The sequence below is a fragment of the Neoarius graeffei genome, chromosome 17, assembly GCF_027579695.1.
Source record: "Neoarius graeffei isolate fNeoGra1 chromosome 17, fNeoGra1.pri, whole genome shotgun sequence".
In the NCBI taxonomy this organism is placed as follows: domain Eukaryota; kingdom Metazoa; phylum Chordata; class Actinopteri; order Siluriformes; family Ariidae; genus Neoarius; species Neoarius graeffei.
Genome location: NC_083585.1, coordinates 17013704 through 17085792, shown reverse-complemented (window position 1 = coordinate 17085792; position 72089 = coordinate 17013704). Strand labels below are relative to the sequence as shown.

General features: G+C 41.7%; 3 protein-coding genes across 5 annotated transcripts in view; 2 read left to right on the top strand and 1 right to left on the bottom strand.

The window, feature by feature from the left end:
• The window catches only part of vps26b (VPS26, retromer complex component B), a 46464-nt gene extending 31375 nt beyond the window's left edge, over positions 1 to 15089 (top strand). The window contains exons 4-7 of the mRNA XM_060943799.1: positions 6785 to 6949; positions 7082 to 7257; positions 14079 to 14221; positions 14309 to 15089. Coding sequence (XP_060799782.1) covers positions 6785 to 6949; positions 7082 to 7257; positions 14079 to 14221; positions 14309 to 14431 — 607 coding nt within the window. The 3' untranslated portion in view covers positions 14432 to 15089. The remainder of the gene's footprint in view (positions 1 to 6784; positions 6950 to 7081; positions 7258 to 14078; positions 14222 to 14308) is intronic.
• Positions 15090 to 18740: 3651 nt separating this feature from the next.
• On the bottom strand, positions 18741 to 33057 carry thyn1 (thymocyte nuclear protein 1). 3 transcript variants are annotated; one of them, XM_060943797.1, is made up of 8 exons: positions 32987 to 33057; positions 32711 to 32772; positions 30464 to 30645; positions 30288 to 30356; positions 26566 to 26658; positions 26385 to 26480; positions 23629 to 23779; positions 18741 to 19037 (listed from the first exon to the last, which is right to left on the bottom strand). In XM_060943797.1, exons 2-8 carry the CDS (start codon positions 32757 to 32759, stop codon positions 18991 to 18993), a joined length of 687 nt encoding a protein of 228 aa, XP_060799780.1. In that variant the 5' UTR covers positions 32760 to 32772; positions 32987 to 33057; the 3' UTR covers positions 18741 to 18990. The 3 variants fall into 3 exon arrangements, with proteins under 3 accessions (XP_060799780.1, XP_060799779.1, XP_060799781.1); XM_060943796.1 differs by lacking the exon at positions 32987 to 33057 and having other exon boundaries at positions 32711 to 32908; XM_060943798.1 differs by lacking the exon at positions 32987 to 33057 and having other exon boundaries at positions 30464 to 30642; positions 32711 to 32908.
• Positions 33058 to 37105: 4048 nt separating this feature from the next.
• Positions 37106 to 65498, top strand: acad8 (acyl-CoA dehydrogenase family, member 8). The gene is made up of 11 exons (XM_060943795.1): positions 37106 to 37239; positions 43516 to 43616; positions 43725 to 43894; positions 49434 to 49543; positions 52632 to 52708; positions 52815 to 52952; positions 54304 to 54439; positions 57787 to 57884; positions 58014 to 58166; positions 63046 to 63148; positions 64683 to 65498. The coding sequence occupies exons 1-11, from the start codon at positions 37128 to 37130 to the stop codon at positions 64736 to 64738; spliced, it is 1254 nt and encodes a 417-aa protein (XP_060799778.1). The 5' UTR covers positions 37106 to 37127; the 3' UTR covers positions 64739 to 65498.
• The last annotated feature ends 6591 nt before the right edge of the window (positions 65499 to 72089 follow it).

Here is a 72089-nt window from a genome sequence, read left to right as displayed (position 1 = left end):
ACGCCATCAGACTGTACAACTCCTCTCTGAGGGGGAGGAGGGATAACAGGAGGACAGAGGACGGGAAGGAGCAGTAGCCTAGCCTAACAATAAGCAATACCGGATAAAGTGCAATATCTTTCCTGCTGCCCCCCTTCCCCATATCTTATTCTTTTTATATTTGTATATGTAAATAATTTATTTTAATTTATCTCACCAGAGCTTTATTTTATTTTCTCTTTTTTATTTTTACTTTTTTATTTTTTCTGTGTGTTTGTGTAGTTTGATGTTTGTTTGAGTGTTTTGTCCGCCGGTTGTGGTGTAGCTCCGGACTCAGTTTTGGGTGTCGGTTCCCTCCAGGCCTTGGTTCGCTGTGGGCGATGCCTCTGCTCCCAGCTGTGGACTGCAGTGAGCTCGTTGCTCATTTTAACATCGTGGTTGTCCAGCACTCTGTGCTTTAATGCTTGGCGTGATGTTGCAGGCGATGTTGCAGGCGATGTTGCTCGGTGACGTCGCCGCGGCTGGGCAGGCGGTTTGGGACACACCAGCGCTCTGCGTGGCAGTGCTTCTGTGCTCGCTTTGTGGATCCATGGCGTGGTGTTTGAGCGATGTTGCTGGCGGCGGCGCGGTGGCTGTGCTGGTGGTGTGGGACTTGTTTTCGTGCACCTTTTGGTGGGACTGTGGCTGCTACACCACTGGAATTACATCCTGACCCCTATTTGGTGGACTTTTTTTTTTTCCTGTCTATTGTAAAGCGTCCTTGGGTTTTAGAAAGGTGCTATATAAATTGAACCTATTATTATTATTATTATTATCATCTAGAAGTTCTCTATTTATTTTCTCTGTTTATCTGTAATGATGCTGCTGGAATCTTAATTTCCTTTATTGATCGCCCAAAGGGATCAATCAAGTTTTATCTAATCTAAGCTAGTTATTGGGAATGATCGTTGAGAACAGCGGCAATCCGTAATGGTGAGTTGATTGAAACTGCTCTCTCAACTCGTATATCAGCAGCTATGATGTGAGCTGGAGAGCCATACTGACTTCAAGAAAGCCACTAAATTTGAAAAGGTGCTTAAAAAGTCTCCAAATCTTGCAACAAACTGTGCAAGTTGGCAACACTGGTGATATGATACCCCCAGACACAAAGGGAATTACTGTTACAACAACAAAGATGAAAATGTTCCAATAACAGCACATCTGAAGTATTTTATTCCTCTTAAGAAGAAGAAACCTTTATTTGTCACATGCACACTTCAAGCACAGTGAAATTCATCCTCTGCATTTAACCCATCTGAAGCAGTGAACACACGCACACACTCAGAGGAGTGGGCAGCCACACCAGAGCGCCGGGGGAGCAGTCAGGGGTTCGGTACCTTGCTCAAGGGCACCTCAGCCCAAGGTCGCCCCACGTCAACCTAACTGCATGTCTTTGTGGGAAACCAGAGCACCTGGAGGAAACCCACGCAGACACGGGGAGAACATGCAAACTCTACACAGAAAGGCCCTCGCCGGCCGCTGGGTTTGAACCCGGAACCTTCTTGCTGTGAGGCAACTGTGCTAACCACTACGCCACCGTGCCGCCCCTATTATACCACAGTAGTGGCACATCAAACCTGTGAAAATTGTGCATGCAGACGCTCATCTAAGTTTCCAACTCTGTCATTGCTTAACTCTTGAATATTTTCTATCATGAATACTATCAGTAAAAAGTTTATAATTTCTGCTTTCCAAAGAAATGTATCTGGTTAAAATCTGTTCAGTACTTTGGGAGTAACAGCAGGTTGAAGTCGGTACAACAGAGTTCACTGTCTGCTCGCGGGACGTCGGGGAAACTGCAGGTGCTTTTTTGAGTCACGGGAAAGCGGTCAGGCTCTCTCTCTCTCTCTCTCTCTCTCTCTCCTGATCGGTTTCCATTTTCTGATGGATTACTTGTTCAATCAGAACTTTTATAGGGATGTTCTCTCACTGTTTCTGATGAAGGATTCAGCAAAATTTTTCGTCTGCTAGTTTTGATGTTATGATTCACGGGAGACTTTGAAGTGAGTTTTCATAGCTTTACCTACTTAATTTTTCAAATTGAACTGATTCATGTAAATTAATAACTATTTTAGAATATAACTGTAGTTGTTTTGATGAAAAAATATTGAGATCTTAGTGGTCAGAATGAGATTATAAAAAAGCCAGAAACGTGAGTGTCAATTTCAGTTCAGTTAATGTGAATTGTTTATTGGATGTGGATCACACAGTTTTTTCGAGGTTCGCCTTGAAAGCTGTGAATATTATCATTTATATTCTTTCATATAAACACTAGTAGGCCCTACTTTTGAGAAATACAAAGCCCTACAGAGCACAAAGAGGGGATTAGAAATAATCTTTTATTACTTTTTATTGAGTGTACAGATTTAACAATTTCACCTGATTAGCATAATTACTACTAATTAAATATGAATTTGCATAATTTGTTTTTACTAATTTTTTAAAACTTTGTATTCAGTATTTAACCATCTATGTGCCTGCCAATTTCCATATAAATATCTTGGAAAAATAGAAAAGCTATTAAGAAAAAAACATTCGATCTCACTGGTTAATGAGGCCCATTTTGGACCATGTGATCCTCAGACGGAATATTACAGCAGTGTAATAAAAATTAAGCCATTTTTTTCAATCTTTGATTTGTAATATCTCAAGAACGGATAAAGATATTTTAATTCTGTAAAAAGTATGATGTTCTGCATTCAGTGAGCGCAGTTTCAAGCAATTCAGATTGAAATTGAATTTTCACCTGATCTATCTGTTTAAATCAGTTCCTTGTTCAGTGTTTTCCCCAGAAAAAAATTAAAGCCCTAAATTCTGGCATGATAAAACACAGACAATTGAGCACTAATGGCGCAAAACGAAACTAGGGGGGTCCGGGGGCATGCCCCCTCGGAAAATTTTTTGAAAATCGATGCTCTCAGGTGCATTTTCAGGGTCTCTCAGAGGTTTTCGATACAGGATTATAGGATCGATTTTACCAGTGCTTTAGTGATTTCTGACCTAAATAGTATTAATGTATACACATTTTAAATTTCACCTTAAAGTTCAACATGCAAGTTAAACTGTTCTGTTATAGATTACTGAAGTATACGATAGATTGAAAATCTACGGGGATCCCTTAATTACCTATGATCAAGTAGTGTTGTAACAAAAATGTGCATGAACAGTGGTTTGCTCCATCTTATGCAATCCAATGAAGAGAATCGATCATCATGACCTCCTGTTGATCACAAAGGGATCTGAACCTAAGACCTGCCAGCTTAAAATAAGTTGCTGTATTACTATAACTGTAATGATTTAGAATGTTTCTGATGCAATTACTGTAATATATGTATAACTAAGATACACTGAAAAGAAAAGTAAGGCAACTGCATATTATAAAGTTTAAATTTTGGCACTTTATTAAATGGACTAGATTAAGATTAAAACATATTTAAAGGAAAATAAAACTTATTTCATGCATTTAAGTTTGCAGAAAGATGATGTACTTATTAACACGTTCATGAATGATAATAGACGAGGTCAAACTTTTTGTGATTAAAATCAGTCGGCTTTGTCCGTCTGGTGGGGGACAACATCGGCAGCCAATGAGATCGCTTGTAATGAATCGGAAAATTCCGGGATGTCTGACGTTTCCTTTTGATATTTTTATTGGACGGTTTGAACACGTGATCTTGACATAGCCAACAGATTAGTTTGTTTACATCATACCATGTGGACATATTACTTTGACAGAATCAACACAAACATTGGGAAAAAAAAGAGCGCTTGTTTAACACAAATATCAATCAGTATGTAAATGGATCTGTTACAGTTAGGTCCATATATATTTGGACACTGACACAATTTTTTTTTTTACCTGTTTACTGAAACATATTCAGGTTGTAGTTATATAATGTACAGGGACATAAAGTCCAGACTTTCAGCTTTCATTTGAGGGTATCCACATTAAAATTGGATGAAGGGTTTAGGAGTTTCAGCTCCTTAACATGTGCCACCCTGTTTTTAAAGGGACCAAAAGTAATTGGACAATTGACTCAAAGGCTATTTCATGGGCAGGTGTGGGCAATTCCTTCATTATGTCATTCTCAATTAAGCAGATAAAAGGCCTGGAGTTGATCTGAGGTGTGGTGCTTGCATTTGGAAGATTTTGCTGTGAAGAAAACATGCGGTCAAAGGAGCTCTCCATGCAGGTGAAACAAGCCATCCTTAAGCTGCGAAAACAGAAAAAAACCCATCTGAGAAATTGCTACAATATTAGGAGTGGCAAAATCTACAGTTTGGTACATCCTGAGAAAGAAAGAAAGAAAGAAAGAAAGAAAGAAAGAAAGCACTGGTGAACTCATCAATGCAAAAAGACCTGGACGCCCACAGAAGACAACAGTGGTGGATGATCGCAGAATAATTTCCATGGTGAAGAGTGGATACCCCTTCACAACAGCCAACCAAGTGAACAACACTCTCCAGGAGGTAGGCGTAGCAATATCCAAATCTACCATAAAGAGAAGACTGCATGAAAGTAAATACAGAGGGTTCGGGGCGTCGTGGCTCAGGTGGATAAGGCGCCATACCATAAATCCGGGGACCCGGGTTCGATTCCGACCTGAGGTCATTTCCCGATCTCTCTCCTGCTCATTTCCTGTCTCTACACTGTCCTATCCAATAAAGGTGGAAAAGGCCCCCAAAACAATCTTAAATACGGGTTCACTGCATGGTGCAAGAATAAAAAGGCTAGATTGGACTTTGCTAAAAAAAACATCTAAAAAAGCCAGCACAGTTCTGGCTGAAGAACATTCTTTGGACAGATGAAACCAAGATCAACCTCTACCAGAATGATGGAAAGAAAAAAGTATGGCTATGGCGAAGGCGTGGTACAGCTCATGATCCAAAGCATACCACATCATCTGTAAAACACGGCGGAGGCAGTGTGATGGCTTGGGCATGCATGGATGCCAGTGGCACTGGGTCACTAGTGTTTATTGATGATGTGACATAGGACAGAAGCAGCCGGATGAATTCTGAGGTATTCAGAGACATACTGTGTGCTCAAATGCAGCCAAACTGATTGGTCGGCGTTTCATAATACAGATGGACAATGACCCAAAACATAAAGCCAAAGCAACTCAGGAGTTTATTAAAGCAAAGAAGTGGAATATTCTTGAATAGCCAAGTCAGTCACCTGAGCTCAACCCAATTGAGCAGCATTTCACTTGTTAAAGACTAAACTTCAGACAGAAAGGCCCACAAACAAACAGCAACTGAAAACCGCTGCAGTAAAGGCCTGGCAGAGCATTAAAAAGGAGGAAACACAGCGTCTGGTGATGTCCATGAGTTCAAGACTTCAGGCAGTCATTGCCAACAAAGGGTTTTCAACCAAGTATTAGAAATGAACATTTTATTTACAATTATTTCATTTGTCCAATTACTTTTGAGCCCCTGAAATGAAGGGATTGTGTTTAAAAAATGCTTTAGTTCCTCACATTTTTATGCAATCATTTTGTTCAACCCACTGAATTAAAGCTGAAAGTCTGAACTTCAACTGCATCTGAATTGTTTTGTTCAAAATTCATTGTGGTTATGTACAGAACCAAAATTAGAAAAATGTCTCTGTCCAAATATTTATGGCCCTAACTGTATTTGCTCTCCTATGTATCTAGTTACTTGTGGGTAGGAAATAAATCTAAGCGTATCGGATTTTAACTAAAGCGACTAAGTATATCGGGCCCGATACGCTAAAACGCTTTGGGGAAAACCATGCTTGTTACATTCAGTGATGTGGAATGTCCCTGAAGCAAGTTAGCTCCTATTATCGCTTGCGTTATATCAGCAATAAACACTCGTTTCTATATCAGCTACTCTTTATTTCTCTTCTAAAGTTGATGACAAAAACAGAGCTTGTCCTGTTACTGAGAAACCAGAAAGTCGCTATGAAGTGACACTTGAATATACTGCTGTTAGAGAAAACGAATCGACACCTTCTCACCATGTATCGAGGACGCGCCACATGAATGGATAAAAAGTAATTATGTTGAGGTTTTCGACAAAGAGACGTGTATTTATCATTTTTGAAAGGAGTCTCCAGTTTCAGTGTTTGTAACAGTCAGAGTTGAGGTTTTAAATTGAAGTTTTCTGTCGTGGGAAAGTCTTCAGGACAGGCGGCTTTTTGTTTTGCAGTTTCCGAGGAACATGACGAGCTGTATTTGTTGTTCACTTTGAGAGAGAGAGAGAGAGAGAGATGGTGCTGTGTTACTTTTTGTAAATGTTCTACCTGAAGTGAAAACAAGAACTACCTTGCTGTAGTATAAAAGGACTAAAACACTTGAGGATGTCCTGGTTTTGGAAAATAATCAACTTCTGGAGGTGATAGTAACTCCACATGTGGTCATGTTACACCACCGAGGTGTTGATTATTTTCCTATAACAGCGCTCTTTGTTGTGTTTTATTCTTCAGATCTTAGTAGTATGGGAAAACTGCAGTGACCAACATTGCTCAAAGAAACCTTGTCTGTAGTGTGAAGGTATTTTATTTTACCAAACTGATAAGGAGAGTAATGGTTCTTCAGGTTTGTTTAAGCATTGTACATACCTAATCCTTTTATTTTTTTTTTTATCTGTATAACGATACAGTAAAATGGTTTGCCTGTCCTGTTATTTCAGTGACACCCTGCAAGCTGAAAGCTCCACTAATTCGACGCGATGAGGATTTGTTTTTATTCCAGCGCTACGGTGTGTGCGTGATGTGCACCTTTGTTTTGTTTGCTCGTAGGTACTTCCTTCGTGCGACGATAAGCCGTAGACTGAGCGACATCACCAAGGAAATGGATATCGTAGTGCACACGCTTTGCACGTATCCCGAATTAAACTCGTCTATCAAGATGGAGGTCGGCATCGAAGACTGTCTGCATATCGAGTTCGAGTACAACAAATCCAAGTACGAGCCACGCTTTCCCTTTCAGCTTTCACTTTTCCTTAGAATATAAATAAATATTACAGCAAGTTATAGCCGCTAAGACCTTTAAGTGATCAGGGATTTGAGAAATCCACTTTTATTTGTCGTGTGTAGATATCACTTGAAAGACGTGATCGTGGGGAAGATCTACTTCCTTCTGGTGAGGGTAAAAATCAAGCACATGGAGGTCGATATCCTAAAGCGAGAGACAACAGGCACAGGACCCAGCGTGTATCATGAAAACGAAACCATCGCCAAGTACGAGATTATGGACGGCGCACCAGTGAAAGGTAAAGCAAAGACGCTTTAACCTGATGGTGGTGTTTTTAGAAAATCTGGGGAAGCATTGACCTTTTTCTACTGACGTATCGTGCAGATCTACAGACTTTACTGAATTGGGATGGGTTTCCCAAAAGCCTCTTAACGCTAAGAGCATCTTAACTAGGAGAGAGAGTGTTCATTGTGATACTCGCTCTACCATTTAATGATGATTTTTGTGCTGCGATGCTTTTGGGGAAACTCAGGCCAGAATGTTTCTCAAGCATTTTAAAGTCTGGTTATATCAAAAAGGAAAAAAATTTCATTTAAAGGTTTTGTTCTGGGGCGGCACGGCGGTGTAGTGGTTAGCGCTGTCGCCTCACAGCAAGAAGGTCCGGGTTCGAGCCCCGTGGCCGGCGAGGGCCTTTCTGTGCGGAGTTTGCATGTTCTCCCCGTATCCGCGTGGGTTTCCTCCGGGTGCTCCGGTTTCCCCCACAGTCCAAAGACATGCAGGTTAGGTTAACTGGTGACTCTAAATTGACCGTAGGTGTGAATGTGAGTGTGAATGGTTGTCTGTGTCTATGTGTCGGCCCTGTGATGACCTGGCGACTTGTCCAGGGTGTACCCCGCCTTTCACCCGTAGTCAGCTGAGATAGGCTCCAGCTTGCCTGCGACCCTGTAGAACAGGATAAAGCGGCTAGAGATGATGAGATGAGATGAGATTTTGTTCTGACTGTTGTGCAGGAGCTGAGCTAATTATAATATCGAATTATAAACTGAATTGATTTGGCTTATATCCACTTTGCTATGTTACTGTATGTAGCGATCCAGAAACTGAACTAAAGCATGATATTTACTTGGCTAGCAAAGTAAACTGGCTTGCGTGTACAGAACTGGCTCCATCATCGTAGGAAGATACCCAAGGCAAGATTAACAAGTCGAACCCGACACCTGATCACCAAGTCGAGTTCATCTTCATACAAATTTGTACGACAGAAATAATCTTAAAATATATTTCAGACATGGTCGGTATTTAAAAACAGAACCGTTTCATATACAGCAGGAGAAATAATGAATATTCAACACATCGACTATTTTTCTATTAAACGTGTTCACATGAAATGTTGAGCAGACATCAGTGTTGTAGTCGAGTCACTAAAGCTCAAGTCTCCAGTGTTCGAGTCCGAGTCATTAAAGAAAATTTCAAGTCGATTCAGAGAACAAGGCTCCACCCGCACCATTTGACAGTGAGTGTTGCTGCCTTTATGTGAAAGCGTCTCTGCTGCTGTGTTGGACTAACGTTCCTGCTCGACTGCCCCGTTTTAGTCAATAGGCTACAGATAAAAAGCTTGTTCATCGCTCAGCAAGCCCCGCCCACTATCAACAGAGCAATGAACATAGCGCGTCACTTCCTTCTCTGGGTGGAGTCTTACCAAACGACGATTGAAGTTCGAGGTCGTCCCCGTCGTCTCCTCGATAGTTCTTCTACATATGGAACACACAGCAGTGCATTTTTTCCCACTGCACGAGAAGTCTGTATAAGCAAAGTGGACAATCCTAGCGGCGTCTCTCCAGGCATTTTAGCGCCGTTAACGTTAGTTTGTTCCTGAACATGACGTATGAATAGGTGATTTTTCTCTTGCACAAAATTAGTATAAAAATTTACGTATATAATATTTTATGCCAAATTATTATGGCATGTTTCAAAAAATAAAGAAAAAAATCCGAGTCCTCGTCTCCAATTCACGAGTCCGAATGCAGTTAATGCACGAGTCCGAGTCATTGGTGCTCAAGTCAAGTCATGTCATGAGTCCTTAAAATTAAAGTACAAGTCGGACTCGAGTAATAAAAGCCTGGCAGACGTTGGTATTAATAGAAAAAGAAACCGTAATGTTCCAATTCATAAAAAAGCTATATGCAATAATGTGCAGTATTGAACATACTGATTGAAATGTATTTAATACTTGATGGAGAGGCCTTTGTTTGTAATGATAGCTTCAAAATGCTTCCTGTGTGAAGGAACTCATCCCTCCCAGTGCTCAGGTTGGATTTTGGCTCGTTCTTTGACATAAAGTCTTTAAATGAAACGGTGATTCCCGATCTTCAGTTCAATCTACAAATTTTCTGTTGGGTTTCAGTGTGCTGATTGACTGACTGGGCCTTTCTAACACCTTTCTTTTCTTCCTGTGGAACCAATCGAGAGTGCTTTGCAGTATGTTTTGGATCGTTATCCTGCTGGAACGTCCACCCAAGTCTCATCCTAGACAATGAATGGCAACAGATTCCAGATTCTTCTCATGAACTTTCTAGTCCATGGCTCCATTCATTTTCCCCTTTGATAATTTGGATTCTGGTGATTCCATGAGAAAGGAAGCAGCAGAATACTGTGATGGTTCCACCTCTGAACTTTACCGTAGGTATAATATTTTGAAGGCTAAATGCAGAGCCAAACATGGCACTTAAACGTTCTGGAACAAACTTCAAACAAGATTCAACATGCCTGTTCTTCAGTAATGAAGTGTTGTGGGGTGATCCATGGCTGTGGAGTGCATTACCTCTTGTTTTCTCTGTGACAGCTGTACCCACTGCTTCCAGCTCTTTCTAGAGCTCTTTGAGTGGTCCTTGGCTCTTGGGCTACTCTCCTAATTAATGTTTTGACTTCCTAGTCAGAACTCTTGTGAGGAGCTCCTGTGCATGGTTGAGCGATGTTCCTTCCACTTGCAGATAATGCCCATGAAAACTTTAGCACAAGCCTTTGCTCCAACCGCTCTCGCGCGCATGGGGATTTAAAAAAATCATAACCCGGCCACCGAAGGTCCTAGCCCTGTCAAACTTTACAGGCACCTCCCTCTCCCTGAGCCCTTTCAAACCAGCCCAGGCACAGCCCGGTACGATCCCACCTCAGCCCGTTATTCGCCCTCGAAACCCCTGTGCGAGTGCTGCTCACTGAAAACTTTAATATGAACTGTGGCTTGAGCCAGCATTTAAAAATTCATAACTCGGCTTCCGAAGGTCCTAGCCCCGCCAAACTTCACAGGCACTTCCCTCTCACGGAGTGGTATACTAAATAAGACAATAATAATACACTCAGTATTCTCTGTTGTTTTTATTGCATGATGCAGATGAACTAGTGTTTTAAGGCTGACAGTATCTGATTGATCCAGTCAGTGGATTAAGAGTTCAGTTTACATGAAACTTTATAGTACAGTATTATGTTCAGTGCCAAGCAGTGGTTATGGTATCATTATGTGCATTTTTTTTTTTTGTTATTCATAAGAATTTCAGTCATAGTCATATGCTTTGTAGGACGTAGATTTATATTTGTGATATACACCTGGTGGGGTGCACTCGTTCGTTACCTTATAAGGTAACCATAACCTTCAGCCAAAAGCAGATGTCATCAGGTGGTACACAACCTTCCCTGAGTGTTTCAGCCCTCAACCACAACACTGGCAGTGGTGGCCAGGTCACTGCCCATCTGCTCCTGGCTTCCAGCTTTCTTCCTCCTGCCTAATCCCTATCCAGCAGGAGAGGTGCATTCTCCTCCTCCCTCATCCTATGAGCTGCTTGTTTCTTGCTCCTTTCGTCAAGGCCCAGAGCTGATAATAGCCGCCAGGTTGATTTGGCGGGGAAACCTCTGCAGCCAACCTCCACCGGGAACAGTCATGCCTGCCATCCATTGTCCCTGCACTCTTGTAGTAGGGCCTGGTACTTCAGGGCCTTCCTCTTGTGGGCCTCCTCACGTACCTCCTCCCAAGGCACTGTCAGCTCAACCAGGATTATTTTCTTGTCCTCGGTTGACCACAGGACAATATCTGGACGGAGGGTTGTGTGCACCACCTCCGGGAACTGCAGCCTCTTCCCCATGTCTACCCTCATCTCCCAGGACCCTGGTATTTTGCAGAAGGTTGGGCTTCGAACTCTTGGTTGAGAAAGGCCTGGTTCCCTCCTTGATGAAGGTGATCGCTCTCCTCACATCTGTACTGACGGGCCTCTTCTTGCACCTCTCCCACTCTAGTGTGTCAGCGAGAGACAGTAGCACTCTGTCATGGCGCCATCTATACAATCCTTGGGTAAGAGCTGTTTTGCACCCTGCCAGTGTATGTGCCAAAGTCCCCTTTTGACCATAGAGCTTGCAGTTCAGGTCTTCTCTTAGCCCCCATGCATGCAAACGTGCTAACGAAGGAAGAGTGTCATACACGGACCTCAACAGGAAGGAAATGTGGAAAGCTCTTGCCACGAGATCTTACGCTTGGGCCATTTAGTCCTTGCACCCTGGGACCCTTGTTCCACTGCCTTTGCCATCCGCCTTTCCTCCTCATGGGCCCGCACCTCAGCTTGGATCATATCCCGCCTGGTTTTCACGCCTGCGTTACCCCACTGCTGGAAGTGTGCAAATCTGAGTCCCCTCCGTCCAACCCAAGGGCTTCCAAGAATGTCTCGCAGCTTCAGAGCGCTCTCTGCCTGTTCTACAGCTGTGCTGGCTGCCCACTTGCGCCTAGACCTGGTTGTGACCCCCTGCTTGCTTCACCGGGTCGTCTTTGGAGTCTCTCAGGTCCAGTAGTACTCTACACTTTGAACACCTCTACAACAGATGATAGGGAGTTGCAGTTGCCCTGCCTGGTGTATAGGCCCACTGTGGAGAAGCTTGGGAGAATCCCCAACCACCGTCACAGGTGCTTGTTGATCTTTCTCTCGATGCCCTCTACAGCCATCATGGGAAGCTCCTAGATTGTGAAGAGCCACTGGAGCCTGGGCAGGAGGCCATGCTGGTATAGCCAAGTCTTGAATTTGCCAGGGAGTCTGGACTTATCGCTCTTCTTTAGCCATTCCTCAGTCTGCTTCACAGCGTTGGAGACATTGGCCCGATCCGTCAATGACGCATTGAACCACTTTCCCAGGTTATCTTCAATGGATGGAATGACCTCACCCTGGACTTGGAGACTGAATCTCCAGGTGACTTTGCCCTTCCTGATCACCAAACTCCTAGACTTTTTAGCCTTAAAGGACATCCTCGCCCACATGGCTATGTTGTCCAGGGTTTCCAGAACCCATCTTGCTTGGACATGTGATAATGTAATATATAATTTTAATATAGTTTCTATTTTCTAAGTTCTAGTGCAACGGATTTTAGTCTGAATGCCAAATGATATTACCATGTCTAGTTTGGAGTCATTTTGTTACAAAGTTACGTGGAATCTCAGACTCAAAATTTTAACTCGAGTTGTATTGTTAATTACTACATTTCTTATAGACTTACGATAAACATTGTCAACAATGACTGTTTTTATACTATGTTTCATGAGTGTTATAATGGTACCTATATATGAGTACCAGTAAGTTGTAACCAACTGAAACGTCCTTGCCCTCCATATTTAAATTATATTCAGTTCGTAGTGTAATTTGGCCTTTGAAGATCACAAAAATGTGCCTAGAAATAGCTGAGAAGCATCTCCAGGCATCTAAAGCCCTCCAGGCATTTAAACCCCCGGCCGCATTGTTCCGGGCCTTTGGCCCATCACTCGGACAGGCTGAAGTTTCGATGGACAGACAACGTTTCAGACTTGTCTGTCCTGTGACAGCCTGCCTAAAATTCCTTATTTCCCACACATTATTATTATTATTATGTCTCTTGCATGACAGTTTGGTGCCGAATGATTTGTTTACTTGCATTCAGAGGTGGGTTCCAATTTTTCAAAGTGTCAAAGTACAAACCTACCAACATGCACTAACCCAGCTGATACTAATTAGCACATGGGAGGAAAACTAATGCCGCTTTTCCACTACCAACGCGGCTGAGTTGGGCTGTGCCGTGCTGAGTTGGGCTGAGTCAAGCTGAGCGGGGCTGTTGGAGTTGCATTTTGACTACAACCGCGCTGAACCGTGCTGGCTGGAAGTGGGTGGACACATTGGGTGGAGTTAGCGAAAGTGGGTGGGCGTCACGTGATGTCGTTAGGCGGCGCAAACAGTGACATCAGTGAGCTTTTAAGCGGTAGTCTCACGACCCGGATAATAAACAATAAACATGGAGGACATGGAGTCGTTAGTGTTGCTGGTCTTGGTGCTGTGGCTTGTTGTCACCGACAACGCCAACAGATACTGGCAAGAGCGTATAGATGAGGCGAGGCGCATAAGGCTTCAGAAATTCTCGTAATTCGTAATTATTCTTCTTCCGGGTTTACGGTGTTTACAGATCCCAGCGTGCTCGCGGGGCGTGTGTGGGCATGTGAGGACACTCCTCCTCACCAATCAGTGCACAGGGGAGTGTCTGCTCACGCCCCCAACCTCACTCGGCTCGGTTTAGCTCGCTTCAGCCCCACTCCAAAACCGTGCGATTTTTGGGTGCTGAGCAGGGCTGAAGCGAGCTCAGTCGTGCTGCTCTGAGGTAGTCGAAACGCAAGCTGTGTCGGGCTGAAGTGAGCTGAGAAAGGGTCGTGGAAAAGGGCCATAATTAATGCAATCAACTGGGTTTCTTCCTGTGTCATTCCTCTTTATTGCATATGGATTTTATGATATTATGATGATATGATTATGATGAGTTTTATTGCATTAATATCAATGTCTTGGTATTTGGAGCTCCAAAATCTAATCCATTAATCTGCTGGTTACAGCGATAAATCCTACAAACATACATTCAACCACTGAGTCTTGAGATATCCCGCTAATAAGAATCTTGGACCAACCTGAAACCATACTGCCTCCACAACCCACTTGCAGCAAGAAAAGCATTTTGATGAAATATATTTATGGTCTCTTTCCCAGATTGCCCCACACATAGGCCTGTTACTTTTCCTAGTCCAGCTTGAATAGCTGTAATATTTTTAAAAACATCCTGACATATTGTTTCCATTAGGTGAATCGATCCCCATCCGATTATTTCTCGCTGGCTATGAGCTGATGCCCACCATGAGGGATATCAATAAGAAGTTCTCTGTGCGATATTATCTGAACCTCGTCCTGGTAGATGAGGAGGAGAGACGCTACTTCAAACAGCAGGTGCAGTATCCTCAATGCAGCTTGTAAATCTTACTGATTGCATGTAGTGCAAAAAGTCCAATCTATTCAATTCGTTCCCTTCTGAAGGAAATCACACTGTGGAGGAAAGGAGACATCGTAAAGAGGAGTATGTCCCAACAGGCCACCATAGCTGCTCAGAGATTTGAGGGATCAAAAGCTGGAACTGCTTTGGCAGCAGACAAAAGCTAAATAAAATGTTAATGTTCAAAAAAAAAAAAGTATATATCTTGTATGCTCCTGAGTGATCGGAGGCACAGGAGTTCAAGATAGATGGGAAAGAAAATCATTCACGAACATCATCCAGGTGCTCAATTTTTAATCATGTACATGTTGATTTGTTGAAATTTCTTCTTCTAAGTCTGTCCAAATTGTTGCTTTTTAACTAAAATATATATTTTACACACGCACGCGCAAAAGCCATAAAATTAAAACCACTGACAGGTGACGTGAATAACATTATCTCGTTACAGTGGCACCTGTAAAGGGGTGGGAGATATATATTAGGCAGCAGTTCCTGAAGTTGATGTGTTGGAAGCAGAAAAAATGGGCAAGTGTAAGAATCTGAGCGACTTTGATAAGGACCATATTGTCGAAGGCTCAGTGAATCGCATGGGACACCAAGTCTAGCTCATGTGGTCCAGTCCCACAGAAGAGCTACTGTAGAACAAACTGCTGAAAACAAAACAGAAGGGTGTCAGCATTGACTTTTTCAGCAGTTTGTGCTACAGTAGCTCTACTGTGGGATTGGACCATATCATGGATGCAAACGGCACGCCTTTTGGCGGATGCCGCCTTTTTCACGGCTGTCTGGGGTACTTGTGTGAATCGTGCAGATCCGATGAGGTTTTTTTTTTTTTTGGGGGGGGGTTGGAGTGTCTGATTATAATTTCATCAAAGTAAATTCTGTATTAAAATTACTAAATAAGCAAATGCTGTTACAGTCCATGAAACACAGGAAGTATGAGAAGAAAACAGTAAATCAGAAAGCTGCGCACGTAAAGCCAATTGGCTGCACGCCATTATCTGCTGCTGGCTGCACTTCACTGCACACGCAAGGATTTCCATCAGTCCAACGCAAGTTACGTAATTGGCTTTATATGCACAGCTTTCTGATTTACCGTTTTCTCCTACTTATACTTCCTATGTTTCATGGACTGTAACGGCATTTGCTTATTTAGTAATTTTAATACAGAATTTACTTTGATGAACTTATAATCAGACACTCCAACGCCCCCCCCCCCAAAAAAAAAAACCAAAAAACCTCATCGGATCTGCACGATTCACACAAGTCCCCCAGACAGCCGTGAAAAAGGCGGTATCCGCCAAAAGGCGCGCCGTTTGCATCCATGCGTATGAGCTAGCCTTGGTGTCCCATGCGAATCAAGGAGCCTTCGACACCAATGACCCTGTTAACCGGTCCACCGGTTGTCCTTCCTTGGACCACTTTTGTTCGGTACTAACCACTGCATACCAGGAACACCCCACAAGATGTGCCATTTCAGAGATGCTCAGACCCGGTCATCTTGCCATCACAGGTCATCAAAGTCACTCAGATCCTTACGCTCGCCCATTTTTTTTTTTTTTTCCTGCTTCCAACACATCGACTTCAAGAACTCACTGTTCTCTTGCTGCCTGATACAGTATATCCCATCCCTTGACAGGTGCTATTGTAATGAGATAATCAATGCTATTCACTTCACCGGTCAGTGTTTTTTAATTTTATGGCTGATCGGTATGTATATACAGTTATGTGCAAAATAATAGCAGTCTAACATCACTAATGTGTTTAATTACTGATTTTGGCAGAAAGGATAATACAACATGGGAAAAAATAGGTGTAGCCGAGTAATGGGCAACCAACAGAATCAACAGTCATGACATGCACTCTGCTAATTGGGTGCAATTGACTCATTTAATGAAAGGGGCGTGTTCAAATTAATAGCAGTGTGGAGTCCAATTAGAGAGGTCATTCATTCTGTGAAGAAACAGGTGTCAGTTATGGCCCTTATTTAAAGAAGGAGGGCAGCAAATGTTGTACCTGCTGGTTTTAGCCCTTGCTCAGTGAGTAAAATGGGTCGTTCCAGACATTGTACCAAAGGAGAAAGAACTTTGATCAAGAAGTTGACTGGAGAGGGGAAAACATATAAAGAAATGCAGAAAATAATTGGCTGCTCAGCTAAAATGATCTCAAACGCTTTAAAATGGCAAACAAAACCCAAAACACGTGGTAGGAAAAGAAATATTACCATCCGCGTAGATCACAGAATAACGAGAATGGCAAAGAAGCATCCAATGATCAGCTCCAGGGAAATCAAAGAAGATCGTCAGTTACCTGGGAGTACGGCAACAATCAGAAGATGCCTATGTGAAGCCAAACTATTTGCAAGAAACCCTCGTAAAGTACCATTGTTGAAAAAAGGACGTGTTGAAAAGGTTACAGTTTGCCAAAGAACACATTGACTGGCCTAAAGAGAAGTGGCACAACATTCTATGGACAGATGAGAGCAAGATTGTTCTTATTGGGTCTAAAGGCCACAGACAGTTTGTGAGACGACCCATAAACACTGAATTCAAGCCACCGTACACTGTGAAGACTGTAAAACATGGAGGTGCAAGCAGAATGGTTTGGGGATGTTTCTCATACTTTGGAGTCGGGCCCATTTATCACATACCAGGCACCATGGACCAGTTTGAATATATCAAAATACTGGAAGAGGTCATGTTGCCTTATTGCTAAAGAAGAAAAGCCCTTGAAATGGGTGTTTCAGCAGGACAACGACCCCAAACACACCAGCAAGCGGGCAACATCCTGGTTCCAGACCAACAAGATTGATATTATGAAGTGGCCAGCCCAATCTCCAGACCTCAATCCGATTTGAGAATTTGTAGAGTGGCATCAAAAATGCTGTTTTTAATGCAAAACCCAAGAATGCAGAACAAGGTTTCTTCCTCATGTCGTCTGAGGGAGTTTTTCCTTGCCACTGTCGCCACAGGCTTGCTCATTGGGGGTAGATTAGGGATAAAATTAGCTCATGTTTTAAGTCGTTCAAATTCTGTAAAGCTGCTTTGCGACAATGTTTATTGTTAAAAGCGCTATACAAATAAACTTGACTTGATTTGAATGCAGAAGAACTGTGGAATGTAGTCCAGTCAGCTCGGGTTGGAATATCTCTTCGCAGGTGTCGGATGTTAGTTGACTCCATGCCACACAGATGTAAAGCAGTTATCAGAAATAAAGGTTATACAACTAAATATTAGTTTCGTGATTAACAGAAAAGCTAAATCTGTAAGCAAATTTCAGTTTATACTGTAAATATTCGAGTTTGTAAATGAAAATGCAGACACTGCTATTTTTTTGAACAACCTATTATTCTTTTTTCTTCATTTTCAGTTTAAAATTGATATTTTGTTCATGCTTTCATTTGTAATTGAATATGCAGTGCTCCCAGTGCCTTTGTGTATATGGAAATAAATGCTATTATGAGGATTGAGCTTTTTCTCAATTGTTTTAAACACACTGCTATTATTTTGCACATAAGTGTATTTTACACACACGCATTCCAAATCAATAATTATTTTAATGTTTGTGTTCTGGTAAATGAGCCTCAAGTAAACACTGGGAGATTTGTTTTGCATTGGTGTCAAAGGTTTGTTTATTTGCAGTTATTTTATGCGTAATAGATTTATACACGATTATAATGTGTTGGAATTAGGAGAGAGGCAGCATAGAAATGCTGCAGATGTTTATGCTGCATTTGACTAAAACTCAACTTGGACTGTCTGATGGAAAAACCAAAGAAAATTCCCTCTCAAACTCGGGACTGTCTACTGAACTTCAAGTAGAGCAAATGATTTTTCTTTTTTGGGCTTTTTTCACCTTTATTGGATAGGACAGTGTAGAGACAGGAAATGAGCGGGAGAGCGAGAGACGGGGAGGGATTGGGAAACGACCTTGGGTTGGAATCGAACCCGGGTCCCCGGATTTATGGTATGGCGCCTTATCCACCTGAGCCACGACACCCCACAAATGATGTTTGTATTTTGATTGCTCTAAAGTAGATGTGTTTTCTTGTTAAATTAACTCCTTAAAAACAGAACTGTATCGTCAGTCAAATATGTAGATCACAGTTGGCTGGCTGGGTTGCTACAGAGGCTGTGCGTACCCCTCAAACACACAGAAATCAAAAATGTTCTGAGTTAAGTAGAATGCAGCATTACTGAAAGGAAACAACTCGTATGATCACCATATGACTGTTTATAAATCTAATTATATTCCTGATGGATTTCTTTTAATCTGTGCCATTTTTATATATCTGTTTGATATGGACACACTATGGGTGTTTAGGAATGAAGGTAAAATAAGGGACATATTTCTGGTGTTTGTCACATTTGAGCTCTATCTTGCTATTTTAGCATTGCTCAGGTTCAGCAATCTTTTATGTTTTGTGATTGTTGAAAGCACTTTTGCACAATGAACGCTTGACAAGCCATACTGTAATAAACTTTTCAAACTTTGGGTCAGTTTATTCCTCCATAATTCAATGATTTATTCAAAACTGGTTTACTTGCAACAAGTGACAATGGTTTACTAGATTTTCCTATACAGAGCAACACTTTGTAAACCCAAATAATCAATCCTGGTGGATACGGGCTTCGTGAACGTGTGATATTATGCCTGCCTTGGGTTATTATGTACAGAAAAGTCCGGCTTCAAAGACCCAGGATACAACCTACAGTAGTTTTTGTCCTTATAGGGGGTTTGTGTCTTCCAAACTCAAGATGAAGTCAAATTCCTCTGAAAAGAAAAAGAAAAACAAGTCAGGATCATATAGGAGACACTGCAGCCTTTATCACCAAACAATACTTGGAGGAAATCTTTACAGAAAGACACTTATTTAATAATATACTCCCAGCGTACACTGATCCACGTTACAACGGCAGCTATCGAGATGTTTAACAGTTACGCCATGAACAAAATCGAGTCGTACATGAGCTGATGAGGCACGTAGCACTGAGTTGTCTATAATCCACGTACGAAAATAACCATTTTATTCTTTCCATAGTCACTGGAATTTTGAGAAACGGAGCATTTTTATGTTTTGCAAATTCGATAAATTAACAACTTTCTACAAAATATCCGACAAAATCATTTCCGCTTAGAATGTAAACGAACCGGCACAATGACAGCAGCGATTCATGAAAAATGCTATAATTCTTGAAAAATAAAGATTTACATTCCATGTTTTGTTTCTCTCTACTCATGGTATACGACTTGATAGCCTAGTAGTAGAGTAGCCAATCGGAGTGCACGATTGCTCATCCGGTGAATGTAGATAGGATAATTAGGAATATATTAAGCAGCAGGAAAAACGGGCAAGTGTAAGGATCTGAGTGACTTTGACAAGGACCAAATTGTGATGGCTGGATGACTGGGTCTGAACATCTCCAAAATGGCACATCTTGTGCGGTGGTCCAAGGAAGGACAACCGGTGACAGGGTCATGGGTGTCGAAGGCTAGCCCATATGGTCCAATCCCACAGAAGAGCTACTGTAGCACAAACTGCTGACAAATTAAAATCTGGCTATAATAGAAAGGAGTCAGAACATGCAGTGCATTTCAGTTTGCTGCGTCTGTGTAACTGGAGACCGGGCCGAGTGGCCACGCCTGACCCTTGTCCACTGCCAAAAGCACCTACGCTGGGGACATTAGATCTAGACCATGGAAGAATGAAAGAAGGTGGCCTGGTCGAATGAATCTGGTTTTCTTTTGCATCATGTGGTTGGCCAGGTGCGTCTGCATCGCTGACCTGGGGAAGAGCTGGCACCAGGATGTAGTGTGATGTTCTACTGGGAAATCTTGAGTCCTGGCATTCATGTGGACATAGCACCTAAAAAAGTGGACACCAACTGGAAGTGTTACAAAATCACCTGGAAGAGGACCCAAGTTTATTTTGCCCCCATGTACAGTGAGGAAGAGGGTAAGCGAGGCAAAAAAAAAAAATCCCCAAAGATCACTGTTGGTGAATTACAAGAAAAAGTAAAATCTTGGGGTTTCCAAAAAAAACCCAAGTCTTTTCTGTCAGTTAACACAACCGTAAGTGCCTGAAGTTTGCAAAATGCTACGACAACTTTGACTGGAACCGTGCTCTCTGGTCTGATAAAACAAAAATAGAGCTTTCTGGTAATAAACACTCGCGGTGGGTTTGGTGTAAAAAGAAGGATGGCTATAATGAAAAGAACCCTCTCCCACCTGTAAAATACGGTGGAGGTTCTGTGATGTTTTGGGGCTGTTTTTTCCTCCAAAGGCCCTGGAAACTTTGTTAGGGTACATGGCATCATGGACTCCATGAAATACCAGGACGTTTTAAATCACAATCTGGCTGCCTCTGCCAGGAAACTAAAACTGGGTCATCACTGGAGCTCCCAGCAGGACAATAATCCAAAGCATTTGTCCAAATCAACACAAAAATGGTTCACTGAGCACAGAATCAAGCTTCTGCCCTGGCCATCTCAGTCCCCTGACCTGAACCCCACTGGAAACCTGTGGGCTGAGCTGAAGAGGAGAGAGCACAAGAGAGGGTCGAGGACCCTGGAGAGATTGTGTAAAGAGGAACGGTCTCGCATGCCCTGCTCTGTATCTCCAACCTTATATAATGTTATAGAACAGGGCTTGCTTTTCAAAGTGTGGGGTGCAACATGAGGAAAAATAAACCAGAATAAGTTACTATTGTGGACATTTAGCGAACTTCAGCTAGCCTTTACCAGAGACAAAATGGATGGATTTTTAGTACCTAAAGCTACAGTGAGTGAGGAGACAGAGTCTGGGCCAAGCAAAAAAAAGAAGGAAGTAAAACCCCGATTCCAAAAAAGTTGGGACAAAGTACAAATTGTAAATAAAAACGGAATGCAATGATGTGGAAGTTTCAAAATTCCATATTTTATTCAGAATAGAACATAGATGACATATCAAATGTTTAAACTGAGAAAATGTATCATTTAAAGAGAAAAATTAGGTGATTTTAAATTTCATGACAACACCACATCTCAAAAAAGTTGGGACAAGGCCATGTTTCCCACTGTGAGACATCCCCTTTTCTCTTTACAACAGTCTGTAAACGTCTGGGGACTGAGGAGACAAGTTGCTCAAGTTTAGGGAGAGGAATGTTAACCCATTCTTGTCTAATGTAGGATTCTAGTTGCTCAACTGTCTGAGGTATTTTTTGTCGTATCTTCCGTTTTATGATGCGCCAAATGTTTTCTATGGGTGAAAGATCTGGACTGCAGGCTGGCCAGTTCAGTACCCGGACCCTTCTTCTACGCAGCCATGATGCTGTAATTGATGCAGTATGTGGTTTGGCATTGCCATGTTGGAAAATGCAAGGTCTTCCCTGAAAGAGACGTCGTCTGGATGGGAGCATATGTTGCTCTAGAACCTGGATATACCTTTCAGCATTGATGGTGTCTTTCCAGATGTGTAAGCTGCCCATGCCACACACACTAATGCAACCCCATACCATCAGAGATGCAGGCTTCTGAACTGAGCGCTGATGATAACTTGGGTGGTCCTTCTCCTCTTTAGTCCGAATGACACGACGTCCATGATTTCCATAAAGAACTTCAAATTTTGATTTGTCTGACCACAGAACAGTTTTCCACTTTGCCACAGTCCATTTTAAATGAGCCTTGGCCCAGAGAAGACGTCTGCGCTTCTGGATCATGTTTAGATACGGCTTCTTCTTTGAACTATAGAGTTTTAGCTGGCAACGGCGGATGGCACGGTGAATTGTGTTCACAGATAATGTTCTCTGGAAATATTCCTGAGCCCATTTTGTGATTTCCAATACAGAAGCATGCCTGTATGTGATGCAGTGCCGTCTAAGGGCCCGAAGATCACGGGCACCCAGTATGGTTTTCCGGCCTTGACCCTTACGCACAGAGGTTCTTCCAGATTCTCTGAATCTTCTGATGATATTATGCACTGTAGATGATGATATGTTCAAACTCTTTGCAATTTTACACTGTTGAACTCCTTTCTGATATTGCTCCACTATTTGTTGGTGCAGAATTAGGGGGATTGGTGATCCTCTTCCCATCTTTACTTCTGAGAGCCGCTGCCACTCCAAGATGCTCTTTTTACACCCAGTCATGTTAATGACCTATTGCCAATTGACCTAATGAGTTGCAGTTTGGTCCTCCAGCTGTTCCTTTTTTGTACCTTTAACTTTTCCAGCCTCTTATTGCCCCTGTCCCAACTTTTTTGAGATGTGTTGCTGTCATGAAATTTCAAATGAGCCAATATTTGGCATGAAATTTCAAAATGTCTCACTTTCGACATTTGATATGTTGTCGATGTTCTATTGTGAATACAATATCAGTTTTTGAGATTTGTAAATTATTGCATTCCATTTTTATTTACAATTTGTACTTTGTCCCAACTTTTTTGGAATCGGGGTTGTATGACCATGATTATTTAAAGTTTGGATTTTCATGGACTGGATCTGAAGATGCTCCACTGCCACAGTGTGTTGTCTGCCAAGAGGTGCTAGCTAACGATGCTATGAGATGTTTAAAATGTGTAAAAAAGAGGTTTTAAAAAGCACAGATGTTTAAAATGTGTAAAAGAAAAAAATGTGTACAACAACCATTTTTTTTAAAATACGAATGGAACATTAAGTATAGCGACAACAAAAATCGTAAGGAGGGGCGCTGTTGTTTATTTGCTCTCTGAGGGGGGGCGGGGCTGACTCTCCCACACTTTGAAGACCCCTGTTATAGAAGATTTGGTGTACCATGCAAGATTTCACAACACACTTGGACTAAAAATAAGAAAGGCAAAAGAGAAGCCAAGAGACACTCAAAGAGTTACAGGACAATCTGAAAACAGCAGGAAGAACAGCTGCACGGAGAACAAAAAGCAATGAATGGCACTGTAAGCATCTGTATTCCTGCACCCCAACACAAAACTAAAACAAACAAAGGATGCGCCCGTATTCACAAAGCATTTCATTTCACCACTAAGGGTACTCCAAGACACCCTAAAAGTTCTCTTATCCTATTTACAAAGATGCTGAGAACTCCTGAACTAAGAGTAAGACTCCCTCACGATGACTGATGTCAGTTCTCATGCAGCAGTTTACCTTACTGTACAATGACCAAATGATGAGAGACAGGTCTGGCTTTAGAGTGTGCGCGGGTGTGCGAGCGGGAGGGAGACAGTGTGTGAGAGGGGGAGAGTGGTTGAGAGTGTGCGCACGCACGTGCATGTGTGAGTGAGTGAGAGACTGTGAGAGCACAAGAGAGTGTGAGTGAGAGAGAATGTGTGAAAGAGGGAGTGCAAGTGTGTGTGAGAGAGAGAGAGAGAGAGAGAGAGAGAGAGCGAGCGAGACCTGCAGTTAAGGGCTGCACCGAAAGCCGAGCTGTGGTGAACAGGGCTATGTTCCTGAGCGCTCCTCCACTGCTCTTGTGCTTCAGGTGAAACTTCTTCAGCTCAGTCAGTGGAATGAAGCGCTTGGTCATCCTCTCCAACTGCACATCCACCTGCACATAAACAAGAAAGAAAGGAAGCAAGCATAACTTTATTCATCACGCACTTGTCAAATTCCTCTCTGCATTTAACCCATCTGAAGCAGTGAACACACACACGCCCAGAGCAGTGGGCAGTCATGCTAACAGCGCCTGGGGAGCAGTCGGGAGTTCGGTGCCTTGCTCAAGGCCACCTCAGCCCAAGGCCGTCCTACATTAACCTAACCATATGTCTAAACTGTGGGGGAAACCGGAGCACCCGGAGGAAACCCATGTGGACACGGGGAGAACATGCAAACTCCACACAGAAAGGCCCTTGCCGGCCACGGGGCTCGAACCCGGACCTTCTTGCTGTGAGGCGACAGCGCTAACCACTACACCACCGTGCCGCCCCTAACAGGAGAATCCGAAGAGAAAAACACTCAGTTTTCACCGTTAAAGTTGTCGGTATGTTGTGTAAATCAAATAGTGCCAACAATCCAAAAATCCATTTTAATTCCACCTTGTAAAGCGACAAAACAGGACAAACACCAAGGGGGATGAATACTTTTGCAAGGCACTGTAGTTTGGGCCTGATTTGCTGAATCTGTACCAGAGCAGCTTGCCATCATTGATGAAACAGTGAATTCTAAATTATTACAGCAAATTCTAAAAGAAACCATCAGGACATCTGTCCAAGAACAGACTTTATTCCTCAACCCTTTCACCACTGCGTGACTTCTATATACACTCTAGATCAGAAATACCATTAAGACTAAGTAACTTCGTGATAAATTCAATATAAACCAGGACACAAATTTAAAAGAAAAAGATAGTGAACTCGAGTGTGTGCTATAGTGATATATTTGGTACCGTTGGAACCTAGAGGAATTCTGCTTCGAGAACATGTAACACTTGTGACTGTAAACTGAACACAGGCAAGCGTGTGCTTTATTTACTATTTACCGAAAGAAAGATGTGTAGCCCTCATTAACATAAAATAACACTGTGCTTATCTAAATTACGTCGTAGGAATCCGACTTCTCAACCAATCAGCATATATAATACTCAGGGTTTCCGTACTACAGTGAGACCGGAATAGCAGTCTGCAGTGTTGAAAGGGTTAATTAAAATATTAGGAACGCCTGTTTCACAAATACATTTGACAGTTATTCCACGAAATCGAGTCGTACAGGAGCTGATGGCCGATGAGGAACATAGCGCCAAGTCGGCTATAAGCCATGTACGATGAGACCGAGTGGAATAACACTTATTCTCTCTACATTCACTGGATTTTGAAAAACAGCATTTTTATTTTTTGCAAATTCGATAAATTAAAAACTTCGTACAAAACATCCGACAAAATCATTTCCGCTTAGAATGTAAACAAACCTGCGAAATGTCGGGAGCAATTTGTGAAAAATGCTTTAATAATAATTCTTGAAATTTTTTTTTAAATGACACGTTCTTACCATCAAATACTTTCATAACATATTTTGCTGCTTTTTATTTTTTGTGGTTTTAATTTCGAGTAGAGGGTTTTTTTATTTCGATCTAGGTTGGTTCAGCAACATGCTCCATTTTTTGGCAGTTGGCAAACCAACTTAAAGGTGCATTACTGCCACCGACTGGGCTGGAGTGTAGAACAGGAGATTTTTTTTGGGGGGATGGACCTATATTCGTTTAGCTATTTCTTTTAAATACTTGATAAAGTAATATCTGACTTGATGCTCTCCACCATTTTGTTTTTCCCTACTCACGGTATATGAGCTGATATCCTAGTAGGAGAGGAGCCAATCAGAGCGCGCGATTGCTCATATCCAGTGAATGTGGATAGAATAATAGTATTTATTTTTTTCGCGGTCCGGTTTCCATCAAATCCTGCGCTCTGATTGGCTGGCAAGCGGGTCCGTATCCTACAATACGGACCCTGGTTACGGACCTCTGGCGACTCGCTCGTTCACAACAACAAACATAGTAGCATTTTTTTGTCAACTTTTTTTTAATACGATTTATTTATAAGATTATCAAAAACCTTATAAATTTTTGCCAGCATTTCTCAGGAGAATAGCATTAATTTTACAGCATGGATAGTGATAACGACAGTCTTCACAGCGAAAGCGAGTTTTATTACCCTGAGGAAGAAGTAATAAAAGAAAACATTTCAGGAGAAAGCTAAAAACCTGTAACTGTTGCTAACGCCGAGCAAAAGCATGGCTGAATCCTGAATGACTCCTATTTGTATAAATAGGGGACTACATAGGCGGCAAAATGTAGGTTTTTTCCTGCCATGGAAGTGCACTTGTATACCGAGCAGGAAGCCATTTGCATTACAGCCGTGAATGAGGATTCAAAATGGCGGCTCGGCTCGGTTTTCCCTTTCGGGCGCTCTCGTTTTCTGTTAGAATTTGGTAAAGAAAAAAATAAATATATTATTGACCAGCTTAAGGTCGGTCCGTATGGTGAAATACCGTGACCTCGGCCTTGAATACTGACCTCGGCCCAGAGGGCCTCGCTCAGTACTTTCAAGACCTCGGTCATGGTATTTCACAATACGGCCCTCCCAGCTGGTAAATAACACACACACACACATTTTATATACACACACTGATCTGCACCCATCCACATTGTTGGACCTTACCATACTCCACTTAGGGTTCTCAGGTTTGCTGGATGGATCATAGTGCACGCCTTTCTTGTCGAACTGTGTATAGTCAACATACGCTTCCTTTACAATCTGGAACATCAAGGACACTGATGTTATCTTTAAAAGAAATACCAAGGTGCACTTATTTTTGGATCTTCTGCATTGCCACACTCACCTTTATAATGCCTGCTATTCCTGGCTCTTTACAGTTGCTGTGGTAAAAGAAAGCCTGCTGACCCACTTTCATATCTCTCATGAAGTTACGAGCCTGAAAGTCACCAACACAGCCACAGAACACACATCACTTTAGAAGTGCAGCGGTGAAACACCAGTGTAAATACGTCGCCGTCTTACGGAAGGCTTTTACTGAGCACGCATGCTGTGTTGTTTTCACACACACTGACTTGTCCTCATCGTGACAAGCTGTATTTTTTTCTCTCGTGAACATCAAGAAAGAAGGGGGCGGGGAAAGGGCCTGGTGAGGAAATCACTGTTTATAGTATAACTATTTATGGTAGAACAGGAAAGAACTTGTTTTGCAATGTTCAATAATGGCCCTTTTCCACTACCCTTTTTCAGCTCACTTCAGCCGGACACGGCTCGCGTTTCGACTACCAAAAAACAGCACGACTCGGCTCGCTTCAGCCCTGCTTAGCCCCTAAAACTCGCACCGTTTTGGAGTGGGGCTGAAGCGAGCCAAAGCGAGCCGAGTGAGGCTGGGGGCGTGAGCAGACACTCCCCTGTGCACTGATTGGTGAGGAGGAGTGTCCTCACATGCCCACACACGCCCCGCGAGCGCGCTGGGATCTGTAAACACCGCAAACCCGGAAGAAGAATAATTACGAATTACGAGAATTTCTGAAGCCTTATGCGCCTCGCCTCATCTATACGCTCTTGCCAGTATCTGTTCGCGTTGTCGGTGACAACAAGCCACAGCACCAAGACCAGCAACACTAACGACTCCATGTTTATTGTTTACTATTCGGGTCGTGAGACTATCGCTTAAAAGCTCACTGATGTCACTGTTTGCGCTGCTTAACGACATCACCTGACATCCACCCACTTTCGCTAACTCCACCCAATGTGTCCACCCACTTCCAGCCAGCACGGTTCAGCGCGGTTGTAGTCGAAATGCAACTCCAACAGCCCCGCTCAGGTCGACTCAGCTCGACTCAGCACGGCACGGCTCAGCCGCGTTTGTAGTGGAAAAGCGGCATAATATTCGATGCAGCTATAAATGGATAAAAAAAAAAATGCCAGTCTTTCATCAATAAACTGCAGTTGTTGATAAATTCCTGTGGTATAAGATGAATAAAACATTTTTGACTATGCTGTTATTGGAAAAGAATCGACTTCAATGTATCACACCATCCTGTTGCTGATTATTTTCCTCTCACAGCATACACGGTCACATTTTATTGCTTACTTAAACAGGAAGGGAAGATGGCCCTGCATGCTTAAAGTGGATTAGAGCTGCTTTAAAGCGAGGGTAGGCAATTTATTTTAGACGATTTTGTGTTATTTGTCTTTACGTTCCGACATCAATGAATAAATCAAATGCTCCGACAAAAAAAAATTAATTTAAAAAAATAGTCTGTCATCTATGATAGTCCCAAGGCTGTAAAAAGCCTACCAGCCTGTCTAACTGCGCATGACTAGAGTCTTCCACAAGATTAGACAGATGTATTCCTATAGTGAATGAGCTAGCTGACAGCTGCGAGTACTAACAACAGCCAGGTTCATTGTTTACATTCATGATAATAATCGATTACCTTTCAGATTTCTCAAGTGTAGGTCATAAAAAGAATTTTCCTCGACACCCAATTATTTTTGTTTAGTGGACCGAAATCTACTGAATTCGAATCACAGACTTCTATTTAAAAAAAATAATAAAAAACTAATAAAATCAGAACAATTAATAAATTTAGGGCCAGCCCTACATTCTCCGCTATTTTTTCCTGCTTCACCATGATGCAATACAAGATACTACATCATGCATCACGTGGTGGGCTTTCCCTGTTTGCACAAGGCATTGTGGGATACAAATTTGAAACAGGAGAGAAAAATGAAGGACGCGGGTGTGCGAATGAAACGTGAAAGACCGACTACAGTAACGGAAAGAAAGCGAGAAGAAAAGACGTGATGTTACATACGAAGGAAAGGAAACGCAGGACCAAACTAATAAATATCGGCGCTCAGCGAGCACCTCGGTGTGATCAGCTGTTCGTTTAGCGACAGAATGATGGAACTGTCAGTGCACGCTCAAAGGGAAACCTGCGCATGCACACACACACACACACACACACACACACACGGACTTCCTCTGTCTGCTTGACTGCGCGAAGTGAGCGATTTCATGCACATTATTTGCTCGGGAATCCCCTCAAATTAAATAACTTCCCAGCCACAGAATGGCCTGGTTTTTTAAGATATTACAGAAATAAACATATATTACAATGACCACATTTCAGACGGAACTAAATTTCACCAATTTTATGAAATCGAAAGGCCATCTAGCTTTAAGTGTTTTCTAACACATGAATGAGATATGTTATGCTCCTCCCCCTCTCTCATGGACTCATCCTCCAGCAGTAGTCAGGCAGTGCACGTTCACGTGTTTTTGAAGGGCTTTCAGTTGGAAAACTTTCAAAATCTACCATGAGTTGGCTTAGTGGTTAGCGTGTCCACCTCTCAACCAGGCGATCATGAGTTCTAATCACAGTTGGGTCATACCAAAGACTATTATAAAAATGGTACCTACTGCCATCTCGCGAGGCACGCCACAATACAGTGAATAGGGAGTCAAACTCACATGGTTACCACAACACCAGCCCCTCACTGTAACCATAGTTATGTGAGAGGCTGAGGGGTATAGAAACGGACATCAGCACCACCCAATGCGCCTTAAGGGCCTGGTTAGTACTAGGATGGGAGACTGTCTGGGAAGACCAGATCTTGGCATGGGAGGGACTTTGAAAATCTAGCTGTATTCTCCAGTGTTGCTTACCCTAGCTTTAAAGGGCATATCACGGGTAAATTTAGGAGCAAGATCAATGTAATTCTCCTATTTTATATTAAACTTTGGTCAAATATCTGTCACATTTTGTGCAATTTTTTTACCTTGTGCAATACCAGAAAAATTCAGTTGAAATCAAGCCATTTGAGGTGAATTCATCTGCCTCTGAAAAAACTTGGCATTTGGATTTCCTGGCAAAGATTGATTTTCGTGACGTCGCGTGCGGGACGTCTCCTTCTGAATCCTACGTCAGCGCTGGTTTGTTGATGAGAAAACGACCTGGTGGTTTTCTGCAAATTTCTTCAACGTTATCACGTAATTATTAAAATGGTTAACAGATGTATCGTAGGAGGGTGTAGCAACACCAATCTTGATGGGATTAGTACTCATTGTTTTCCAAAAGGCCGGACAATGAGAGAGAAATGGAGCGCTTGGTCTACACAGGCTGTGCACTGAAACCGTGCAAAGCTCGCGCAGCCTGCTGGTGCTTCCGCAGGTAACGTCACGAATCTGGCTCCAGACTCCCTTGGGATTTTTCCAGACGCGTTTTGTTATTTTATTTTTTTCTGCTGTAGACAGAAGGCATTGTGCAAAATTACCCTTCTGGATGAGTGTGTAAAGGGACATACTTTCATATAAAAAACAAAACAAAACACAAAATTGGTCCAGAATATGCGCTTTAAGTTGACTGATCAGTGGTTTACAGAACCACAAAAAAGTCCCAAAAGATATTATTATCTTCATAAGAAGATAACTTGTTCCCACAAGAAAAAATAAAAACACCTTTCGCAAATTTAGTGGCTTCATAGAGGTCAGAGAGTTTTGTGTTTTCAGGGTAAACACCTCACACTATGAGTCTCACCTCACCTCATCACCTTTACCTGATAATTCCTCACTCCGTCCCAGCAGCTTGTTTGATTGGGGAGAGCTTTCAGGTCCTCAATTCCAAACTGCAAACAAACATTCATTTAGGGAGCTGTAGATTACTTTTGTTTCAAAAGAAAGGAAAAAATCCTCAGTGGATGAAGATCAGTAAGCAGGACCTCTTCATGTTTACCTTCACATCCACTCCATTCTCCATCCTGCTCTCAGGTTCAGACTTCATCAGCCAGTGGCTGAACTTGGCTTTCTCTGAGGCTGAACTCGGCTTTCTCTGTGACTCAGACTCTTTTGTTGCTGCTGCTCTCTTTCTTTTCCCACCTCCTTCACCATCAGAGGAATCAGCGAGGGCTTTACCTGCTGCACCATCACACACTATTCACTGCTGTGACCACAAACACACAGTACTAGTGCATCTCAAAAAATTAGAATATTGTGAAAAAGTTCAATATTTTCCATCAGTTATTTAAGAAAGTGAAAATGTTATATATTATAGACTCATTACACATAAACTAAAATGTTTCAAGCATTTTTTCTATTTTAATCAGTAAGGCATACAGTACAAAAACATAAAAAAAACCCATCTCAAAATATTAGAATATTTCGAGTTTGAGTAAAACAGTATGAACACAGTGTATCTCTCGGTCTAGTTCAATACACACAACCACAATCATGGGGAAGACTGCTGACTTGACTGTTGTCCAGAAGACGATCACTGATGCCCTCCACAAGGAGGGTAAGCCACAAAAGGTCATTGCTGAATAGGGTGGCTGGAAAAGGTGCACAAGCAACAGGGATGGCCGCAGTCTTGAGAGGATTGTCAAGAAAAGTTGATTCAAGAACTTGGGAGAGCTTCACAAGGAGTGGACTGAAGGCCTCTGCATGCTCTTGCGACAAGGCTTTCGCAGATAGCTTTTCGCAGACAGTTGTAATTTATCGTTGAGCGGGGAGTAATAGGCGTGCGTGATGTTATTCACCGGCACAACGCAAGGGGGCGCGAAGTCGCTAGGAGTAGTTGGTGGGTGTGGTTAGTGGAGTGTTTATCCTCCGGTTACTTATAATGACTAGAACTGGAGTCATATAGATGTACGTACTTCCTCAATCAACCGCTCTTCGTGCTGCTCCATCTTCGCTCGTGTTTTTAAAAATGCCGGTCGTGAAAACAAAACAAACCGGGAAAGTAGGGAAGCGGAAGTGCGTGTACAGCGGATGTAGAGTGGACCAATCAGAGCCCTCTTGTCTGCAACACTGTCTGCGAAGCTTCTGCGGTGGTCACAATTTTTGGGAGGTGCGCGCAGAGCGTCTGCGAAGGTGGGGGGGCTACGCAGACACTGTCTGCGACGCTATCTGCGAGGACTGGGTTGTCAGCATAAATTGGCCTTGAGGCTGGTGTCAGTGTATCAAGACCCATCACGAACAGACATCTTCAAGAAAGGTGATACAACTTTCGCATTCCTAATATCAAGCGACTCCTGAGCCAGAGACAATGTCAGAAGTGTCTTATCTGGGCTAAGGAGAGAAAGAAATGGACTGTTGCTCAGTGGTCCAAAGTCCTCTTTTCAGATGAAAGTACATTTTGCATTTCATTTGGAAATTACGGTTCTAGAGTCTGGAGGAAGAGTGGAGAGGCACAGAATCCAAGGTGTTTGAAGCCCAGTGTGAAGTTTCCACAGTCTGTGATGATTTGGGGTGCCATGTCATCTGCTGGTGTTGGTCCACTGTATTTTATCAAGTCCAAAGTCGACACAGCCATCTACCAGGAGATTTTAGAGCACTTCATGCTTCCATCTGCTGACGAGCTTTTTGGAGATGCTGATTTCCTTTTCCAGCAGGACTTAGCACCTACCCACAGTGCCAAAACTACTACCAAATGGTTTGCTGACCATGATATTACTGTGTTTGATTGGCCAGCCAACTTGCCTGACCTGAACCCCATAGAGAATCTATGGAAGAGGAAGATGAGAAACACTCGACCCAAAAATACAGATACGCTGAAGGCCACTATCAAAGCAACCTGGGCTTCAATAACACCTCAGCAGTGCCACAGACTGATCACCTCCATGCCACACCGCATTCATACAGTAATTCATGGTAAAGGAGCCCCAACCAAGTATTGAGTGTATAAATGAATATACTTTTCATTAGTTGGACATTTCTGTACTGTAAATCCTTTTTGATTGATCTTAGGGAATATTCTAATAATTTGAGATACTGGATTTCTGATTTTCATGAGCTATAAGCCATAATCATCAAAATTAAAACAAAAAAGGCTTTAAATATTTCACTTTACATGTAATGAATATAGAATATATTAAAGTTTACCTTTTTGAATTAAATTAAATTATGAAAAAGGGAACTTTTTCATGGTATTCTAATTTTTTGAGATGCACTGGTATATCTCAGTCACCGACACCTCAGCACTGACTTTGCTTACTGACTGTCCCAGCGGCTCCAGACCTCTTCTTTGGCGCCATGTTTCACACAGAACTATAAAATTAAAAGATGAATAAAAAGTTAATACAAAAGACCAAACTGGTGTTCTCAGTCCGTTGGTAAACTCACTCAGCTTGCTAATGCTAACGCATGTGAAGGTGCGTCGCTACTCAAACGCGCAGGATGAATTTATTTCCACATTTATTTACTAAAAATATAAACCTTACTGTAACACATGAGCACAAATAATGTGTAATAAATAAAATACCCAAATTAGCTCCAAAATAAAGTTACTTTCTAAGAAATGTTTCCTCTAAAACTCGTTAAAAAACTTTAAATTTGCCGCTTTATGGACAAACATAGCGCAGACTTGACGTTCTTGATGCACCATGTTTTCTTGACCGTAACAGAACTACACTTGAACTACATTACCCATGAGCACCTTGGGTCACCAATATTGCCAGGCACGCACCTGGAAAGAGTTTATTTGTTTTTATTATTATTATTATTATTATCTCATCTCATCTCATTATCTCTAGCCGCTTTATCCTTCTACAGGGTCGCAGGCAAGCTGGAGCCTATCCCAGCTGACTATGGGCGAAAGGCGGGGTACACCCTGGACAAGTCGCCAGGTCATCACAGGGCCGACACATAGACACAGACAACCATTCACACTCACATTCACACCTACGCTCAATTTAGAGTCACCAGTTAACCTAACCTGCATGTCTTTGGACTGTGGGGGAAACCGGAGCACCCGGAGGAAACCCACGCGGACACGGGGAGAACATGCAAACTCCACACAGAAAGGCCCTCGCCGGCCCCGGGGCTCGAACCCAGGACCTTCTTGCTGTGAGGCGACAGCGCTAACCACTACACCACCGTGCCGCCCTATTATTATTATTATTATTAATAAATACGCAGGTCATTATAGGAAATCGTGGCATATCATTTTTAATAAACAAGAAATTGTAATTGAAAGAAAAAGAAAGCACAACTTTATTCATCACACACTTGTGAAATTTCCTCTCTGCATTTAACCTATCTGAAGCAGTGAACACACACATATGTACACACATACCCAGAGCAGTGAGCAGCCATGCTAACAGCGCCCGGGGAGCAGTTGGGAGTTAGGTGCCTCGCTCAAGGGCACCTCAGCCCAAGGCCGTCCCATATTAACCTAACCGCATGTCTTTGGGGGAAACCGGAGCAGCCGGATGAAACCCACGCAGAAAAAATGCAAACTCCACACAGAAAGGCCTTTGCCGGCCGCTGTGTTCAAACCCGGAACCTTCTTGCTGTGAGGCAACCGTGCTAACCACTGCACCACCGTGCCTTGGCTCTAGCCTTGCCAGTCTTTCCTCTTCCACTCATTCTGCTACTCATTGTTGTGAAACTGCTGTGATAAGACAAAAATAAAACATTTAACAGTTATTCCACAAAATCAAGTCATACATGAGCTGATAACCGATAAGGAACGTAGCACCGAGTTGGCTATAAGCCATGTACGACGAGAGTAGGAGTATGGCAGGAGTTACAAAGAGTGGGATTTGGTTCGAAGTAAAAAGAAAAAGAAAGAAAGGATAAGTCTGATTATGGTGAATAGGGCGGTGCAGTGGTTAGCAGTGTCACCTCACAGCAAGAAGGTCTGGGTTCGAGTCCCGTGGCTGGCGAGGGCCTTTCTGTGTGGAGTTTGCATGTTGTCCGTGTGGATTTCCTCTGGGTGTTCCGGTTTCCCCCAAAGACATGCAGGTTAGGTTAATTGGTGACTCTAAATTGACCGTAGGTGTGAATGGTTGTCTGTGTCTATGTGTCAGCCCTGTGATGACCTGGCGACTTGTCCAGGGTGTACCCCGCCTTTTGCCCGTAGTCAGCTGGGATAGTAGACTGGTACCAAAATCCAGAATTGTGACACCCAAAGGCATTTTTGAGACAAAGTCGGCAAACAAACATTCTTATTTTGTCAATTTGGGTGTGCCGAATTCAAATCTGCAATATGCCGAGCTCTATCTGACCTCTGTTGACCTCTAGAGGTCATTGAACTTTGGGCCTGTAAACGTCTCAGCTGAACCCAGTTTCTCAGCTTTCTAATGCCGCTTTTCCACTACCAACGCGGCTGAGTTGGGCTGAGCCGTGCCGTGCTGAGTCGAGCTGAGTGGGGCTGTTGGAGTTGCATTTCGACTACAACCACGCTGAACCGTGCTGGCTGGAAGTGGGTGGACACATTGGGTGGAGTTAGCGAAAGTGGGTGGACGTCGCGTGATGTCGTTAGGCGGCACAAACAGTGATATCAGTGATCTTTTAAGCGGTAGTCTCACGACCCGGATAGTAAACAATAAACATGGAGTCGTTAGTGTTGCTGGTCTTGGTGCTGTGGCTTGTTGTCACCGACAACGCCAACAGATACTGGCAAGAGCGTATAGATGAGGCGAGGCGCATAAGGCTTCAGAAATTCTCGTAATTCGTAATTCTTCCGGGTTTATGGTGTTGACAGATCCCAGCGTGCTCGCGGGGCGTGTGTGGGCGTGTGAGGACACGCCTCCTCACCAATCAGTGCACAGGGGAGTGTCTCCTCACGCCCCTAGCCCCACTCGACTCAGTTTGGCTCGCTTCAGCCCTACTCCAAAACTGTGCGAGTTTTGGGTGCTAAGCAGGGCTGAAGCGAGCTGAGTCATGCTGCTCTAAGGTAGTCGAAACGCGAGCCGTGTCGGGCTGAAGTGAGCTGAAGCGAGCTGAAAAAGGGTAGTGGAAAAGGGCCATAAGGAATGAAATGTACTAAAATGATTAATGAAGTTAGCAAATGGCCTTGTTTGTTAAATGTTTGGGTGCTGAATTCATTTTTCATTTGTAAAACGACATATGACCTCTGATAACCTCAAGGTCATTAAACTTGGCCTATAGGCCTATGCATTTAACGGCATTTTTAAACTGACTTTACTCCCCCAAAAAGAATATGAACAGACAAAAAAACAAATAGAAAGGAACAAATACAACATTAAATGCCAGTCCATGTACATGTGACTTACTTTTCACAATGAGAATGTCTAGGCGATCACCTTACATAACATTGCATTACATTTAGCGGTTATTGTTTATACAAAGCTACTGAAAAAAGGACAGATTCAGCAGCATACAAAATGTGGGGGCATACAGGGTATACAGGTTAATCAGGGTTAGTATATAGGAGAATTTTTTTCTTTGTTATTTGTTTTTTGTAAAGGCTTTACCCCGTTTAAAACAAAACAAAAAACAAACTGTGAAAAGTAAGTCACATGTACATGGACTGGCATTTAATGTTGTATTTGTTCCTTTCTATTTGTTTTTTTGTCTGTTCATATTCTTTTTGGGGGAGTAAAGTCAGTTTAAAAATGCCGTTAAATGCATAGGCCTATAGGCCAAGTTTAATGACCTTGAGGTTATCAGAGGTCATATGTCGTTTTACAAATGAAAAATGAATTCAGCACCCAAACATTTAACAAACAAGGCCATTTGCTAACTTCATTAATCATTTTAGTACATTTCATTCCTTAGAAAGCTGAGAAACTGGGTTCAGCTGAGACGTTTACAGGCCCAAAGTTCAATGACCTCTAGAGGTCAACAGAGGTCAGATAGAGCTCGGCATATTGCAGATTTGAATTCGGCACACCCAAATTGACAAAATAAGACTGTTTGCTGACTTTGTCTCAAAAATGCCTTTAACTCCTTAAATAAGCACTTTTTTGAATTTTGGCTCCAGCTTGCCTGCGACCCTGTAGAAGGATAAAGCGGCTCGAGATAATGAGATGAGACAAACAATAACGAATGATTAACAAAATGTGATCTACAAAAATGGGGCGGCACGGTGGTGTAGTGGTTAGCGCTGTCGCCTCATAGCAAGAAGGTCCGGGTTCGAGCCCCGTGGCCGGCGAGGGCCTTTCTGTGCGTAGTTTGCATGTTCTCCCCGTGTCCGCGTGGGTTTCCTCCGGGTGCTCCGGTTTCCCCCACAGTCCAAAGACATGCAGGTTAGGTTAACTGGTGACTCTAAATTGACCGTAGGTGTGAATGTGAGTGGGAATGGTTGTCTGTGTCTATGTGTCAGCCCTGTGATGACCTGGCGACTTGTCCAGGGTGTACCCCGCCTTTCGCCCATAGTCAGCTGGGATAGGCTCCAGCTTGCCTGCGACCCTGTAGAACAGGATAAAGCGGCTACAGATAATGAGATGGGAATTTATATTTTGTAATGGCCAAAATATCGTTAAGGTGTCGATAATTATAGCCGCTCTATATATTTGTTTTTGTTCTCCAATATCTCCTGTTCTACACTCCAGCCCAGTCGGTGGTGGTAATATACTTTTAAGTCAAGAAGAAGGGGATTTAGAGTTGCTGCGTTTTTCACGTGGATCTGGCAACCCTGAGCAGTAACCCCGAGCATGGCGGCGGCTGCGTCTCTGTGGCGGCTTGTCCGATCCGCTTCATGTAGCGTCAGCAGAGGTTTAATATTTAACAGAGTGCAGAGAAGAGGAATCGCAGCCTGCATTGACCGTAAGTAAAGATGAAATAAGGTTTGGGGCTGATGATGATTTTTATCCGGGGTGGAGGGAGAGAGGATTGTTTTCAGTGTAATATTATGGTTTTATTTCATCCGGGTCCAGATGAGGGAAAAACTGTAGATTATTAAACGTTATATTTCTGGTATTTGTTTATTTACAATGAGGTTGATGTTTGTAGCGCAGTGACCTGCAGCACTCGGGTGTGTGTGTGAGAGAGAGAGAGACAGTCAGTCCGACCGAGAGGCTGTGTTGAAATAATGACACTGTGGGTTACCATAGTTACCATCGGTGGCCATTTCCTGATTACACTCCGAATTTATTTTACCGTTTCCTGATTTAGACTTCGACGTCTGTGCGAGCTCAGTTGTTCACCTTCATGCCTATATGAACATGTACACTTAAAAAAACACTTGCGGAAGAAAAATCATGTTTCCTTACAATTGCTTCCGGGGACGCATCCGGAAACGCCCCCCACTTTAACCAATCAGCTATCGCGCAGCACTAAAGCTACACAGAGGCTCGTAAGAGTGACGCCATCTGGCCGCCATCTTACCACTCACATCGCGTGTATGTGGCTTGTTTTAAACCGTCGTATCTGATTAAACTTGCCCCAAGAACAGGATGTTTCCCCCATTCTTTACATATCTTTATTGTTTTCCCCCTTCCTTTTCCAGTTCAGTCTCTGATCCTTTTTTTTTTGAACGGCTGTTTTACTACTATAATTATTTGTATGGAGATTATTTCAGTTTTTCTCTTATACAGTGCATCTTTCTCTTTCATTTAGTTGTCTATAATACCAACACACAGGCTGGACAATACTTCCTTTCTCCTGAGGACAGTTGTTGAAACAGGATTATTTTCTCATGTTATTTGCCGCTTTCACTTCATTCTCACAGTCATATCTTAACAGTATTTCAAGCTGCATGAATATTGTGACAGTGAATCATCTCAGCTCATTATCTGTAGCCGCTTTATCCTGTTCTACAGGGTCGCAGGCAAGCTGGAGCCTATCCCAGCTGACTACGGGCGAAAGGCGGGGTACACCCTGGACAAGTCGCCAGGTCATCACAGGGCTGACACATAGGCCAAGTTTACATTAGACCGTATCTGTCTCGTTTTCTTCGCGGATGCACTGTCCGTTTACATTAAAACGCCGGGAAACGGGAATCCGCCAGGGTCCACGTATTCAGTCCAGATCGTGTCTGATCCGGTGCTGCGTAAACATTCAGAATACGCGGATACGCTGTGCTGAGCTCTAGCTGGCGTCATCATTGGACAACGTCACTGTGACATCCACCTTCCTGATTCGCTGGCGTTGGTCATGTGACGCGACTGCTGAAAAACGGCGCGGACTTCCGCCTTGTATCACCTTTCATTAAAGAGTATAAAAGTATGAAAATACTGATGCAAATACTGCCCATTGTGTAGTTATGATTGTCTTTAGGCTTGCCATCCTTCCACTTGCAAGTGGTAAGTGATATGCACTGAGATCTCACACACAGCGGCTCAGTCCCGAATCACTGCTCGTGCACTTCACTCGCGTGCTCTGTGAGCTGCGCAGGGCCGGAGTGCGCACCCTCCAGAGGGCACTCGCTGTTCAGGGCGGAGTGATTTGGAGCGCAGGATGCCTGCGGAGCTGAGCATATCCGTGTATTGGTGTTGCTGTGTGCACGCTAATCGTTTTAAAAACGTTAATCTGATGATCCGCTGATACGGTCTAATGTAAACCCCACCATAGACACAGACAACCATTCACACTCACATTCACACCTACGGTCAATTTAGAGTCACCAGTTAACCTAACCTGCATGTCTTTGGACTGTGGGGGAAACCGGAGCACCCGGAGGAAACCCACGCGGACACGGGGAGAACATGCAAACTTCGCTCAGAAAGGCCCTCGCCGGCCACGGGGCTCGAACCCAGGACCTTCTTGCTGTGAGGCGACAGCGCTAACCACTACACCACCGTGCCGCCGGAAGCAGAAATATACAAAAGAGAAAAACTGAAATAATCTCTGCTGAAATAATTAGTATAGGTAATTGTATGGGGCCGAGTAAAATTAAGGATTAATTTCACGAGTGATTTTTGAAGTTTTGAAAATTGCCCGAGTCGCAATTTCAAAAATTTTGAAATCATGAGTGAAATTGATCCTTAATTTTATGATGAACCATACGGTTACTTGTTTATAATGTATAGGGCCAAATTCATACTTCAGAAGCCATTCAAGTTCACAACATTTGTCATTCACGCTTTCTGAACCAATCAGGGTGCGAGACTATCTTGCACGTTTGAATCAGTTTCTAAAGCATTCCTTGTTTTCGCAAATCTCTCACTTTTCCCTTGAGGACTTTTCGTGATTCTTGAAAAGTAACATCTTTCAGGATTGATCCCGGATATTTCTCTAGTCTCAGATGCCAATCTAATGCTGCCTGCATTACTTTAAGAGAGTCTGGTTTGTAGTTTTCCCCATTTTCTTCTGCATAAAACTGCGATAGCACCTTGTCTAACTCACAGGATTCATATGCCACTAGAGAGTCATTTATTTGTCTTTCTGCGGCCAATTTCTTAAACACGGAAAGTCAAAAATTCGTACTTTTTTTGGTATTTTCATTTTTGCTTTCAGCTTTCAATTGGTTTATCATTTCTTCATCAAATATAGCGAAATTCGGCATTGCAGAGTCAGCCATTTTGTTCACAAAATTTGCTAATTTTCGTAACCGTAACCAAACAACGAACTAGCCAGTAGCATTTCAGAAATACGGCTCCGTGTTAAGGAAAAAAAGCCCTCCTTGATTGACCAATCAGAATTGAGTAATTTGGCCCTATGTATTATAATAGTAGTAAAAGAGCCGTTCAAAAAAAAAAAAAAAAGGATCAGAGACTGAACTGGAAAAGGAAGGAAAAAAACAATAACAGTGAAGCGGAGCGCTATAAAGATATGTAAGGAATGAGGGGGTAAAGTTGAGAAAATAAGAGGAGGTAATGAAAGGGGAAAAAAGTCAGGAGATACTTTTCTTGGGGCAAATTTGACCGGTTATGATGGTTTAACACACAAACCAAATACACGCGATGTGAGTGGCAAGATGATGACCAGATGGTTTCACTTGTCTCTCCAGCAGGGACCAGGCTCTGAGCTCTCCAGATTTTACCGTATATAGAGCTCAGTGCAGAGGACACACATGGAAGTCCACTTGAGGAGGGGGAAATAAAAAAAATCAAGTCATAATAAAGACTTATCATTTCATAATAGAGAACGTTTTCTCAAAAATGATTATTATTATGAGATACTAAGTTATAAGCCATTATTATGAGATATTACATCATAATTATGAGGAATCTCATTATTATGGTGGCGGAAACAGGTTTCCATAATCACACGTGTGTGCTAGTATGCTCAGTTTCATACAGATTAACCCTTTATCTGACTCTCGGGTTAAATTGACCCGTATCGTTTTTTTAATAAAGAGGAAAATATAAAACAAATAATTTTTCCACTGAAACTCGGTGACCTTTGCTTAGTTTCTGAGGAACATGCACAAGAACAAACATGTTTAACTCGCATCCTACATCCTACACATTTACACGCTTCATCAGGTCCTCAGGTCAATCTGACCCAAGAGTAACCAATAGTTGAAAAGTGGACTTGAAAACATACAGGTCATGGTAAATATGTAGCGAGGTGAGGCACCCCGGTTTTGTCCCAGCAAAGACCCCTAACGGGTGCAAAAAACTGAGGGCCGCACAGTTAAAAAACAAATTGCAGATCTTTACAGGATGTTTTAAAGAAGGCCAGATTACATCCATAGGTCATCTCATAGCATCGTACCTAAGAATTCACATTGATGGATATGAACTTTATCCATTATTACTATAAAATTAGTCATTCTACATGTGTGAACATATTGTTGTGAGTTTTTAAGATATTTTACAGTCCGTGGGACTCTGTTCACGTCTCAGAGGGCAGCGTGTTAAAGGAACAGTCCACCGTACTTCCATAATGAAATATGTTCTTCTCTGAATTGAGACGAGCTGATCCGTACCCCTCCGAGCTTTGTGCGACCTCCCAGTCAGTCAGACACGCTGTCACTCCTGTTAGCAATGTAGCTAGGCTCAGCATGGCCAATGGTATTTTTTGGGGCTGTAGTTAGATGCGACCAAACTCTTCCATGTTTTTCCTGTTGACATGAAACAAAGTTCAGTTACACAAATTGAAACGTGGCGATTTTCTATGCTATGGAAAGTCCGCACTATAATGACAGGCGTACTAACACCTTCTGCGCGCTTCGACAGTGCATTGATACCTTCACTCCTCTTCGGGCACGGCCAGGCGGGCGAATGCCCTGGTCCGTCCGCCCTGTCTAAAAAAAATGGTACAACTCGAGCCCCATGGTAAAATTGGGACTTTGTCATTTTTCCGCATGAGGCCCATGGTAAAACCACACTTCCAGGAGGGGCTGCCGTCTGCCTCCCAAGCTGGCCGAGAGCGCTCCTCGTCGGGCACGGCCAGGCAGGCGAATGCCCTGGTCCGTCCGCCCTGTCTAAAAAAAAAAATGGTACAACTCCGAGTGAAGGTATCAATGCGCTGTCGAAGTGCGCAGAAGGTGTTAGTACGCCTGTCGTTATAGTGCGGACTTTCCATAGCATAGAAAATCGCCATGTTTCAATTTGTGTAACTGAACTTTGTTTCATGTCACTGGTCATATAAACCTATGTAAACAGGAAAAACACGGAAGAGTTTGGTCGCATCTAACTACAGCCCCAAAAAATACCATTGGCCATGCTGAGCCTAGCTACATTGCTAACAGGAGTGACAGCGCGTCTGACTGACTGGGAGGTCGCACAAAGCTCGGAGAGGTACGGAGCAGCTCGTCTCAATTCAGAGAACAACATATTTCATTATGGAAGTACGGTGGACTGTTCCTTTAAGCCTGAGAGCGTCAGTGCATCTCCATAACCCTGTAATGATATTCATGTTTATTTAACATTTTATAAAAATGGAGTGTCCAGGTCAGCTCTTTGTAAAAACCCCAAAGGGAAATGTACAGGATATAGCACTTGTACGGTTTATCAGTTCCGTAATCAGTTTGTCTTGTTGCCTTCATTCGAGAGATGAGAGAGTCTGCTGAGAAAACATATTTATAGCTGTTCTGAAATCAGTGACAATGAGTGTTAAGTTGTTTCATGGACATTCTACAACATATACGTGTGGTTATAAACAAATTAAATACGGCATATATTTTGTAAAATAACTACAAAATTGGAATTTAAATCATTTTGGGACATGCTGTTATTTAACAATTATTCACCAAAGATGAAGTGAATATCGGTGAATAGTAACTGATACGAAGTCGAGGTTATTATTCACCAATATTCACTGAGGCGGATAACTGTTTTAGTACAAATACACGGGTGATTTATTACAATTAAAAAAAATTTTTTTTAAATTATTTCAGACTTCAAAAGCGGTATGCAAATGTAATAACGGTGCGGCGCAGACTTGTCACTGATCTACGCCGAGTCATTAAAAAATACTTTTGTTTTGAAACAGATAAAATAAATCACAATCACCTTACCGCTGGATAGTTTTAGACCAAACTCTGTTGCATCTTTAGTGCTTTTAGGAACAGATTTTCTTTCATAATCTGTAATTCTTCCTCACTTATGATGATGAAACGATTGGCCACCATTTTGTCGAGTCGCTCGAGGTGATTGCTCTAGAAATTCAGATTATTTCTCGATAATCAGCACACACAGTTTTCTGTAATCACCTCCGTATTTATACGAAAGGAAAATAATCAACTTGGGGGTTGGTTATACAGTAACGCCGCTTTGTATCGCATCACACAAGCTTATCACTGATTATTTTCCTATAACAGCATGTCCTAAAATGTGTTATTTCTCTTTTATCACAGCAGTTTCACAACAATTACAATTTCTTTTCTATTAAAAAGGATATGCTGTATGTTATGTTTATAGCTACACGTACATGTGTAGAATGTCCATGAAACAACTTAATTCCAGTTATCACATATGTGGTTTTTTTTTTTTGTTTGTTTGTTTGTTTTAAATTCCTTAATTTTCAGCCAGATGGGTGTTCGTTTTTTTTTTTTTCTCTTGTGGGCAGGGCTGGATTTCCACCAAATCATTGGATAACATCACGTGTTTTATACTGCTGTACCCCCCATTCCTGATTTCTACGACAAAGCAAAGCTATTTTCTTTATTTTCCTAAAATTGAATGAATAAAATATTTCTTTAACTCTTTCTAGCTTCTGTAGGTCTCACAGATGAGCAAAAAGAATTCCAGAAAGTGGCATTTGATTTCGCTGCCAATGAAATGGCACCACACATGGCACAATGGGATGAGAACGTAAGAGGCTGTTTTTCTGTTCTGATAAATCGCATCTTTTTTTTTTTTCTCGTAAAAATGTAGCCATGTTTGATGAAGCCCATGTCATGGTGTGTATGTTTTCTGAAGGAAATCTTTCCTGTGGAGACCATGAGGAAAGCAGCGCAGCTCGGGTTTGGGGGAATTTACGTGCAGCCGGAGGTTGGGGGCTCGGGACTGTCTCGTCTCGACACGTCCATCATCTTCGAAGCTTTGTCCACTGGTTGTGCGAGCACCACAGCCTACATAAGTATTCATAAGTCAGTAAGAATATTAACGTTTACTGCTAGAACTTTCTTACTAAAGCTACAGATTAATCTCAATAAATGTTCCAAGAGAACTTCAGGGCTGTTCGACAATCAAGGTAAACTTTTCAGGTCCACAATAATCCAAAAATCAAACCTCAGATTTTTTTTTTGTTTCTTTGCTGCCAAAAATGACCTTTTGAGACGGAAATGAACTGCGCAGAATTTCAGAGCTACAGGTCGTATACTGGGTGTGTTACTGTGGTGAGAAGACGGTGTATTTCTAATCGTATTTCTAAAACTGACCACCTTTCTAAAGAGTCAGGGATACAAAGTGAGCAACTGTTGAAATGGATGTGATGTACAGTACCGTATGTTAAGCAGAAATTTTCAACTACTGTGCAGCGATGCGTGTACACGGCAGGAACTGAAATAATAACTGAAGTCGGGACGATCCTTATGGTTTTCCGGAGAGGACACTTTTTGCCAGATTCACATTTCAACCACATGTGAAGCTCTGCTGCAAAAGTGTCTCACATCTGTTTCGTCGTGTTTTAACTGAGCAACAACAGAGTAAGTGTTCTGCTTCAAAAGAGAGAAATGATCTTTTGAAGAAAATATTTACAACCTCATCATATAGTGTTTGTTTTCCAGAGAGGACATTTTTGACAGATAAAGGATCCTGTAAGAGGTACTTAGTTTCCAAAAAAAACAAAAAACCTTCCACTTAAATATCGTTCTACTGTGAATGAAAGTATATATGTCCCAAAGTAAAACCTAGTTAGTGCTTAAAAAAAAAAAAAAAATAGATAATAACAAAAAGCGGGGCAGCACGGTGGTGTAGTGGTTAGGACTGTCGCCTCACAGCAAGAAGGTCTGGGTTCGAGCCCCGTGGCCGGCGAGGGCCTTTCTGTGCGGAGTTTGCATGTTCTCCCCGTGTCCGCGTGGGTTTCCTCCGGGTGCTCCGGTTTCCCCCACAGTCCAAAGACATGCAGGTTAGGTTAACTGGTGACTCTAAATTGACCGTAGGTGTGAATGTGAGTGTGAATGGTTGTCTGTGTCTATGTGTCAGCCCTGTGATGACCTGGCGACTTGTCCAGGGTGTACCCCGCCTTTCGCCCGTAGTCAGCTGGGATAGGCTCCAGCTTGCCTGCGACCCTGTAGAACAGGATAAAGCAGCTAGAGATGATGAGATGAGACCACAAGGTCAAAACTGAGCTCACATTCGACTCTTAAACAGAGGTGTCTCTGTAAAATAAGGTCTAAGAAACTCCAGCATATAAATAAATCCTGGACCTAGTTTCAGGAGTTAGTTGGTGTTATTCAAAAAGATAACCATGATTGTGAAACAGTCCACACATCAAGGTGCCGGTCAGCGACTGAGAAAAAGATGAAAGAACAAAATCTCTTCGTTGACTTGCTGTAATTTAATAGCATGCTGTTGTAGTAGCTGTGCTCTCACTGATCAGCTGCCTGTGTGTGGAAAAACTAACGCTAGCTAACTAACGCTAGTAGTACTGTGTGGAGGAAGAAAATCATTTCGGCTCATCTCTGATGTGTTTTCTTCTTTTATTATTATTATTATTATTATTCGTACTCAATCTGAATTCTTTGTGTATTTTATATTTAATTTGTGTTCAGGTATTTTCTTTCGAAGTCTGTCCGGCATGAGCTAGATAGTGCTAGCGTGCTAGCTAAAACACAGAGCGCTAAACAACAACCTGGCCTTAAAGGAACAGTCCACCGTACTTCCATAATGAAATATGTTCTTCTCTGAATTGAGACAAGCTGATCCGTACCTCTCCGAGCTTTGCGCGACCTCCCAGTCAGTCAGACGCGCTGTCACTCCTGTTAGCAATGTAGCTAGGCTCAGTATGGCCAATGGTATTTTTTGGGGCTGTATTTAGATGCGACCAAACTCTTCCACGTTTTTCCTGTTTACATAGGTTTATATGACCAGTGATATGAAATAAGTTCAGTTACACAAATTGAAACGTGGCGATTTTCTATGCTATGGAAAGTCCGCACTATAATGACAGGCGTACTAACACCTTCTGCGCGCTTCGACAGCGCATTGATACCTTCACTCCTGTTTTTTTTTTTCTCTCCCCCGCCCCCCCCAACTTCTGTCAATACAACCAACGTGACCACCAAGACAAGTAGCCTGCACTCCTTGGAACACAGTCTAGTCAGGGGGGCGGGGGAGAGGGGGGAAACAGGAGTGAAGGTATCAATGCGCTGCCGAAGCGCGCAGAAGGTGTTAGTACGCCTGTCATTATAGTGTGGACTTTCCATAGCATAGAAAATCGCCACGTTTCAGTTTGTGTAACTGAACTTTGTTTCATATCACTGGTCATATAAACCTATGTAAACAGGAAAAACGTGGAAGAGTTTGGTCGCATCTAAATACAGCCCCAAAAAATACCATTGGCCATACTGAGCCTAGCTACATTGCTAACAGGAGTGACAGCGCGTCTGACTGACTGGGAGGTCGCGCAAAGCTCGGAGAGGTACGGATCAGCTCGTCTCAATTCAGAGAAGAACATATTTCATTATGGAAGTACGGTGGACTGTTCCTTTAACAGATTCTCCAAAAAAGCTCACTTTTGTTCGATATAATCGAATTTCAGAAATAAAAAAATGCAGAGAAACTCCCCAACACTTCCCTTTTTTTCATTCTATAATATAATTGGACTCTTTCGCTCTTTCACAAGTGTTTGTTTACATTCTCACTGACTTCATTCCTGAAGTATGATATACAGTACCAGTCAAAAGTTTGTACACACCTTCTAATTCAATGGTTTTTCTTTATTTTTATGAATTAAAATACACTTCATGTCTTAAAGTAATGATGGATGTTGTTTCTCTTTACTTAGTTGAGTTGTTCTTGATGTAATATGGATTACTACAGTTGTGGATGGAATAGGGCTAGTTACTGTATTTTTATTATTTCCTGTTTGATCTCAAACACATTAAGTTAAGTAATTAACTTTTGGCAAGGCACACCTGTTAATTTGTTAATTCTACTTTGAATAATCTAAAATATGAAACATTTTGGGGTTTTGTTTAGCCATCCATTCATTATCCGCAACCACTTATCCTGTGCAGAGTCGCAGGCAAGCTGGAGTCTATCCCAGCTGACTACGGGCGAAAGGCGGGGTACACCCTGGACAAGTCGCCAGGTCATCACAGGGCTGACACATAGACACAGACAACCATTCACACTCACATTCACACCTACGCTCAATTTAGAGTCACCAGTTAACCTAACCTGCATGTCTTTGGACTGTGGGGGAAACCGGAGCACCCGGAGGAAACCCACGCGGACACGGGGAGAACATGCAAACTCCACACAGAAAGGCCCTCGCCGGCCACGGGGCTCGAACCCAGAACCTTCTTGCTAGCTACCATGCTGCCCTTTTTTGTTTAACACTTTTTTTTTTTTAATTTACCACATAATTTTCCCCCACTGGCCGAAAGGCCTGAAGGGGGATTATGTCATGGCGATGTCTGTCTGTCTGTCCGTCCGTCCGTCCGTCCGTCCGTCCGTCCGTCCCAGGAAGGGTACTCATCTTTCTGAAATCAATTCCTCTCACAGTTTTTGGAGGAATTTCACAAAACTTGACAGGATTCTTTGCAATATGTCGGTAATACGTATATTGCAATTTCATTCAATCCGGTCGCATTTTACCAGAGTTATGGCAATGTTGCCAGCAGAGGATATTGTGCTCCTCAGAGCACCCTTGTTCCATATGTGTTCCACATTGTTATTTCATAGTTTTGATGTCTTCAGTATTGTTCCACCATGTAGAAAATAGTCAACATACAGAAAAACCTTTTGAATGAGTAGGGGTGTCAACTTTTGACTGGTACTGCATGTAAGCAAATTTTCCACAAACCCAGCACCTACACTATTACAGGATTATCACATCCACTCCCAGCAACTCAAGAACATCATATATAGATATAGAGTGTTTTACTGGGAAATGCTCCACTGGTATTTTTCATACGAGCGCCATCTGGGACATGGAGAACCAAAACCAGGACATAGATCTCTATATGTGACTTGTGAGAAAATTGATCAAGTGTGTTTGATAAATTTGGGTACTTTTTGTTTGTGAATGTGTCGATATAATAAAGAAAATCACACGTTGGCTTGAAGATATGAAGTTTGTCTTCTCGTGTTGGAAAAACTCACATTTTTCAGATGAAATACATTGCAGATCTGAGTGACCTATTTAAATAATATTGTCTGGCTTTTTTCATGGTCTATCAGATATATTCCATTCAGCTAGCATGATACTGAACGAGTCAAAGATAGCTAGCTGAATGGAATATATCTGATAGACCACTCAACGCTAGCCAATATTATATACATTCGATGGAACAATTATAGATGCCTTTTGGGTGTTCAGTATGTCTTTTCTCTTTCAAAATCTTCCATATTTTAATGAAGCAAACCTGGCGGCCATGTTTGTTTACAAATTGTCACAGCGGAAGTTTTATGTCTCCGATGTGCGACGTCTTGTTGTCTTGACAACCATGCAATATCGTGAACCATATTCAACACTCATTCTCCATTGGGTAGAGCGACGTAAAACACATAGGATAAGCAATCTCATCTCATTATCTCTAGCCGCTTTATCCTGTTCTACAGGGTCGCAGGCAAGCTGGAGTCTATCCCAGCTGACTACGGGTGAAAGACGGGGTACACCCTGGACAAGTTGCCAGGCCATCACAGGGCTGACACATAGACACAGACAACCATTCACACTCACATTCACACCTACGGTCAATTTAGAGTCACCAGTTAACCTAACCTGCATGTCTTTGGACTGTGGGGGAAACCGGAGCACCCGGAGGAAACCCACGTGGACACGGGGAGAACATGCAAACTCCGCACAGAAAGGCCCTCGCCGGCCCCGGGGCTCGAACCCGGACCTTCTTGTTGTGAGGCGACAGCACTAACCACTACACCACCGTGCCACCTAGGATAAGCAATATGCTAACAATATTGCATGCGATCAAACCAAATGAACGAAACCCACTAGAAGGGAATAGAACACGTTTTTATTTCATTGAAAAAGTGTCCTGTATGTATAATAATTCCCTGTATCTCACTCCAATGATGTCACTCTCAGTGCTTTCCTGCTGACTGGACGTGCGTCGTTAAAATGGCGAACCGGTTCAAAATTAAAATTCTTTTGATTAACTTGCATATTTTTAAAAAAAAATTTTGTGTGGATGAGTCTATATAATATAAAGATCGTTAACAGAGTGGCGTGAAGGTATAAAGTTTATTTTCGTGTGTTGGAAAAATATATCCCTTCACTCACTCTTGAAATATATTCACGACTTGAAGATGAACTTCTTCATATTTTTATGGTGTGTAATATCTCATATAATAAATAGATTTTTTTTTTCTCTCTGCTGACTCAGTCATTTTTAACAAAAATCCAACACACTGTAGCTTTAAAAGCAAAAAGCCTGAGCATGTGTAATGGCTTTCCTTTACTCGTGTCAGCTGAACACAGGTTTGATGTGTGTGTTGCAGTATGTGCACCTGGATGATCGACACGTTTGGTAATAACGAGCAGAGAGAAAAGTACTGTCCGGATCTGTGCTCCATGGAGAAGTTCGCCTCCTACTGCCTGACTGAGCCTGGTATGACACGGAGGTGTTTATGTGGATGTTATAGCTGTTAGGTCCATCTCAGAGAGAATTTTTTGGAAAACCTGATCCAAAAACCTGTGTATCTAAGATCCAAACTAGTGATGTGATGATGTATGATGGCATACAGTGATAAAAGAATCTGAAATAGTTGCAGGTAACATTATCAGCAAAATGTTTTCTGTTTTCATTGAAAATTCTATATTTTAAAAACAGTCAGTAAACAGTTTTTGTTTGTTTGTTAAGCTCATTTTCTCTCAGTTTGGTCTCCGCTCTCTCCTGTCGGCCTCCGTGTACATGAGATGAAGCCTAAAGTGCTTCTTCTGAGGTGTGAGAAGTTGGCTGTCGACTTTTTTTTTTCCTGATCTGCTGCTCAATCCGCAACAATTGAAACGCTCGAAGGAAAGCGCTAACCGCACTTTTTCTCATCCAATGTACGGAAGCTGAAAGAGCCAGAAGCTGTGCTTGCAATAATTTTTTTTTTTAACACTATTTCCTTGAGGTCACAAGTTAATTCTTTCATTATCTCAAAATGACAAAGCTCCTTTTCCCATAATAATAATAAATTATTAATTATGATTATTTTATTCATTTTTATGAATAAAAACGTTGCACTCAACCTTTATATGAAAAATATAATATATAAAATCACACACAGTTGTGGTCATAAGTTTACTTACAGTGACATGAATGTCATGGCTATATTTGGGCTTTCAGTAATTTCTTTGAACTGTTCTTTTTCTGTGGCAGAATGATTGTACAGCATACAGCTTTAATAAAAAAAACCACTAGAATTTGGTGCACAAGTTTTAATTTTCTTTGGGTTTTCTGAAATCAACACAGGGTCAAAATTATACATACAGCACACCTAATATTTGGGTAAAATGTCTCTTTGCAAGATTCACCTTGACCAAACATTTTTGTTTACCATGAACAAGCGTCTGGCAGAATTCTGGTTGGATATTTCACAACTCTTTATGGTAAAATTGGTAGAGTTCAATTAATTTTTTTTTTTTTTGGCATGGACTTGACTTACCGGTATAAGCACGGTCCATATATTTCCAATAGGGTTGAATCAGGACTTGTTTCAAGCTTAATGTTAGCCTGCTTTATCCTCCACAACCAGCTCTGATGTGTGTTTGGGTTCATTGTCCTGTTGTAACTCCCAAGTCTTGTTCAAGTTTCTGATGGTTTATGCTGAAGAATTCTGAGGTCGTCCTCCTTCTTCATTATTCCATCCACTTTGTGCAAGGAACCAGTTCCGCTGGCAGCAAAACAGCCCCAGAGCATGATGATCCTACCACCACCACCACCAGCTGGTACAGTGTTCCTCTGTGCATGGTGGTTATTGTGGCCAAACAACTCGATCTTTGTCTCATCTGACCATACAGCTTTCCTTCAGGAAGGTGGTTTTTTTATTTTATTTTATTTTTTTCCCTCCATGTGGTCAGCTTCAAACTTTAGTGAAACTTGAAGGTGTCAATTTTGGAGCAGGGGGTTATTTCTTGGACAGCAGCCTCTTAGTCCATGGTGATCTGAACTGTAGACAGTGATCCATCAGCTTCCAGTTCATGGCAGGGCTGTGCCATGGTGGTTCCCAGGTTGTTTCTGACCATCCAAACCAATTTCCTTTCAGCTGAGGGTGACAGTTTGGGTTTCTTGAAGCAAAGTGACTACACCTCACAATAACTTGGATACAATTGTTTGAACAGATCTTTCTCAGATCTGCACTGAGCTCCTTGGACTTTCCCATTTTACTGTGTGTTGGTCAATCCAATGAGTGCTGTAAACAAACCCTTTTTATGAAGGCACAGAGAAGCTACCAGCTGTAGTCAATCATGATCACTAACAGGAAGTTAAGAGACCTCGTCCTTGACAAAATAAGAGACATTTTGGAAGTTTCAGCACCTCTGAATTAATAACCTAAGTGAGCATATGTACATTTTTGACCCTGTATGTATAATTTTGACCCTGTGTTGATTTCAGAAAACCCAAAGAAAATTAAAACTTCTGCACCAAATTCTAGTGTTTTTTTTTTTAATTAAAGCTGTATGCTGTACAATCATTCTACCACAGAAAAAGAACAGTTCAAAGAAATGACTGAAAGCCCAAATATTGCCATGACATTCATATCCAAGATGACATTCATGTCACTGTATGTAAAATTATGACCACAATTGTATCATACATAATGTGTGTTTTATAATTTATTTATATTTATAATAAAAATGAAATATTTAGTGTGTGGGTTTTTTTTATTAAATAAAGAGAATTTTATTACCCAAAAAAGTAATTATTGACCCACATTTGTAAAGGTTGGAGTAAAGTATAATACCGGCCTATTAAGTAAAATATTCCCTTTATTAAAAATGAATGTTAATAACAAATGCACCTTTTCTGAATAAACTTTTGTGAACATTTATACTCCCTCCACTTTCTTCTCTTTTCTTTAGCTTTCAGCAGTCTGTAAAGAGAGCACTGATTTTCTTGTTCAACCCCTTTATACAGTTAGTTGCACAAGTTATTTCTCATTTTAAATCTGTTTTTGCAGCATTAGAGCTGCGTTACTTCCGCCTATGGTGAAGTCTTGCGTATTCCTGCTGTTGTACATTGTGTCCTCTGCTGTCTCAATAATACAAAAAACAACAGCTAGGAAAAACAAAGAGATTATGCAGCCTTATTTTTTTTTAAGTGATTTTTTTTTTAGATTTCATCGACTCGATTTGTTATAAATTTGTATCGTGATTTATCATTGCACAATTTATTTTTACATGCCTACCTATGACACTGTAATTTTTAAAAATATTTTTGTTCCTTCCATTTCCAGTCAGTGTTCTCTTTTTATTTAAAGAAAATTAGTCAGAATATTCATAATTGAATCTTATAGAAACATGGCCAGTTTTTTTTTTTTTTTTTTTGTGTGTGTGTAGGTCACAACATGATTTTGTATTAAATGCATCAATGTTTTCTTGTTCCAAGTGGTGAATTTTGCTAGGTTCCTGTATTTCATTGCACAATTGTATTAATTTTTATTATAACTCTGTGCTAAAGCTCTTGAAATGATTTCCTCTCTATCTTTGAGGGAGTGGAAGTGACGCAGCATCGCTGTTAACCAGTGCGAAGCTACAAGGAGATCATTATGTTCTAAACGGCTCCAAGGTACTGAGTTCACCTTCAGGAGGTCATCATGCTGTGAACAAAAATTTTGAATGTCTTTTTACACCTGTGTGTGTGTGTGTGTGCGTGCGCACATTTACCCTGTCAGGCCTTCATCAGTGGTGGAGGGGATACAGATGTGTACGTAGTGATGTGTCGTACTGGTGCGAAGGGCCCCAAAGGCATCTCCTGTCTGGTGGTGGAGAAGGGAACTCCAGGACTCAGTTTTGGGAAAAAGGAGAAGAAGGTAAGGTGTGATCCTGTGTAGGAAATTGGTGAAAATCCTCCTGAATTGTTCTGTTAAATTCCTGTGAAATTGACATGTTGCTTTGCTGATCAGGTCGGGTAATGTTCGTGTATTTACGAATGATGGGAAGAGGAGCATAGTCAGACATGAAGCACCACTTTTTCCATCATCTAGTTTAAAAGTCCAATTTAATCCCGTCCTTTGTCATAATAATGGAGCTCCACACACGCGAAGAGTGGAGCTCCATACTAAAGAGAATGTGGTAATGCATCGACCTGATTTTTGATGGCTTTGACCATAAGATGTACGTGTACCACCACAGGGAACCTGATCGTAAGTGCAAGGCAACGTATCACATAAACACTTGACCACTGGACAACAAAGTTTGTATCTTTATTTACATAAAAGAGAGTTTTTTTTTTTGTTTGTTTGTTTTTTTTTTTTTAATCCAGTGCTTATTTGTAACCTGCTTTTTTAAAAATAACATGGGGTTATTTAGTAATGCATTTTACAGAAAATATTCACAGTTTCATATAAAACTAGTTAAAACAGTTTTATTAGTCCACTAGCTTGCTGAACAGTTGAGTTTCTGTCATGTTAAGGGCGATAGACGGAGGTGAGTGCAGGAAGAGTTTTCTTGAAAACACGCAAGCACACAGATCCAAAATGTAGACAAAGGCAGAGTCGAAAAACAGTGGTTGAGCGAGGCACAGACAGACAGGATATCGGAGGGAATACAATACTCACAGTCCAAAAACACAAACAGGGTCAAAACCAGAAAAGCGATAGAATATACAAGGCTTTCACAAAGTCTGTGTGTTACTAAGAGTCATTATATGTATGTGCTGTGGTTGCGCTCTAATTAGGAACAGGTGCAGGGTAATTAGTCCTAATGGTGCTGCGTGGATGTGACAGATGAAACCAGACAACTGTTTGACATGTCAAGTTTGATAGTCGATCATAACTCTACAGTAATGATGTAAAGTGAAAGCGCTGGTTCACTGCTGCCCACCAGGCACCCAGCAGAGTCACACCATAATAAATGTCGTGGTGTTGTTTCTGGCGCATAGCATGCGGTGTCAAAGAAGGGAATAAATATGTATCGTAACTGCGATGCGGATCTCATTATTGGTCTCACTGTCACAAGACTATGTATATTTTATTTATATATATATATATCTTCTGAAACAAATGCTGTATCATCCACTGATACACTCGTGTTTTGGTGGTAGAATTCAGTTTTTCACTGTGCTCGGATGTTCTTGTTCAGTATTGTCCCTCTGTAAATGACATAGCTGAGCCATTAGAGGGGAGTAATATGACACTCGGTCCATCTGCTTGTGTTCTGCAGGTCGGTTGGAATTCGCAGCCCACGAGAGCAGTAATCTTTGAAGACTGTGCGGTTCCATTAACGAATCGGCTGGGAGAAGAGGGACAGGGCTTCAACATCGCCATGCGTGGCCTCAATGGGGGCAGAATTAACATTGGTGAGTTAGCTGAAGACATGTAGTGCCATGTGTTCGCTGAGCTGGCTGCCAAAAGTGTTTCTGCCTTCAATCTCCTTTTAACTGTTACACCACTTTTCTCACCAGTGATTCGAGATGATCTTGGTGTTAAGCTTTATCTGTAGGCTTTATGGGAACTCCCTGATGCTTGCTAAATCCTTTTAATCACTTTAATCTTCAAATATTTATATCATGCATGCTGACTAAAAAAAAAAGTGATCTTTTGAGAACCTTCATGAAATATTCACTAACTTCACTCTTATTCGCTGTTGTGTCACCAGAATCACTGCACCACATCAACAGTTTCCTGTTCATGATTTTGCTGACACTACATTGTATAACCGTAAGGTTATTAAATATTTTCCGAAAAAAAATTCCTCCAAATTATGCAAAAGCACATTTTTCCAAAATAACTGTTATAGTATAGCGAACAGGAGACTGTGTGCAGTGATTTTGGTCACACTACAGTGAATGAGTGAAGTTACTGAATATTTTCATGGCATCTCTTTTCGGTCTTGTACTTTTTAGATGGTTTCTGCGCACTCGTCTCAGTCAGCTGCACACAGAGACCAGTGTCATTAGTCCAGATCGGAGAATGACTCGTTTTTATTCACATCAGATTGTAGCTCGTTGTCTACCTTGGTACAGTAGGAAAGAGACGTCTATGGTGCTTTAACAAGGTTTCAAGTCAAGTCAACTTTGTCAAATATGCTATACATGCTCGACATACAGCACAGATGAAATTTCAGTCCTCTCTGACCCACGGTGCAAACAGGCAATGCAATAAATAAATAAATTCACTTATAAATAAATAAATTCACTTAAGAGTTATTGATCCGGGAAGACTGAATCTGTGAATATCTTTCCAACTTTACCGTAGTTCAACCTAAGCATGAAGTAGAACTTGATTAAATCATATAACTGAGCCATGTTAACCAGTTTATCCCCCACCCACCTCATTCAAACATGAGTTTAAAGTTATGTTATAACATGATACTAATTTATCATGTGATAACGTGAAACATTTGATGTAATAATCTCATCTCATTATCTCTAGCCGCTTTATCCTTCTACAGGGTCGCAGGCAAGCTGGAGCCTATCCCAGCTGACTACGGGCGAAAGGCGGGGTACACCCTGGACAAGTCGCCAGGTCATCACAGGGCTGACACATAGACACAGACAACCATTCACACTCACATTCACACCTACGGTCAATTTAGAGTCACCAGTTAACCTAACCTGCATGTCTTTGGACTGTGGGGGAAACCGGAGCACCCGGAGGAAACCCACGCGGACACGGGGAGAACATGCAAACTCCACACAGAAAGGCCCTCGCCAGCCCCGGGGCTCGAACCCAGGACCTTCTTGCTGTGAGGCGACAGCGCTAACCACTACACCACCGTGCCGCCTGATGTAATAATGTGAGAAAATATTTTTTTTACATCATTGTGTGATACTGATTTATTTACTTATTTTTCTGGTGTGGCAGCAATACGCTTCCATGGATTTTTATTTGAGGATAGGTAAGGTTTTTTTTTTTTTAATCAGTTGTGTAACGTGCATCATTTCTCCCTTGAAGAGAGCCAATAATTCTGGAGTTGAAACAACCATTCCTGTTTATATCAGATGCATATAGCAGTGTGGGGAAGTAAGGAATTTTAAGCAGACTGTCACAGGACAGACGAGTCTGAAATGTTGTCTGTCCATCCAAATTTCAGCCTGTCCGAATGACGGGCCAAAGGCCTGGAACAATGTGGCTGGGGGTTGCGTTGAAGGGCTTTAGAAGCCTGGAGATGCTTCTCAGCTATTTCCAGGTTTTTGTGATCTTCAAAGGCCAAATTACACTCCACATTAGTTGCTAATTACACTACAAATTGAATATAATTTACAAGAAAATGGCAGAAGATCCCAGAAAAACCTGCTTAAAGTTCTACCCAAGAAAACAGTAGCACACACAGGTCAGGTTCATGTGTAGAAAAAAGTATGAGGGGCCAAGGATGGTCCAGTTGGTTACAACTTAGTGGTCCTTATCTACAGGTACTGTAATAACACTCATGAAATATTATGTCAACAATGACTATTTTTTTATACTATGTTTATAATAAATCTATAAGAAATTTAGTAATGAACAACACAACTATTCTTACATAATTGAGTTAAAATGTTGAGTCCGAGATTCCAAGTAACTTTGGAACGGAATGACTCAAAACTAGACATGGGAATATCATTTGGCATGCAGACTAAAATCTGCTGCACTAGAACTTAGAAAATAGAAGAAAAGAAAAACTCTATTAAAATATAAATCTATATCCTACAAAGCATAGGCCTGTGACTGTTATTATGAATAAAAAAACGCACACACTAACAACATAACCATTGATTGGCAGTTTGGCACTGAACATGATACTGTACTGCAAAGTTTCATGTAAACTGAACTCTTAATCAACTGACTGGATCAATCAGATACTGTCAACCCTAAAATACTAGTTCAACTGCATCGTGCAATAAAAGCAACATTGAATACTGATTATTATTATTATTATCTTATTTAGTGTACCGCTCAGGGAGAGGGATGTGCCTGTGAAGTTTGGTGGGACGAGGATCTTCGGTGGCCAAGTTATGAATTTTTAAAGGCTGGCTCGAGTCAGGGCTCATATTAAAGTTTTCAACGAGCAGCCCTTGCGCAGGGGTTTTGGGGGCGAATAATGAGCCGAGGTGGGGTCATAGCTGGCCATGCCTGTGCTCGTTTGAAAGGGCTCAGGGAGAGGGAGGTGCCTGTAAATTTTGACGGAACTAGGACTTTGGGTGGCCGAGTTATGAATTTTTAAAGGCTGGCTCAAGCCGGGGTTCCGGGGCGAATAGTGGGCCAAGCTGTGGTCATAATGGACCGCAATTTTGGCAGAGCTAGCACCATTGGTGGCCAAGTTATGAATTTTTAAAATCGGTCCCGCAGGGGCCCCCGTTTCCCAGGCTGTGTTACGACATAATGTATTCACCCAGTGTAATATTTGGAAGAAAATTAGAAGTAGATTAGATCCATATCTTTAGTTTTTCATGGGCCATCTGGTTTGATGCTTCTGAAATACAGATGGACAAATGTGAAAATTTCCAGTAAATGTCCGCCGGTCCGGCCTTCTCTACCACACTGATCTAAAGTTGTTCTGTAGTTGTACACATGTTGTGAATGTGATCTAAAGCTGTTAAATATGGAGGTGTTATCACTTCAAAGTGAGTTCTGAGCATCCACTTTAATATTACTGTCTCGAAACAGACCAGACACTTTCTTTGCCTCAGCCAGTCACTGAGTTTAACTTCTGTTGAATCCACAGCTTCCTGCTCTCTCGGAGCTGCTCATGCATGTGTCCTGCTGGCCCGAGATCACATACGTGTGCGCAAGCAGTTTGGGGAACCTCTTGCAAACAGCCAGGTGAAAAGTCTGTGTGAATTACACTTGCATGCTTCTGATATTGAAATGATTTTTTCTTTGTGCAAAGATGCCTATAGTTTGTTTGTACTGCTAGTAATGTGTGTGTGTTGGGTTTTGTTCTGTATTCAGTTCCTGCAGTTTAAGTTGGCTGAAATGGCCACGAGGTTGGTAGCGTCTCGGTTGCTGGTGCGTCAGGCGGCCGTTGCTCTGCAGGAGAACAGACCAGATGCAGTGTCCCTCTGCTCCATGGCTAAACTCTTCGCCACTGATGAGTGCTTTACTGTGAGTGCGTAATGAGAATTAATAAAAAGTTTGAAATATAAAGAAAATGTTCAGCTCGTTGTGAACAACATTGTAAAATGTGATGATAAATGAGTGAGTTTTGTGAAAATAAAACAAGATTTTAGTGTCTAGCATCTGTACCATCAGGAGGATCCCCAAACACCATAAAATGTGTATTTCTAGAAATACTGCTTACATCTATATAATAAGCAGCAAAGTTTGTCTTGAGCTTCCTCAACGGATTTTCACCAAATTTGGCAGGTAGGTCCGAGGATGACCCAGAATTTTCCACATAGAAACAAAATTCATGTACAGGCCCCAGGGAGGGCCCTGGGGGGGCACAACATCCACCCACCCCCTCCCTCAATGCCTTTCATGTTACATTTATCAAAACAAACTCTTGACAGATCTTTGCTAAGCTTGACACATAGGTACAGGAGATGGCCACAATTTGGCAGAACTCAGAAATTCCATATTTGGGCCCCAGGGGGTCCCCGGTGGGCTCCTGGGTGGTGAATGTTTGGATTTTTGTTTGTCTTGGATTAACATCACCATTTCTCGATGGATCTTCACCAAATTTGGCATGGAAGTCAGGGGGCAACCCAGAATTTTGCAAAACCTGGGCAGCGCTGGGTAACTTGCTAGTTGCTAATATAGTGTGTATACTGTCTGGCCAAAAATATCCCTAACTGATGCAGTGAGTAGCTTCTCATTTCTTAAACAACCATGTTGGACGATGTATCATGTGCTCATGGAAAAGATGTTAATCTGTTTTAGAAGGTCAAATTATTGGCCTGTATCAAGCAAAGAAAAAAAACTACGGCGATTACTGGAATTGGGTTAAGAACTTGCAACACGTTATTAAACCCTGGAAGGATAGTAGTGAACCGTCAACTTTGGGAAAGAAACGTGGTCGGGGGAAAAAATCTTGACTGATCAGGATCAGAGATCACTTAAATGCTTGGTGAAGTCGAATCATAGAAAATTGACAGTAGAACTCATGGCTATGTTTAACAGTGAAAGTAAGAGCATTTCCACATGCATAATGCAATGAGAACTCAGAGGATTGGAACTAAACAGTTGTGTGGCCATAAGAAAACCACTGGTCAGTGAGACTAATCGGGGGGGGAAAGCATCAGTTTGTTAGGGAGCATAAAGATTGGACTCTGGAGCGATGGAAAAAGGTCATGTGGTCTGATGAGTCCAGATTGACCCTATTCCTGAGTGATGGATGTGTCAGGGTTAAGAAGGGAAGCACATGAAGCGATGCACCCATAATGCCTAGTGTCCATTGTATAAGCCTCTGGAGCCAGTGTTATGATCTGTGGTTGCTTCAGGTGGCCAATTCGAGGCTCAGCAACATTACATGACAATAAAATGAAGTCAGCTGACGACCTGCATGTACTGAATGACCAGGTTATCATCACATCAATTATTATTTTTTTTTCTTCCCTGATGGCACGGGCATACTCCAGGACAACAATGTGAGGATTCATCAGGCTCATATTGTGAAAGAGTGGTTCAAGGAGCATGAGGACTTATTCTCGTATATGACTTGGCCACCACACCAAGTCCTGATCTTAACCCCAAGTCTTTGGGATGTGCTGGAGAAGACAATAGAGTGGTTTGACTCTCCAGTCGTCAAGACAAAATTAATTCATCCCTGGGTGGAAATAAATGCTGTGATGTTGCAGAAGGTTGTCGAACCAATGCCACAACAAATGCACATGATGATCAAAGGGGTTGATGTTGCTTGATTTGCTTTCTCTTGGATCTTCATTGTAACTTGGATGAAGATCAGACCATATTTTAGAGAAATTTATACAAAAATTCAACTAGTTCCAAAGGGTTCACTTTTTTTTTTGCCACTGTCCGGTGTATTGGTGTGCTATTTTATTTATTTTTTTAGGCCAGGCAGTGTAGATGTGTGGTCGTCTAGGAAAACCCATTGGATATGTCTGTAGCTGAATTGTGGGAAAACGGCCAAAATATGGGGGGAGAAATGTTTTGACCCAAAACTACTTTAACATCTCAACTTAAAAAAGAAAACAACATAAAAATATTTCACAAAGATGCTTCAGAAGTTTTAAATCTCTACTTTAAAGAACTTCCCTAGGCTTTCTGAAAAGATTGCAAGGTAAATAAGGAGCCAGTTTAAAGGAACAGTCCACCGTACTTCCATAATGAAATATGCTCTTATCTGAATTGAGACGAGATGCTCCGTACCTATCTTCGTACCTAGCTTCGACAGCGCATTGATATCTGAGCTCCGTATCAATGCGCTGCCGAAGCGCGCAGAAGGTGTTAGTACGCCTGTCATTATAGTGCGGACTTTCCATAGCATAGAAAATCGCTACGTTTCAATTTGTGTAACTGAACTTGTTTCATGTCACTGGTCATATAAACAGGGGTTAAATTGGGATTGGTTATGTGGGGGGGCTCTGCCTCGTACCCGCCCCTGCCCCCGCCGCCCTGCCCCAATATACTTTTTGGAAAATAACCCTCTAATTTGATAACCATATCATATTGCACAGAGATATACACCTTATCTGTGTGTTGTAGGCCTATGTGTGTCTTGTAGTGCCCCCCTACACATTATGGCAGTTTGAATGTAGATTGGTTGGCCAATGTAACAGATTGTACAGGTTGTTGTACATTGGTTTGAAGGAAATGATTAGTGGGGGGTCTGGGGGTTCTCCCCCAGAAGTTTTTTATTATCATACATGTTATTTGCTGAATTCTGGTGCATTTTAATAAGTTGTTAGCTGACTTTACAGAGGTAGGTTGAGCAATATCATGTTAAATCTTGTCACATGCCTACAGGTGAAAAATGTGAAGGAGAAATGTTCAGTGAGAAAATTTGAAGGCTTGCACAATCTTAAACCAAAACAGTTGATTTATTTTGGAGGATAAATGTTAAATATGCCAAAACACTGTCAGTCAAATTGTCAATCAAATATATTCATGCAGTGAATGCAACCAAATACAAACAACACTATAACATTGGAAGCATTTATTATTATTGTTATTATTATGTATTCAATTATTTATTTGGCATGTGGTGCTTTTTGTATTGTCTAGAACATACATAAGATGAGCATATTATAGCAGCAAAATAGAAGCACAATCATTTGAATGCAGCAAAAGTTTTGCTGCATTCAAATGATTGTGCTTCTATTTTGCTGCTATAATATGCTCATCTTATGTATGTTCTAGACAATACAAAAAGCACCACATGCCAAATAAATAATTGAATACATAATAATAACAATAATAATTACACTAATAATACACTAATAATATTAACAATAAATAATAATAAATTAACATTAAATTAAATATTAACAATAAATAATAAAACACTAATAATATTAACAATACAGTGAACATAATCATTATCATATTTTTTATTATTAAAAACAAAATATCAAATAATACTGAAGAGGGGAAAAAATAATACTGATCTAAATATGTTGTGTTTTTATTTTTAGACAGTATGTGTTTTGCTAAACACATACTGTCTAAAAATAAAAACACAACATATTTAGATCAGTATTATTTTTCCCCTCTTCAGTATTATTTGATATTTTGTTTTTAATAATAAAAAATATGATAATGATTATGTTCACTGTATTGTTAATATTATTAGTAGTAGTTGTAACAGCAGTAGAAGTATGTGACTATTTTGTAGCGCACTATCACTTCCAGAAAAAATTCTGTATGCAGGTAAAAGGGGAGACGGTGTACGAAGAAAATTATAAACAAGTCACAACGCTGAAACACAAGCCCAAAAACCCGCAAACCACGACTTCTGATTTTTTTTAAAGCGAGCTCACAAAAAAAGAAACCCCAAAGTCGCTTATAAAAAGCGGAATTGGCAACCCACGCAGTGTTCCAGAAACCAGAATCTCTGATCGCAAGTTCTGTTCTAAATAGCTTTGACAGGTCGTCTTGTTATCAGGAAAACTATGATCTATCTCATAAAAGTCATGGGTTTATTGATTAATAAAACGATATTTAATTATTCAGAACTGAAAATCGTGAAAAGGGTTTGTTGCTTTTGATGTGTGCGTGATCATATGCCATCCGCTCCGAGCTTATGTGCCGGGGCTCAGCCCCGGACAGCCCCGGCCCAATTTAACCCCTGCATATAAACCTATGTAAACAGGAAAAACGCGGAAGAGTTTAGTCGCATCTAACTACAGCCCCAAAAAATACCATTGGCCATGCTGAGCCTAGCTACATTGCTAACAGGAGTGACAGCGCGTCTGACTGCGTCTGACTAACTGGGAGGTCGCGCAAAGCTCGGAGAGGTACGGAGCAGCTCGTCTCAATTCAGATAAGAGCATATTTCATTATGGAAGTACGGTGGACTGTTCCTTTAACACTATGAACCATCTATGAATAAATGTGGGGGAAAAGATATAGTTTTCTTGGGTATATTTATTATATTTGACTTATTACATTAAAATGTAAATTAATTGAATATGTAGCAGCTGCTTTGACACAAATGTACTGATATCTTTCAGTGGAATTCGACTGGAATCTTTAAATGTGTGTTTTTTTTTTTTTCTTTTTTCCTTTTCACTTTTTCCTTTTAAAAGATGCTCTCACTTTTTCTTGTTTTTGAGATACGTGAAAAAGAGAAACATTTCAATTCAGTGAAAGTCTGTATAGTTGTCACAAATATACTGTATATAGTATCTAGAAACTGTTGAAATCTCACCAAGTGAAGGGTTTTCCCAGACTGCCAAACACACAATGCAGTCCATCTAAGTACTGAACAGAATGGGAGGTGTTAAATATCATGTCACTGAGTTTTACAAAAATTATATAACAGGTTTTTTTGTTTTGTTTTGGTTTTTTCCTGTGAATTCAGATATGTAACCAGGCTCTGCAGATGCATGGGGGATATGGCTACCTCAAAGACTATGCAGTACAACAGTTTGTCCGAGATATCCGAGTGCATCAAATATTAGAAGGCAAGTCCATCAAGTCCATGACGCAAAACACTGAACACATCATTCAAAACATCTGAGATCTTGGACTGGTGGTTAGTGTTGTAGTGCTTGAGACCGGTTTCAAGAGCACTTTTTGAAGGTCTCAGTCTCGTCTCGGAATCGACTACATTTTTACTCGGTCTTGTCTTGGTCTCAGACACAGAGGACTTGGGATTTTATTTCAAGACCGATCAAGACCACAGCTGTGGGGATTTCACTAAAGTCCCTATGCATTTTCTGATTTATTTGTTAACATCGTTACTGTGATTGGATGTAAAATTTCCTGCTTCAAATAATACCCATAACGTGACTCACTGCTAATTTGAAAAGTTTCTTCCTGTTAACGGCCGTCACCCCTCCCCCACACACTTCACACCCACTGGTCTGGTCCTGGTCTTGACTTGATCTCAACCCTGCAAAATCTTGGTCTTGTTTTAGTCTCGATACACTCTTGGTCATGGTCTTATGACTTGGTCTTGGTTTAGGTGGTCTTGACTACAGTACTACTGGTGGTAAAAGAAGTAGGGTGGGAGGGTATGGAAAGTACCAGTCAAAAGTTTGGACACGGCTTCTAATTTTTTTAACTGTTTATTAATTAAAAGACACTTCATGTCTTAAAGTAATGATGGATGTCATTTTTCTTTACTTAGTTGAGCAGTTCTTGACATAATATGGATTACTACAGATGTCAAACAGGGATATTTACCGTATCTCATCTCATTATCTCTAGCCGCTTTATCCTGTTCTACAGGGTCGCAGGCAAGCTGGAGCCTATCCCAGCTGACTACGGGCGAAAGGCGGGGTACACCCTGGACAAGTCGCCAGGTCATCACAGGGCTGACAAATAGACACAACCATTCACACTCACATTCACACCTACAGTCAAGTTAGTCACCAGTTAACCTAACCTGCATGTCTTTGGACTGTGGGGGAAACTGGAGCACCCGGAGGAAACCCACGCGGACACGGGGAGAACATGCAAACTCCACACAGAAAGGCCCTCGCCGGCCACGGGGCTCAAACCCGAACCTTCTTGCTGTGAAGTGACAGCACTAACCACTACACCACCGTGCTGCCCTATTTACTGTATGTTTTTTATTATTTACTGTTTCATTTCAAACACATTAAGAAGGCAAGAAATTGCAATAATTAACTTTTGACGAAGCACACCTGTTAATTGCAAAGCATTCCAGGTGACTACCTCATGAAGCTGGATAAGATAATGACAGTAGTGTACAAAGCATCATCCGTATGCCATTCCATATATGTTCTATATGCTATTTCGCAGTTTTGAATTTTCATGGGCTTCAGTTTTGTTCTACAATGTAGAAATATTCAAAATGCAGGAAAAAAAACCAAAAACCTATGAATGAGTAGGTGTGTCCAAACATTTGACTGGTACTGTGTATGTTTGCTTGAATTCATCAGTGTTTGTGTTGTGCAAGTCAAAATAGTTAATTGATTGTATACTTCATCAGCCTCATAGTTTAAACACTCCTCTTCTTCTTTCTTTTAGGAACCAATGAAGTGATGAGGATGATCATTTCCAGAGATTTACTGACGGAGTCTTGATCATGAAATCAGGACTTCAGGCTCATCATGGACTGTTACAATAGGAGAGACTAATCGATAATGAATCACAGAATGAGTGAGGCGCTGGACAGAATTTAACTGTTTATACTTAGAGATATGTCGAAATAGTGGGGTTTTTTTTTCCATTATGTGCCCAGCTCTAATAAGACGTACTGTATGAGAGCAAATTTCCAACAAAGAAAATCAAATGTTTGATTACACTCCAGTGTCTTACAAATGATGATGGCAGCGGGGTTCAAAAAGTATTTTATAATCATACAAATAGTTGCTTAAGGAATTTAAAGTGGACTGTTTGACCAATTAAAAAAGGCAGATGAGAGAATAGCTGTCTTGTAAGGCCAGTGTGCAATATCAAGGTCATTTCACCATCTTTATGATCAAATACATTGTATGCATTTTCATATATCTGCCACTGGCATCTCCTCAAAATTCTCCACAACTATGTAATCACAAACATCGACAGGCATGCAGGGCCCTCACACAAGGATGCGTTTGTCCATGTTGAAGCCATTGCAGACTCTCACGCTGAGTCAGCTATAAAGCAGGTTGATTAAGTTCCTTACTGACCTAACATGCCTTTTATGTTCATCTATAAACACACCATATTAACCTTGTTCTTTCATTCTTCACTTCATTTTTAAGTAACTGTTTGTTTTATGTTGGTCAGGATTGAGCTTCATCTACACTGGTGCTTGAAAGTTTGTGAACCCTTTTGAATTTTCTATATTTCTGCATAAATATGACCTAAAACATCATCAGATTTTCACACAAGTCCTAAAAGTAGATAAAGAGAACCCAGTTAAAGAAATATGAGAAAAATATTATACTTGGTCATTTATTTCTTGAGGAAAATGATCCAATATTACATATCTGTGAGTGGCAAAAGTATGTGAACCTCTAGGATTAGCAGTTAATTTGAAGGTGAAATTAGAGTCAGGTGTTTTCAATCAATGGGATGACAATCAGGTGTGAGTGGGCACCCTGTTTTATTTAAAGAACAGGGATCTATCAAAGTCTGATCTTCACAACACATGTTTGTGGAAGTTTATCATGGCACGAACAAAGGAGATTTCTGAGGACCTCAGAAAAAGCGTTGTTGATGCTCATCAAGCTGGAAAAGGTTCCAAAACCATCTCTAAAGAGTTTGGACTCCACCAATCTACAGTCAGACAGATTGTGTACAAATGGAGGAAATTCAAGACCATTGTTACCCTCCCCAGGAGTGGTCGACCAACAAAGATCACTCCAAGAGCAAGGCTTGTAATAGTCGGCAAGGTCACAAAGGACCCCAGGGTAACTTCTAAGCAACTGAAGGCCTCTCTCACATTGGCTAATATGTTAATGTTCTTGAGTCCACCATCAGGAGAACACTGAACAACAATGGTGTGCATGGCAGGATTGCAAGGAGAAAGCCACTGCTCTCCAAAAAGAACATTGCTGTTCGTCTGCAGTTTGCTAAAGATCACGTAGACAAGCCAGAAGGCTATTGGAAAAATGTTTTGTGGACAGATGAGACCAAAATAGAAATTTTTGGTTTAAATGAGAAGCATTATGTTTGGAGAAAGGAAAACACTGCATTCCAGCATAAGAACCTTATCCCATCTGTGAAACATGCTGGTGGCAGTATCATGGTTTGGGCCTGTTTTGCTGCATCTGGGCCAGGACGGCTTGCCATCATTGATGGAACAATGAATTCTGAATTATACCAGTGAATTCTAAAGGAAAATGTCAGGAAATCTGTCCATGAACTGAATCTCAAGAGAGGATGGGTCATGCAGCGAGATAACGACCCTATGCACACAAGTCGTTCTACCAAAGAATGGTTAAAGAAGAATAAAGTTAATGTTTTGGAATGGCCAAGTCAAAGTCCTGACCTTAATCCAATGGAAATGTTGTGGAAGGACCTGAAGCGAGCAGTTCATGTGAGGAAACCCACCAACATCCCAGAGTTGAAGCTGTTCTGTATGGAGGAATGGGCTAAAATTTCTCCAAGCCGGTGTGCAGGACTGATCAACAGTTACCGGAAACATTTAGTTGCAGTTATTGCTGCACAAGGGGGTCACACCAGATACTGAGAGCAAAGGTTTCCATACTTTTGCCACTCACAGATGCGTAATATTGGATCATTTTCCTCAATAAATAAATGACCAAGTATAATATTTTTGTCTCATTTGTTTAACTGGGTTCTCTTTTTATCTACTTTTAGGACTTGTGTGAAAATCTGATGATGTTTTAGGTCATATTTATGCAGAAATATAGAAAATTCTAAAGGGTTCACAAACTCAAGTACAACTGTATATCTGTTGGCTGTTCCAATGGTATTGGGGAATAGACAGCTCACCAGTCCATTGTAGGGTGCCATACAGACATTCACGCAATTATTCACACCTCGGGGCAATTTGGTGTAGTAATAATAATAATACACCTACTGGCATGTTTTTGGGAGGTGGGAGGAAACTTACCTGGACACTTGGGAGAACAGGATAAACTCTTCCCAGACTGGAACCCATGCAGGATCAAACCAGGGATCCTGGAGCTATGAGACAACAACACTAACTCATAATCTGAGTAAACAGACTAGGATTTTGGGGGCAAAGATTTGGATTGTGCATTGTTCATGTTGCCTTTATTTTCCAAGGATCACCAACAATTATTGTGGGAGAAGCATCAATGTTTCATTTATGGATGAAAACGTCATGTGGATTTGAAAAAATAAAGCACAGAAATGGTCACTTTAGTTAAATTTTTAGTTTATTTTTTTCTTCAAACATTTCAGATCCAATACTGTGTTGATACAAGTTAAATTTCACTGTACACATTAAAATAAAGCTTGTGAATTTGAATAATTGTTTTTGTTTTACTATTACTGATTTTCATTTAGCCCTGTGATGACCTGGCGACTTGTCCAGGGTGTACCCCGCCTTTCGCCCGTAGTCAGCTGGGATAGGCTCCAGCTTGCCTGCGACCCTGTAGAACAGGATAAAGCGGCTACAGATAATGAGATGAGATGAGATGAGATGTTCATTTAAAACAGGACTTAAGATACTACATTTCCTCTCATATCACACTTAAGCCTATAGACCTTGGGTGGCCAACCCGCGGCTCGCGAGCCGCATGCGGCTCTTTGCCCGGTGTCATGCGGCTCTTACGTTCATATCGGTGTTAGTGGGTTTTTTTTTAATGTGCGTGTGCGCTTTGCTTGAGTTCAGTATGGTATTTTCGTCAAATACATCTTCGCTTTGCTTGGGTACATTACAGTATTTTCAGGTCATGTCAAATGCGCATGTGCGTGAGATAATCGCTAAGTTTTTGGGCAACGTGTATCTTGTGTCAAGTAGCCTCTCAAAATGGCAATGAAAAAATGCACAGCAAAACGAAAATATGAAGACGAACATAGGACATTTTTAACAGAGTAGGAGAGTTTATACTTTTTTGTTGAACGTAATGGCAAGCCATTCTGCCTTATATGTCAGAAGTCATTAGCTCATTTCAAAGCTTCCCGCCTCCCTGAATAAGCAAGGAGCCAGATATGCAACACTAATTGAAAACCTGCACGAAAGCTTTGTAACCCGGTTCCGTGATATACAACTGAAAAGGCCACAGGTTACGTTCCTCGTCGACCCATTCAATGCGGAGATGGACGGTTTGAAAGCCCCGCTAGTCACAGATGAGGCTGCGGCTGAGTTGGAGATAATCGATCTTCGTGAGGAAGACCAACTGAAACCTGTTTTGAGGGAAGGCACCATTGAGTTTTGGAAAAGTGTGCCATTGGAAAAATACCCGAATGTGAAACGGGCTGCGCTTAAGATACTGTCAATGTTTGGGTCAACATATGTCTGCGAGTCTGTGTTCTCTACCATGAAACACGTGAAGTCAAAGCATCGTTCTGTTCTGACTGAAACCCATGTGAAAGAACTGCTTCAAGTGGCAACGACGGAATACAAGGCAGATTTGAAGAGGATTGTTCAAGGCAAGGAATGTCAGAAGTCCCACTAAGCAACATGCATAGTAAGTGCACACGATATTGATTGCTGTAAATGACTGGCCTGTGGTATTAGTACTGACTGAAGGAGTAAATTTCTCTCATGTTGGCGTGTGACATTTACTATTAATCTGGCTGAGCAGAGGTGCGTGAGCGTGTGTGTCTGTGAGTGAGAGAGAGAGCGAGGGGGGTCACATGTATGGTACACGTGTGGTCATGTGTATGGTGTGGCTTTTTTTTGGTAATGCCATGAGTCCCACTAAGCAGCATGCATAGTAAGTGCACACAATGTTCATTGTTAAAAATGACTGGCCTCAGCCTGTGGTCTTAGTACTGTAGGAGTAAATATGTTGGTGTGTGACATTTACTATTAATCTGGCTGAGCAGAGGTGTGTGTGTGTGTGTGTGAGAGAGAGAGAGAGGAAGGGATGGGTGATGTTCGTGTGCCCATGTGTATGATGTGGCTCTTTGCGGTAATACAGTAAAAAATGTGGCTCTTGGTCTCCAACTGGTTGGCCACCCCTGCCATAGACTTTCACTGGGTATTGAACAAGACATTGCAATGATACTTCTATCAAGGATAACTCGGCATTACTTCCATCTAATGCCTGGTATAGAACAAAAAACTTAAGCTTCTAATTTATTTGTGACCATTTTAGTATTCTTTGAAAACACACAATGCAGATTCAAGTCTAATGACTTCACACTGTAGCACATTATCACATAATAGTGATATAGATGATTTTTATTTTTAAATTTTGTACCCAAAGTTGGATTTTGGTTTGCAGTGCCCTCTGAAGATTACTGGGATGTTCCTATAAGAGATTCGTAAATATATTATTCATCACTTTACTACACACAGCATTCCAAATTCCAGTGTATGTTCAGAGATGCCAACACGGCAAACAAGATCCTTAGCCTCGCAGGCAAAGAAAATAAGCAGGTTTTGTTTTGTTTTCCAGATATGCACCAAGTGATAAGGCTCAGGAATTTAAAGGTCACCTACAGTAGATAGCCAGCACGAAAGCAAAAGTAATTGCCACCAAAAACGTTTTTTTTTTTTTACTTCCTGTGTCCTTTTCCCCTTCAGTGGATTAACTTTTTTCACCAAAAAATTTTATTTACATTGAGTTTTCAGGTGTTTCCTGTATCAGGGTGAATTGTGTTGCATATCTTTCCTAATGCAAATCCAAAGTGGAGGAGTTTTTTTTTTTTAAATATTTAAAGGTACTATAACCCGAAATCAGGGCGGCACGGTGGTGTAGTGGTTAGCGCTGTCGCCTCACAGCAAGAAGGTCCTGGGTTCGAGCCCCGGGGCCGGCGAGGGCCTTTCTGTGCGGAGTTTGCATGTTCTCCCCGTGTCCGCGTGGGTTTCCTCCGGGTGCTCCGGTTTCCCCCACAGTCCAAAGACATGCAGGTTAGGTTAACTGGTGACTCTAAATTGACCGTAGGTGTGAATGTGAGTGTGAATGGTTGTCTGTGTCTGTCAGCCCTGTGATGACCTGGCGACTTGTCCAGGGTGTACCCCGCCTTTCGCCCGTAGTCAGCTGGGATAGGCTCCAGCTTGCCTGCGACCCTGTAGAAGGATAAAGCGGCTAGAGATAATGTGATGTGTGATGTGTGATAACCCGAAATCAGAAGTTAGAATGGTACGTATGGAAGCTGCAGTTATTTGGTCAACTTCATTTCATTTGTTAATATACATCCATTCCTGTGTTTCAAGCCTGCAACACATTCCAAAAAAGTTGTAAAAAGGGCAATTTAAGGCTAGCAGGGTTAGATCTTAACACTAGGCCGCTAGCCCGTGGCTAGTGCAAAATCTCTGCTACTAGCCCGTGTTGGCTAGTGCAATAACTTGACATGGGTGTGGCCATCTTGAATCACGCAAAATCTGATGCAAAATCTTTTAGCTCATTGAAAAACATTCTCACTGGCTACCAAGGGATTACAACCCATCTTGGCCAGATGCAAGTGCAGACAGGCAGGCAGGAACAGATTGCCAAAGCCAAGGGCATGCTTAAGCAGCTCCAACGTCAGGACATCATATCTTATGCACATTTTATGTGGGATATTGTGCTTGTTCTCAAACATCTGTCCTTAACCTGTCAAGGTAGAGATACAACCATAGGGGATGTGTTTCAAGTTTTGGAGACCACAATGGCTACTCTTAAAAAGTACAAAGACAGGCCAACACCTAAAGAGAAAGCTGTCACAAGTGTGGAAGATGAGGGAAGTACTTTTGGTGGGCAGACCCTAGTGGGGACTGCAATGGCAGCCTCCACCAGGAAAGCAACAATTGAGAAACTTGAACAGGCACTCACAAACAGGTTTATTGATTGTGAAAAGCAAGTTGTGCTAGCAACTTCATTTGTGGCCTTTGCCACATGGCCAAAAAATGAAGATGATGATTTTGGAGAAAACAGCATACAGATTCTGACCAAACATTATGAAACTGTTCTTCAAAATTCTGGTGCAGACACAGATGCAATTCCAATTGAATGGAGTTTTTTGAAGTCAGAGCTATATGGCAGGCCAGAAAAAGTGCAAACCCTGAACTGGCAACAGGTGAATGATGCATACAAAGAATCTGGCAGGTTCAATAACATCTTGGCTTTGGTAGACTTGGTTCTATGTATGCCTGCAAGTTCTGCTGATGCTGAACGTGGTTTCAGTCAGGTGAAGCTAGTGAAGACCAAACTGCGTTCAAGGCTGAGAGCTGATCACCTGACTAATTTACTAACAATCCAGCTCCATACACCAGATGTAAGAGAGTTTGACCCAAACCCTGCCATTAATCTCTGGCTGAAGGGATCTTCCACCAGATCAAGGAGACCCAACACTGGGTATGTGTTTACTAGGCCAGACTGCTATGAAGAATCTTATTCTTACGAGGACAGTGAGTCCGACTCCAGCCAGTCTGAGGATGAGCCATCAAGTGTTCTGCAGCTTGATTATGAGTCTGCAGATGCCATTGTTCACATAGACTCTGTTAGTGTGACTGAAACAACCAGGGAGTGAACTGGTGACTTACTTTCACTTAGTGAATAATCCCACCCTTAAAGGGAAAATAATTGTGATATTTCTTCAAGTGTTGTGGTTTGTACTTAACAAACAGAAATTAATTTTACTTGTAACTCTCAGTTGACTGCCATCATGTACTTGTATCTTCCTATGTTGCCATTAGATCTCATTTATGTTTGTTACCCTGACAGTATTGCTACATGTATGTGCACAATTAATGAATATTTTTTGTATGGAATGTTTACTTGTACAAGAATTAGTCATGTTCTTTTCTAGTCCAAGATAAGTTTATGATTTCAGTTCTAGTCCATTTCTATAAGAATTTGC

Bases quoted from the DNA above. Each gene is read 5' to 3' on its own strand.
- thyn1 (XM_060943797.1), bottom strand. From the start codon at position 32,759: ATGGCGCCAAAGAAGAGGTCTGGAGCCGCTGGGACAGTCAGTAAGCAA. The intron at 26,659-30,287 runs GTAAAGGTGATG...GGTGACTTTCAG, and splicing joins ACGGAGTGAGGAATTATCAG to GCTCGTAACTTCATGAGAGA. The intron at 23,780-26,384 runs GTAAGGTCCAAC...GTTTATGTGCAG, and splicing joins AGAACCCTAAGTGGAGTATG to GTGGATGTGCAGTTGGAGAG.
- acad8 (XM_060943795.1), top strand. From the start codon at position 37,128: ATGGCGGCGGCTGCGTCTCTGTGGCGGCTTGTCCGATCCGCTTCATGT. The intron at 49,544-52,631 runs GTATGACACGGA...TCTATCTTTGAG, and splicing joins CTACTGCCTGACTGAGCCTG to GGAGTGGAAGTGACGCAGCA. The intron at 58,167-63,045 runs GTGAGTGCGTAA...CTGTGAATTCAG, and splicing joins CCACTGATGAGTGCTTTACT to ATATGTAACCAGGCTCTGCA.